At 42.1% G+C, this 60948-nt stretch overlaps 1 protein-coding gene across 1 annotated transcript; it reads left to right on the top strand.

Annotated features, from left to right (window-relative positions):
- Positions 1-1955: 1955 nt before the first annotated feature.
- On the top strand, positions 1956-56628 carry ANTXRL (ANTXR like). Its single transcript, XM_027878127.1, has 18 exons — positions 1956-2567; positions 14107-14178; positions 14313-14384; positions 15046-15127; positions 15230-15263; positions 17166-17245; positions 17369-17437; positions 17637-17717; positions 17819-17879; positions 23889-23987; positions 26263-26332; positions 27461-27539; positions 31454-31549; positions 31941-31979; positions 35127-35225; positions 36338-36505; positions 37657-37737; positions 53625-56628. The coding sequence occupies exons 1-18, from the start codon at positions 2407-2409 to the stop codon at positions 53853-53855; spliced, it is 1674 nt and encodes a 557-aa protein (XP_027733928.1). The 5' UTR covers positions 1956-2406; the 3' UTR covers positions 53856-56628.
- The last annotated feature ends 4320 nt before the right edge of the window (positions 56629-60948 follow it).

Genomic DNA, 60948 nt, shown 5'->3' with positions numbered 1-60948 from the left:
GCGAGTTTTTTTCTTATTAGTGCCTTACTCGGCTTTGCAGACTCCCTTGAAGTCTGTCGCGATATTTTACGAAACAGTCCTATATTCACGAGGCCCAGTGAATGAGGCACCAATCTGAAGCCATCAGAATTTTTATTTCGTTTCGAAAGGCCGCGGTGTGTGCGGGGGAGGGCGGTTGCCTCGGGCAGGGGTTGACGGGGGTGGCCTGGACGCGATGCCGGGGCTGCGGCTCCGGGGACCGCGCAGGCTGCGGACACTAGTGGGCACCGTCGAGGCCGAAGGCCGGCGGAGCGGGAGGAAGGGGGATTCCTGCTGCCCAGCAGCCGCTTGCTCATTTGTTGTGAATGTCGCCAGAGAGGATGTGGGTTTCTTGTATTTCTCCGTGATCTAAGTAATCGCTGGGTCTCAACTGGCCAAAAACCTTTAAAGTGGTGAGCTCAAGCAGTACCTTCAGCTTTTAGCTGGGCATAGTTAAACCGGGCGAAAGGCTGAAAACCGGTGGACCTTCTAATCTTTTCTTGATAAGTCCCCGACCGCCGCCGCGGTTGGATGTGTCTGAACTTGGTCCAGCACAGAAACAGGGAATTGAAACAGAGATGCTTTCCCCGAAGATCAAACTTTATTTCAGACTTGCAGGCGGCAACTCACACCGCACAAAACACGGCAAGGGCTGCTAGAAGGGGCGCTGGATGCGACGGGGAAGGGGCTTTGCGCGGAGGGGGCAGGCACGCTGTGTCCACGAGTGTCCTAGTCGCAGGCAGAGAGAAAGGGCCCGCCGACTGCGCGGCATCCCACCATCCCTCTATGGAGGCGGGCAGAGTCCAGCGCAGAACTGCCATGTGCTGTAGGGAAGCAACTCAGACGCCCACACCCCCGCTCCGCGGCCCCTCCAGCGCCACCCCGGGCGGGCTGTGCGCCCCCGCGGTACCGGCATGGTCCGGGGGAAGAGGTATCACTTTTTACTGCTGGCACGTGGAAGCGGCTCCTGGCCGTAGCCTTACAGCTCAGCTGCCCGAGTGGAGAGGCCCCAGCGATGCAGTGGGTGTTTGGGGGACTGCTGCCTGATGGGGCCGTACGCCAGCGCCCCACAGGGTATGGATTTCTTCCACCTTGACTCGCGTTCCGAAGCCTCCCCCAAGAAAGAAAGAGAAATGTCTAGTCCCAACTCTGTCATGCAAAGTGACTCTGGTCGCATCCCTCCCCGTGGCTCTTTTCATTAATTAGGGGCTGCAAAGGGTGTGGGGGAGGGAGAAGCGGCTGGAAGCCACTAATTATTCAAACTTTGGAGACAGCATCCAGATGAGCTGGGCCAACTCTTTAGGGCAGTGCTTTGTAACCTTTGTGTAACAGGCGGGGAGTGATTATGCTACTGTGCAAAGCCTCCATTAAGAGATTTCATTTCATCATTGCTCATCGCCTGCAGGATGTGTGCAGACTCCAGGGCGAGTAGACCCAAGTTTTCCACGGAAGAGAAACAATTTGCTGTGGCACGAGAAGGCTGGGAAAACCTGTCCTTTACCCCGCCTCCAGGCAATAACCTTTTTAATTGCACTCATCTGCAACTCGATTTTTCTCAACTGCCCCCTCCACCCCTCCGTCCCCCCCTCCGGTTTGCCACAGGTTTTTGCAATGACGCCTGTCTCCTACAGCAACTTCTTTCCGCTCCGGCCACTGCCGCCCCTCAGCCCTGGCCATCTCAGGGCTCTCTCCCCTTCCGAGCCTGCGGGAGAGAGGCTTAGCGGGAAGCGCAGCGATGCCCCGGAATGTGGCTGGGCTGTCCCTGTCCCTTCCTGGGCTCCGCTCCCGCCGCCGGCGGAGTCTCCTGTCCCGTTCCTCGCCGTCCTGCCCCGAGGGCAGTGCGAGAGAGAGGGAGGGAGGAACGCCCGAGCTGTGCCCCGGGGACGATGGAGAGGCGGCGGGGTAGCGGTCCCTAACCTCGGTCCCTCGCTCGCAGCAGCCTTTCCCACCTCAGTATCCCGGAACAGGAAAGTCCCAATTCAGCTTGCCCCATAAGATCCTGTCTCCCTCCTCCCGCTCCCCTCCCTCTGCCCCTTCCTGCCTCTGGCCCTTGCGGGAGGAACCTCTTCTGTCCTTGTGGGACGGGGCTGAGCTGCTCGGGGCAGCCGCCAAGGCGGCGGGTTATGGGGTCTGGGCTCTGGGAATCATCCGCCTGGGCTCTGCCCCCAGCCCCGAGACAGCGGTCCGGTGTCCAGCGGGAAGGGCTGCCTTGAACTCTCAGGGTTGAGCTGAGATCCTGAAGTTAGTGATTTTTTTGTTTGTTTGTTTGTTTTGATTTTTTTTCCCTCTGCCCTCGGTGCTTCCGAAGTGCCTGTAATATTTGCAGAGCGCGAGGGAGAGAGAGGGGGGAGAGAGAGACTGGGGGAGGAGGATTAAGGAAGGGAAAAGATGGCGAGTTGCTGGAGCAGCGTGGAGAAAGCGGCATTTTTGTGCTGCTTCTTGCTGGCAATGGGAAGCCTAATCTCCTGCGCCCGCCCGGAGGTGGAGGAAGAGCAAGAAGAGCAGCGCTCCTGTCACGGTGCCTTTGATCTCTACTTCGTCCTGGATAAGTAAGTGACAGTCGCATTTAAAAACGTTTATTCACCCTTGAGTGACTCCTTGCAGCGGCAGGGACGTTGTTTCCCCCGTCTCCCCGCATGGCTTCCCCTGATGCCAAACATGATGTTTGGGGCAAGTTGATCTATTTTTGTTCCCCAAAACTTGCACGTTTCCAAGTGGAGCATTTAGGGTAGCATTGTGCTTTATCCTGGATTAGTTTCACATGCAAACCTGGGAAGTTGTGTCACTTTAAGGTTACAGTGTGTGGTAGGAGGGCTGTGAGCGTTGGGTTTGAGAGGATATTGGTCAGTGCCCCAAGTACGCCTGGGGTTTTGTGTCAAAACTCGGGCTATGTGCTGAGATGTTACCCGTGGGACTTAGCAGTGCGAGGACTGTGCAGTTACCTAAAGTTAAGACCAGACTGCTTGTATGTGGTTGCTTTTTTACAGATTCACTTAAAAAACATGGTTTTATGAAACTTATTTTTGCTCAACTTCTTCAGAATCGTCTTGTGTTTGAGTTACTTCTATTAAAATAGTTCAACAAATACTTTTCTTTAATGCTATGTAAGCTGAATTCAGGTATGGCCACGGGGTATGATTAAGCTCACAGGTATAGGCATGTTACAGCAAGCACTAGCAAAGCCAGTGGTAAACTGGTGCACTCGCAAGTGTTTTTCAGAAGGCATGAATTTCTGTTTCCCCTGGTGTACTTCTGACTTGTCAGCCAAGGCCTTAACTCAAGGAGTTAATTGTTAGTCTCCCACATATACTCAGTGTGATGGCTTTGTTATCTAATACATCCTGGATTATCTGTATGTCATGGTATTACGAAAGATGGAAGATTTTTCTTCATGATTCTTGCCCTCAAGCCAGGTATGAAGTCTTCACTGTGCTATTTCCCAGTTGGAAGAGCTATTCAGTCCATAAGGCCTTCTGCACAGCCTGCAGGAGGCAAAAAGCCACCATCACTCAGGATGTACATTCATGTATTCAAGAAGAAGAAAATAAGTATCAGTAAGTAGTGATTCTGATTTTAGAGCAAAAGAAGCTGAAGTGGTCACTGTTTTGTTTTCCTTTCCCAAAGAACTTGTCCCTGAAGTAAGTTTGTGTCTAGAAAGAGCTCTGCAGAGGGCTATTGTTCGTTCTCAAATTTATTCCTGTCAGGCTTTCTAGCAGTGACGAGTATTGTTGTTATGCCCAGTTTCTGTATTGAATTCTCTGTAACATCGAATGTTGGTGATTGCAATATGGGTTCTCTGTCTTCTGTAGTGCAATTTCTGTGTTTACAAGGACATTGAGTACCCCCAACAATCACCACACTGCGCTTCTATCTTTTCATCTGTAGATCAGAAAGAACTTTATTGGCTGTTATTACTCATGTTGTACGTGGAGAAATAAAGGTAGAGAAGAGAGCAATTTGCTCAGAGTTACTGATCTGTCAAGCAATAGGAAGCTGATCATGTAAGCAAGTTCCTCTCCAGTACTACGGACTTGAAATAATGTGTTTTCTTTTAGCAAGCTACAGGTCTTGTCTTTTATTTTGTTTCGGGTGCTATCTTCTCACTACAGTGGTCCACTGGAAACTGGACCTGATTATGGTTGAAGTAAAAAGTCGTGTGCTTGGGTTCCAGTGGGAAAATTCTCCTTAGCCTCAGCTGCAAACTGAGTCTTTATGAGCTGTGAGAGTTTTACCAAAGAGTTTCTCTTTGGTAAAAATCTGTAAAAAAAGTTACTTAGGCCCCTGAGTGGTTTAAGAATCTATCCCTGCTCCTACCAAGTCTGTGACAATGTGGTGGCAAAGCTGCTTTTGGTCTCAGTGAGATTGCATTACAATCCAAAGGGTAATATTGGAGTACCGGATCTTGGGAGCCATAGATCCCGTGCTGGCTGAGGGTGTATTTAGTCCCAGCTGTATTCTGTGACATCTGGCACAACACAAGGAGCTTTATGGGGGCAGGTAGAGACTAAGTGAATAGACTTTGGATTTTGGGGCAGTTCATGAGGAAGGATCTAGATAATTCTTCAGTGTTGAGAAGGGTCAGGGTATTCCAGGTAGGGATAAGGCAGGAAGCCAGTCAGAAGCAGCTGGTAAATCTGTAAATGCAGTGGACACCTTATTTTATAATGGAATCCATGCTGATACATATCTGGAAAGAATTCTGGCTCTAATTTCTAATGGGAGAAACCCTCCAAAACCCCAGCCATATGCACCACAGAGTATCCTCATATGGCTTGGGGATTGCCTCCCTTTTTTAGTGCCATGCCAGTCTGAAGTTAGATGTATTCAGTCTTAATTAGCTGTCTAACAGTGGGACTGAAGTAGTGGCTCTGTGAAAACTCCAGGCTTTGATCCTGTGACCCTGTAGTGAGCTCTCTTGCTGAATGACAGGCCCTGTCTCTGAAGTCAGCCTGAGTGAACCAAAATGACTTTAAGTCTTCTGGCTTTGCTTCCCCATAGAAAGACGTAATCGGAAGGAGACAATTTGGAAGAGGTCAACAAGCCTTTCTCCTTATGCAGTGTGTGTTACTACAATGTCTTTATTGGGGCGTGATTTTTGCTCTTTATTTTCCTAGGCAAAGTCTGTGGGGATTTAATCCTGCAGGCAACAACCATCAGATGGAAAAGATCCTCTTCTGGTGAAGTTATTGGTATAATATATATGCTGCCAATTAGAAAAAGAACTCGCTGTTTTCTTACAGTTTTTCTTTTGCTTGAAGTTGATTGCAGTCCTTTATGTTAACTCCATAGGATAGGCAAGATCAGAGCAGTGGCACTAAGCCTTAGATGCCCAAGAAGCTGGCATGGTGAAAGGGAAAAGCAGCATGTGTGGGAGGGAGGGAGAGCAGCCATCATCCTCCTTAGGACTGACCGTGCCAGAGCCACATTAAGATTGCCTCAAGGAGCAAATCTCTTGAAGCTAGGAGAAGTGGACATTCACTGGCTGCAGAGGCAGCTGCCTAGAGTCTGCAGTCTTTTGCTGTTTGTGTGTCATTCTTTATGAGATATTCAGGCTTGAGTTTGTTTGGAAGTGTAGTGGAAGACTAAATTACCATAGTGAAGCAGCAAAAATTTTTCTATTTGCAGCTAAGTCACTCTCTCTGCATGAGGTAAGGCAATATACCTTGCAGCTGGCATACCCATCTCTCCTATGGCATGTGGTAAGATCAAGTCACCTGTGATAGCAAAGATCTCATTTTTATCTTTACAATCATAGCTCTTAAACCCAACATAATGGATCGTTGAGAAGTCCCACTTGCTGTGGTTGCTTCATTTACTTAGGTTGCCCAGATGCACAAGGAACTTGTTTCAGTCCCATCCCAAACTGTGGAGGACAGGTCCTGTTAGAGATTTGATTGCTTGACCATCAGGTCTTGTAGTGACATACTTGCACTTGAATATGTAAATAACTCCTTTCATCTTGCCTTACCGTTAACATCCAGCTGTTGTTTGTAATCATACTGAATTACACTTGCAGAGCAGAAAGAATGCCTGACCTCTTGTGTTTCCTAATTATAACACTGCCTAGTAGCATCATTATGATTGTTTATTAGTGCAACAAATAGAAACCCTTTTAAAGTAAGGACTTACAACTGCCATAAATATCTGCTTCTGGCGATGCTTGACATGACAGATCTGAGCTGCAGAGCTGTCTGTATTTTATATTTACCAAAAGTGTAGAGATTGCCTGATTTTTTTTTTTTTTGACTGTGAAATAGACAAAAGTATTTTCTTGTTTTTTCTGCTGGGATGCTTGCTAAAAGTAGTTTGGATTTTGAGGAAAAATGAGCTGCACAGCCTTGGAAAAAATGTTTCCTTTTCCTGCCGCACAGATGATGGCAGTGGAAATGTACTGGTAAGGCCTTGCTTGGTTTGGTTTGATTATAACTGATTTTTGGGTAGTCTGGCCTAAGTGCCCTTTCTCCACTCTTCATCTTCCCCCTGAACTTTTCGGTAGTACCTCTTTGAGGCTCTCCTGTCATTTTGGGCCCACAAGGTTATTGCCTTTGTTTTGCTTTGTCTCCTATGTCTGAGAGCATCTCTGTCAAGAGCAACTTCTGTAAAGACATCAGTATGATGTGTGCAGCCTCTCACTTGTAATCCATTTTGCAGCTGCCTTTCTTTAAACTTGGTAAGCCTCACTCCAGAGGTGAACAGCCACTGGTAGGGAGCTGGTGGGGAAGAACACAACCTCTGATTAGATGGGAATTAGCTACCCTATCTAATCTCCTTCCTGATTTTGGTTTTTGGGTCTGTATCCCCCTCCTCAACTTGCCCTTGAAAAGGCAGTTTTGTGGGGGTGGGAAGTGTCAGGAGGGAAACAGGTTGATGCTTCCTAATTTGCTTCAGGCAAACCAAAAAGCTTGGGAGCAAAAGGCGTTTCAGGAGCTGCCATTCAATATCGGCTGTTATAAATGTGTGGGAAGGGGAAGAGTAGCTAACAACACTGTTGTGGTTGGAAGACAGACTGCTGGCAAAAATAGAAGTCTGAATACATGCCCTGTCACCTAACTTAATTATATTTGAAAGTTTTGTATTGACCGACTTAAACCAGTGCTGAACTACCTTTTCTCTAAGCAAGAATACCTACCTACTGCTGGCAGGCTTCAGTTCATGTAAGATGTAGAATCTGATGCAGGTCAGTTAAGAGGAGTTGCTGTCTGAACAAAAGTATCACCTTTGTTTCTTAGATAACATTGATTTCTATTTAAAAATGGTTGTGACTATCTCTCTTCCTCCTTTGCTGCCTGACTTTACCCCTTATAATTTGACCACATCATCTGCATGATACCTCTCATAATCTCCAACTGCCTGTAAGCAATATGCTTATTGTTTTCAAAACATAATCGTTTGATATTTTGCCTTTGCATCTTTCTTTGTTGTGGTTTTATTGCAGCCAGTGCTGTGATTTGCTTACAGCCAGGTATATTGCTCAGAATGTTTCAAAGCAAATTTTTATTCTGCTTCAGACATACCTATGTTATTCAAACCAGGTTTTATTTGTTTGTATTTTGTCTGATATTGTTCTGCCAGCTTTGACTTTTGTCAGGAAAAAAAAATATGCAGGAAAACTGATTATCCTTCCTTCTGCTCCAAGAAAAAAATTCTTTATAGAACACAAGGCCAAGCTAATGGGTAATGGTTATTTGACATAAAACATGTACAGTTAACAGGAAGAAAAAGCCATGGCAGCTTGTCATTTGCAGTCTATTTATGCATGTAACTAAATCTGATTTATTTGGGGCTTGAGCCAAGGAAATAAACCGTAAGCTTCCCACTGACCTGGGATTTTTGTTTGTGTGTGTTCAGTGATTGAGAATTTCATTACTTTTGTCTGGGCTTGCAGGTCAAATGCTGGTTCAAATTGTGAGTTTGTATGAGGTGTAGTAGGACTGAACCTTTTTATCTCAAATGCAGAGAAGAATTGACTTCTGTGAGTTATTCAGAGCTCAGGAGTTGGTAAATGCCTGCTCTTGGCTATCATTTGCACCTTGTTAAGAATGTTGTTGCATGACTGGTATTGTGTGCCCTGCTTTGCTCCCCGTGTTTTGCTGACGAGTACCAGGATGCTGAGAGTGGGTCTTCCTGGCCTGATGCTGCTTAGAGCATCTCTGGAGCTTCACAGAGAGATATGAAGTGGTTGGATGCAGTGTGAGCATGGCTTCTGAACTTCACTTTGTGCCCTTTTGTTGGCTAAGGACTTAGCAAGAGGTATAGTATAGCATCAGGTGTGGACAGAATTTGTGAATTAGATGGCTGACTGTAGGATTAAAGGGCATTGTTTTGAGGCATGATTTCATAGAACTCTCTAATATTGCTGCAGACTTTATCAGCCATTTTATAGGAGAAAAGCTAGCTATGAAATTAGTGGGTTTGGTCATGAAACCTTTTGGATTCAAGTACTTTGGATCATGTGCTCAGATGCTGTTCTAGGATTAAAATCCATTTTGCAGTCACCTCTCCGCATCTTCCCCTTCACTCTTCAGCCCTTGTTTTGTCCATTAATGTTACAAGTACTGTGAAGCAAGGACTGTCTCAGAATGGCTGTCTCTGCCAGTGTTTCTAATTGCCTCTAGAGCAGATAATAGAAACTAGTCCTTCCTTGCCTGGATGAATCATCCAGTCAAGGTCCCTTCCATGCTTGCAAGAAACATTGCTTGGGAAAGGAGGATTCTTGTCACTTTGAATGCTCTGCTGGCTCAGAAGGGAGCAGAGGGGTGGATGAACGCTAGAGCATGCGTGTCTGAAACCACAACAAACTAAATGCCCCAGGGTTTGCTTTTATTGCAGAGCCATTATTAGCCATGTGCAAGAATTCTGTTGTCTACAATGTGGTTGTGACCACAAAGAGCCCTCCAAATAACAGTGTCACATTTCTGAGCAATGGGCCATGTACAGTGCCACCATTAGCTCAAGGAGATAGAGATTTATAGGGACCTACAAACTCAGTACGTGGTATACTCCCATGACACCATACTCAGACTAAACCTATCAGTAATAATGTTTCTTTTTCTTCCTTCAGGATCTCCGGAATTGCTGCCTTCAGCTAATCTGTTAAAGATTAGTGGCAAATGTGCATGTGGGGGGTGTGTGTAAGTGTGGAATAGGATCAGGGGCAGCTCTATGCTTTCAAGGGATTTCACTTTGTCGCTTTCAGCAGGGATGAAAGGCTTTGGGTCCTGTTGCCTCTGTGTATGGTAATAAAAATATGTATACTGTTTGGGTAGGGCTGGGGTTTCAACTTTTACTGCAAAGCTGCATGGTTGGGTTGATCTCTATGTGCTCCTGACAGTGATTTAGTGATAACTGGTTATCATATACTCTAGGACAGACAGAACTGGCCCTCCTGGTTTTTTCCTGCTGAAGTGACTGAGCTGAGAGCAGCATTCCATATGCCAGGGTTGTGCTGCTTCACTTCTCTGGGCTCCAGCTTCCTCTGCCTCTGGGAGCCTGTTAGGAAAGAAGAGAATGTTTCCAGTCCATCTTGCTCTTTGTTGTCTGAGCAAACAGCAGTGAAATACTTCAGGTTGGGTAGGCACAACTCTTAACATGCTCACTGTTTTTATACTGACACAGAACTCCGCTAAACTACAAGGAATCACTCCAAAGTCAGCAGGAGCAGAATCAAGCCTTGGAATCACATCACTTCCTTCCACCCCCAGAAATACCCGCTGACCTCCTCTTTTCCCCTCCCATCAAGTGGTAGCAATGTGAAATTAAGGAAAACAGCAGCAGGAGCTGCAGCAGCAGCTGCTCCTCTGAGCCCAGTCCTGATGAGGCCGGGAGGACATTCTTTCCTGTACTGTGGTTTGCTGACTTTTCTCTTTGTCTCGTGTAATGGGAACGGAGCTTGTGGAGAAATGAGCATGCTCAAGACAAATGACTCCTGTGGTTTTTTTTCTTAACTTCACTTGGGCCGAATTCTGGTCCTAGTTGCAAAGGTACAAACCAGGGCTTCTCAGGTCCCACTCTGGGTTCGCCCCAGTGGAACAGGCAGCAGAAACAGGCCCTGAGATGCTTTCTGAGGCATTCTGGCTGCCCACAACAGCTCTTTATTGCTTTGCACTTTCCTTCACCGTGAGAATTATGTAACCTCCAAGGGCTGAAGCCACACTATCCTGCTTGACTCCGAAAGGCATACAACCTGCTTGTCACCTCTTTGTCACCATCTGCAGAGGTCTTTGGCTTGTGATGCTTGATACTTAGCAGAGAATATTAGGCTTGCTGGGATTCCTCAGCTGGGAGAGCACAGGGAGGAAGGCCAAGGCTCAGCTGATTAGTGGCAGCCTTTGATATGAGGAGCTGAACCAGGTAGCCGATGGCTGAAAGCAGGAAACCCACGAGGCCTGCGAGATAGTTATGGCTGTAACACTGACTTTCTTTTCTTTGCAGACAGCCACAGTGCTGTCTTGGTGGACCTACTGGTACAGAACTCCACAACAGGATACATAGGATTCTCTCTGTGTCACTTCCCCATGGCTTCTCCCAGTTGCTAATGAGGGGAAAAATGTGTGTCCCACTCCAGTGTTTTTTCTGCACAGTGCTGATCTTTTCCGTGCTTCATTTATTCTTTTATCGTTATTCTGAAGTCTTCACAGTTCCTCAGAAATCTTACAGGAGTGTATCATTTGGTGGCCAAACAGCCCAGACAAGGGATCTGTTTGTGTTTATTTACTGATGGTGTGTTGGGAATCATATGCCAACTCTATCTGAGACTCCTGTTAGCACAGGTACACCGATTAATAGGAATTTGTTCTTGGTAACTGTAAAGTTTGAAGGGAAACAAGAAAACCACCAAAACAGCTGTAAAAATTATGCTGTGTGGATGCCCAAGAGTAACCTGTATTGCAGAGCATCACTGAAAGACCCTGTTCTTTCTCTGGGCTTGGTAACTGTGGAGTTAAACATAAGTACAGCTTTTAAGCATTGGTCGTGGTCAGAAAGGAGCTTAGAGTATGCTTGGAGCTTCCCACATGCTGTGGGAAACCAAGGCAGAATCCTCTAAGTCTGATTCAGCCACGAAGAGAAGCAAGTTAGTTTATGCTGACAGCAACAGTGACTCTGCAGTGTGAAAGATAAGATCCCAAAGGCAGTGAAATGGGTCAGGATTTTCAGTAGTGTTGGGGAGTTCTGTTTGTCAGTGTTGGGACTCATATTTGACAGCATTTGGCAACTTACTATATAATTTAGCAAACATTTTGCTGTTAAAGTTTTTTTTTAATCTGCCTTTAAAATTGCTGTTGCTGGTAGTATGGGGTACCTATGAAACTATCCGGACAAACCCAAGAAGCCTCCAAAACATATATATACATGAAATGGCAAATGAAAGTACATTACTGGCAGGGATATTTAGAGGTGAGCTTTGGTGGGAGGGAAGGGAAATCAGGTTTTTCCTTAAGCCAGGCCACTCCCACTGGTGTTCATACTGGTTAGACATGACTGGCATTTGTGTTATGTAGGCACCGTTTGCAGTGGGAGATGACTGGGCTTGAAGGAGTATGGTGGGGAAAGTGATTAAGCGTTGACCGCTTCACTGGTACTCTCTCCATGAGATTTAAAAACATTTACATTTTCTTACGTGTTTGGCTTTGACGTTTCCCCATTGAGACTGGGACACTTTGGCACTTCCCAGCTGATAAAGCAACATGTGGGTGCAGCATTCCTCCTAGGGGAGAAGGGCACCTACTGCCACACTGAAGTAACTCTGCTCAACAGAGCAGTAGCTCAGTGATACAGAGCTGGGCACTCTGAGGGCACGATATGCGAGGACCAGCCCATGCAGAGACCTCTCTAGCTTTTCAGAGGTGGTCATATACTGATTTATTACAGCCAATTCTCAGTCTCGCTGGCTGTATCCTTTTCAAGAAATGGTGTTTCGTTATAGTCAGAGTACACGGAAGTGCATAGTTATTAAGGTTATCTGTGCATTTTCACTTTGAAAGTCATGTTTTTCCACCTTTAGTGGCTTATGATCCTCTTGAATTTTCAGTGTCTAGGCTGCTTTACCAAGATGTTCTTTGCCTGAGGAGTAGATTAAAAAAAGGGAGGGGGGGAAAAAGGATTCTGATAGTCCCCAGAAGGTACTGAAAATGGTTTGTTGGTGTTCTAAAGAAAATTCATTGCTGCTTTCTTTTTTGGATTGCATTAGTGCCTCTGCAGCTGGCAGTAGAAATTTGATACCTTGTCCAAAATAGGTCAGCCTTTTCCAAGTAAGAAACTGCGGCTATTCTGTGTAGGGAATTGACTTCTTTGAAAATTTCAGGAATTGAATTTAAATCAGATGGCAAGCTCAGAATGAAATTGAGAGTGTCGGCTCCAGGGTTGAAAGAACTAAAAAAAATTGAGAGCTGTAAATGCATCTTGGAGAGATTCAAGGAAGGCCTCTCTGACTTCATGTTTAGAGATTTAGCCTGGGACTTTCAGAAAAATCCTGGAGAACTATAGGTGTTGAACTGTCTCAGATCTCTTTTGGAAAAGCAGTCCTTAAACTATATGCCTTGCATGAGTTGTGGATTATTGTTTTAATGATGAGGAAAGGGTTAATTCGGTAATAGTGCCAGCACCTCTCATTGGTGCTGTTCAGAAATACACTGACATGTTTTTGTGTAGCACATGTAAATGAGGGACCGTAGAGGATCCAGACCCTTGTTTTGAGCAGTCCCTGGTGTTTTGCTGCCCTGTCTGAGTGCCTGGCAATTTCTTCATTCTTTGATTTGTTCTGTGAATGAATCACCAGTTCTCCAGAAGAGCAGCATAAAAGCACAGGGTTACACAAGACAGCTTATTCTAGGTTTTGTACTTCAGGAGACTCCTTTTGGTTCTTGTCCCTTTATCTTTGTTCTTCTCCACTCCACTAGCACTGCTGCAGGGCAGGCAGTGCCATACTACACTGCACATGTGGGCTTCTGTGTGCTGCTCTGTCCTGACATACCAAGAGCAGGAGTGACTGGCAGAGGGTCACTTGGAAAGCCCATAGTAGAGCTGAGAATTGTAATATGAAATAGTTTCCTCATGTTTACACAGAAAAATGCCTAGTAGTAGTTAAGAGGAATCCTATTGCTTTATAGTAGTTAAATTTCAAAACTTTTTTAGTTCTGCATCTAAGCCCCTGTGATTCTTCTGTATGTGCCATTGTTTCATTTATCTTTCTGCCTAAGACACCCGAGAGATGACTTTGGCAAGCAAGGAAGAGCAAATGGGTCATTCTTTCCTAAATGTCACAATCCTAGGGAGGGCTTTTAAAAGCATTGACTTTTCATGCTTTGTTGCCTTTCTAATGTCTTGAAAGTGTATGGTGTAGATCAACATGGTAGAAATGTGCTGTAGAGTTGCTGTGTGCAAGGTTCTGTTTGAAGTCTGAGTTCCACCAGACTGTGGGGATCCCTGATAAGACTTGGCCAAAAAAAAGCCAGAGAGTGCCAGTAATACAGTTGCATATAATGGGAATGGCAGCATGGATGTGTAAGTCCTCTGCATGTAACTAAGTTACCCAAGTTTTCACAAGAAATCTATAATGGAGCCAGGGATTGACTGTCCAGAACATTAGTCCAGCAAATTAGCCAAGATTACTGCCTTTCCCTTCTGAATTATTTCAAAAGCTTTCTCTTTTGAAACAAACAGTAATTAATGGAAATGTTCTCCCACACATTCTGGGAGAATAGAAGATCAGTCAAGACTCCGTGTGGCTTTAAGGGCAGAGCTGTGCTCTAGGAAAGTAAATAACCTGCTAGCAGATGATTTAATGAAGTAAAATAAAATTAATTAAAATAGAAGAAAATATTTTTATTTTATGCTGCAAAAGGAACAAAAGCAGATGGAAGGGTTACTGAACTTGTTTCAATATTGTATGGTAAACTGTTTCAGGCCTGTTTTACTTGTCTCTGAGTCAGTCAGTTTTGTCTTCATAGTTCCTGTTAAAGCTTCCAGCACAACTCTATATAATTTGTGTCCCTACATACCTCTGGAGTAGGCCAGGTTTAAAATTTGAAGTGGAGCAAGGAATTTAATTGTGGAGAAAGATTAATGTAATTAATTATGCTTTGTATGCAGATCTGGAAGCGTCAAAAATCACTGGACTGAGATTTACTCTTTTGTGGAAAGCCTAGCAGAGAAGTTCATAAGGTAAAGTTTTCTTAAGATGATATTTTAATTTCCTATATTTATATAATTTATTTTTTTGTTCAGTGCTTTTTAGCAAATGAAAATTTTTTGAAGTATTGTGTGTGACATGGATCTGGCTTGTTCTTCTGTTTCAGTCCAATGTTGCGGATGTCTTTCATTGTTTTTTCTTCACGAGGCACTACAATCATGAAACTAACAGAGAACAGGCAAGTACTCCCCACAGCTTTCATCCAGAAATACATTTCATCCCTCCTCTCAAACAGTGAGTCTCCCCAGAATTTGGAGGTCTGTCTTGATTGTTGGTGTGGCACCAACTGAAATCCTCCTCACCGTTCCCAGCTAGAGGAGGGCTTAGAAAGCCTTTGGGTCTCCCATTACAATTTTCTTTTTAGCTTTATGACAGAAAGGCAGCACTAGGCTGTCTGTTCTTTATTGCAGTATTTCAGGGAGAAATTGCATTTCCAATTGAGGATCCAGGTATATCCCTGCCATCCCCAGCTACCGAGATAAAGGCTGTTTTTGTGGAAGAGGTCTCAGAGCACGAACTGATGAGCAACAGATTGCATGAAAATTCCCCAGTGCCCTTGGAAGAGACTCAAAGCCCTGAACTTTACACCAGCAAGTGGTCGTACCCAGTGCTGGAGCACTACCTTACCAGGCTATCACATCCCTCTCCTGGGCTACCTGCAGACAGCACCCATGCCAGAGGTGGTTTGCAAAGCGACAGGCTTTGTAAGAAGGGTCTGAAGCTGGAGCAAAATTCTTGTTGCCACATTCACAACCAAATTATCTTTTTTAAACAAACAATAATAAAATGGTTTCCTGGGTTGTTTTGTTTGTTTGTATTTGTTTTTTTTCAATCCAAAGGGACGCCATAAGACGAGGGCTTGACATTCTTCGTGGTGAAGTGCCTGGAGGAGACACGTTCATGCATGAAGGATTTAAAAGGGTACATATCACAGTACCTACTTTCTTTGTTTTATCCATATAAACTTTGCATACTTGATGCTGGCATACTTAAGGGCTAACAATGTTCTACACTTCCTTTCAGGCAAATGAACAAATTTACCATGAAACCTATGGAGGTACGTGTTGTATATTGTTCATGTTATATATCTGCATTGAAAAGACAGGGATTATAATTCTTTTTATGACCTGCAGTAAACCCGCTGAAAGAAGTATTGGAGAAGGAATTGGTGTTATGCAATACTACATTCCATTTTGACTACAGTCCTACTTTTAAATGCATGATTCATGGTTTATTAAGACCAGAGAAGACCAGTATGATCCCAGATCTGACCACTGCAGAATGCAGACCAAACCATTACAGCTATCCGTCCTGCACGCAGGAGACAGGAATACCCAAGGTTTTCCTGTGCCCTTCTGTCCTGATGCCTTCAACCCTGTCTGCTTTGTGTTCCCTGTCCTCATTCTCATTATTGTAGGTACGAATACAATTAGCTTTTACAATTGCATCAGTGTGAATGATTTGGATTCAGGTTCTGAGTTGCTAAAATATACATTTTCACTAAATTTTGAGAGGAAAGCGTATTTGTGGATCTTGTCTGTTCCAAAACAAGACATAATTAGTTAACAAGCCTTGTCTGGTTCATACCCTTGTGTGAGGTGGTTCTCATTCGTGAGCTGATGGTCTCTTTGGAAGATGGGTAAACAGGTCAGTGCCTTTTTATTAAAATGGGCTGTGAGAGAAGAGTCTACAGCAGCAGCTCTGCACAGCATTGCAAGCACTTCTGCCAGTAAAATCAGGACTCCTGAAGAGTCCAGCTGAAAACAATTTTACCTCATTGTAGCATATAGCTAAGAACTAATCAAGTATTCTGTAAGTTCATTAGGAAGGAAAGAAGAGTAGATGAGATCTGGATTAATAAGCTAAATTATCAGGGAAGAAACAAGTGTAGAGAAGAAAACAAAATAAGATCTCAATTTTTTCAACCATTTTAAAACATGCTGAGCAGAAAAAAAATGGGAATCCAAGCTATTTTTTTTTCCTCCTAAGTTGCAGGTCATTTTTTTAAGATTTATGTCTGTGTCTGACATGACATGGGAAGGACTGTGTGGCATAAGAAACCTGTCAGAACTCATCAGTCTTTAATTTCAGACAATATAGGGGAAGACACTTGAAATTGTAATAGATTATTTTGAAAAAATAACAAAACACTTCCTGAAAATAACATGTATGTATATTATTTACTTTGCTTAAGAACTGTGAACTCAGAATGTTTGGTTGAAGGATAGTTTGCATGTTAATTCAGTTTAATTTTGGTGAACATGTTGCATTTGGTGAACAGGCAGCATTGTATTGTATACTGCATTATATATAGAGTTATCTGCAGCCTATGCAGCCTTTTCACTTAAGCTTACATGGGATACAAAATGTCCTCTCACAAGACATGAATTTTTTCGCTAATCTTAAGGTTTTCACACACACCCAGACATCCTCCCCATCCCCATGACCCCCATAGAAACACATTTCATACCATGTTCGGTGGGGTTGCTCTTTGAAAGTCTGCTGGAAAGGAAGGTAGGATGGCAGGAAAGCTCCTTTTGCAGAGGTATCTATTACCACAACCTCTGGACAAGGTTCATCTACAAAAAAATTTGTCAAAAGAAGAGAGGAAGCCTCTCCTTCTCTGCAGATCCATTTTGTCAGTTCTCCATGGGAAAGGTGGTAATCTCAGTAGGTGCTGTATTTTGTGCAGAACAGAAAAGTCCATGTGTGCACCTTGCTGGGCAGCACTGCCCTTTCAGTGATGCTTGTGATGTGAAGGTGCACTGGTTTTTGGCTTATTGCATGCTTTGCATCTGGCCTTCAGCTGGTATATCACCAAGTGTCACCAAGGCTGAGAGTCTGGCCTTATGGTTTTGTATTTATTTTTCAGCAAAAGGGATTGCCTCACTTCAAACTTGTTTTTCATTGCTGAGTCTTGTGTCATATGTATGCAATCTGTTAACTGTCCTCCATGTAGGAGTTCGGACTGCTAGTGTGATTATTGCTCTGACGGATGGAGAATTGCAAGATGCTCAGTTTTATTATGCAGAACAAGAAGTAAGTCACCTTCATGTTTATCCAAACTAGTTTATGTCAAACTTGTAGACATTTACTGCTGGCTCCACTGATTATATGGCTTTGCACTTAATGGCAATTTTTTTTATTTTTTTTTTTTTTAAGGCCAACAGAGCCAGAAGCTTTGGAGCTATTGTTTATTGTGTTGGAGTGAAAGATTTCAATGAAACTCAGGTAACTTTGCTTTCTTCTTGTTTTGTTTTTCTGTTATACTACTGCGCAAGTAACAGCATCAGATGAAGGCATTTATTTAATTACTTGAGGCATAAATCATTTCATGTCACTATGATGTCTTCTAGCAAGTATGAAAGGGCCCGGTTTTGTTCACTGTAATTTTGTTTTCCTCATGATTTATGATTGTCTTTCTTTGCAGCTGTCAACGATTGCTGACAGCATCGATCATGTTTTTCCAGTAAAGGGAGGCTTTTATGCCCTAAGAGGAATCATTGATTCAGTAAGTTTGATATTCTGAAACCTAGCAAAGGGCGTCCTTTCCTGCATTAATAAAGCATAGATAAAACGGTTACCAAAAATGCCATTTTCTAAATCTTTCAGATTCTCAAGAAATCTTGCATTGAGATCCTAGCAGCTGAGCCATCCAGTGTTTGTGCAGGAGGTAAGTTTGTGATAAGGTGAGTGACTGACAGTGATGAAATGTCAGTAACTACCTAACGTGGTATTGGAGCTGAAACCCGTGGATGTTTTAGAGCATCCTCCTGGGCCGTGGCTAAAGCCCCACATGTTCCTTCTCAGCTCCAGAAAAACGTTGTGCCAATAAATACGTAGCTGCTGTGGCTGAGTAGCAGCTCAGAGAATTGATGCTTTGGGAACTGGGGATACCACTTTTTAAAAAAATCTGAAAGAGACAGAAAAGTGATGCAAAGCCAGACTGACAGAGGTGTTTTACGGTCTAAAGGCGACATCTCACAAATTTCTGGAAGGACTGTGTTCCTGGGACCTGCTAGGACTTGTCAGCAGTTAGAACAAGATTTTGCAAAACATTCATAGAAATTTCAGGTTTATTGAACCAAATATAATTTACTGCATAGGCGAAGATACCTCTTGTGTTTTCTAAAATGCTAATGTTTTATTTATTTGAAAGAACCATTAGTCTGTATGGTAAACAGGAGGGACACCAAGAGGAGCTGTTGATAATTTCATGCCTTTTATGTCTTGTATATTTAACTTGAGTTTGTTCTGGTTTATGTTAGCAATTCTCTTGCTATATTTTTGTCTGCTTAAAGGAGTGTTGCAGCAGAGTAAGAGTGACACCATAAGTTTGCTGGAAGGTACAGTTATACGAAAATTCATTTAGCTACATGAAAACATAGTGTTCCAATAGAAGGGATTTCAGTAGGATTCTTGTAATTGTTTGGAATAATGTTAAAAATATTGGAAAGTTTTTCAAATGGAAAATTGAAAATATTTTTCTGAAATATTTGAGAAAATAAATTCTAAAGAAAATACTTTCTTTTCAAAAATTAATATATTTCAGCAAAAAGAGTAAAATTTTTTTTTTTCCAAAGGATAATGAGCTCAAACCACTTCATTTTTTGCTAAGCTTGCTAGGTAACTAGTTTATCACAAACGTGATTAAGAATACACAAGTACATTTTAAAAATAGTTTGTCCTTAAAAAAAGAAAAATATCATCATCGCCTTACTTGCCTCTGTAGAAGTTTTCCGTTGTCTTTGTGGCTTTCAAATAAGACCAATATAAATTTGGCAGAACCAGTTTCAGTGTGTTGCTGCTGATTTGGCAAGGTACTGCACTTGTTTCACTTAAATTCCGAGGTTTTTTCTGTCCCTGTTGACAAAGCAAGGGCTGGCACATGACAAAGCATGGTGCTCAGTCACCAGGGTGGGAAGATTTGGATCTCAGATGCTTTGAAGGTTTGTCTGAAACAGCAGAGAACTTGAAAATAGGAGGAAACCAAAGCTATAGCTCCAAATAGTGTACACTGTTTATATAATGTTGTATTTAAATGGCTTTTGACACTAAGGATTAGGCCTATAATTGTATTTATTATGAGTCTAGTCCTTCAAGCCATAGCTGAAATATTTACATTTGTGCTTAGCTTTGTTATCCTTTATTATCCCACTTACTTCAGTATAGCTGGCGGTTCATCTGCATAGCTGTGTGCAGTACTGTCTCCTGGAAGGAATCTCCTGGGATTAAACAACTTTTCTCATGGTAGTGGGAATCCATGTCTTGAATCCAGTTCACGGGACAGTTACAGTTCTACTCTATATGTAATGTGATTTATTTTTATAACGTAATTCATTTGGACTTTACTTCATAGGCTTCAGTATTTTTTCATTAATGTCAGAACTTTTATACATTTTAAATTTAGGTAATTACTGATACAGTGTACTGGTAATGTATACTTAGAGATACATTACCCTGAATCATATATCAAAATATATACACTTGCATGGTGTATGTACACACTGGCTGAAAATTAGAACATAACATTTTCTAGAAATGCAACATTCCTCCTCCTTTTAAGTTAGACTCTTTTTTTGATTGTTTTTTTAAAAAATACATAATAGAAATTTGCATTTCAAAATGATGATTGAAAAATAGTAGACCTTTGGAAAGAGTTCAGTATATTATCACATTCTCCAGCAAAGACACTTGTCTGTTTAGAGCCTTGAAATGTTTCTGTCCATGCTTTTTGTATGAAACTTATCTGAGTGAGGAGGTGATAACTGGTTTAGCTTTTACTTAACACTGCTAATAATTTTTGCAATCTAGTGTGAGATCATGAGGGTTTTGTGTGGCTCAGTGGAAGCAAGTAATGATCAGGGCTTAAAGCAGGGCCTGACCCACTGCTTGTAAGTATTCTCATAATTACTGTTGTGCTGGTGATTAATGGTGATCTTGGCTTCTTTTCTGACTTACTAGAGGTTTAGTAAAATGCTGCAATTTCCGTGTGGTGACAATTCCAGTTGGGACTCTGGCTCTCTGTGACGAAGCTATCTGGCAAGTCCGTTTACAAATTCATCTCGTCATATTGTGACAGTTATCTGATGCTTAATGCTTTTTGACCCTGCAAATTCATTGTCCCCAATGTGGAGCAATGTAGTCGGGTCCTTCTTGTTCCCTCTGATTTAAAATGACCAAGACATGCAGCCTGTAAACAGGCTATCAGTGCAGAATTGGAGGTGCCTCATATCCTGTTTGACAGCATCATTGCTTTGATTATGCTCACGGTACGCAGATGTGATTGAAAGGTTTTGTTGGATGTGGCATCCTACTGGCCACATCAACTACCAGGTGTGGATGCAAGCAGTCAGCTTCTCATCAGAGTCAGAGAAGCGGAGCCGACAGCGCAGCCAGCGCACACCAGCTTCAACCTACCATCTCGCTGCCAGCGCTGCCCGGTTATTTCAGTGCTGACCTTTTTCCCTTCGCTGTCTTGTCAAAAGCTGCAATCTACGATCTGACAGTAACTAAGGAAGAAAAGGACGCAGCCAGAGCCAGAGCACAAAATTAAATGGAATTAGCCATTTCAACAGACCATCATCCAGAACACATTAATGCTCCAGAGCAACTGAAGGGGCAGGCTTCTTAACAGCAACCACCAAATCCAGTACCAGCTGTTTACATTTCCCTGCAAGTCTTGTCAGCTTATGTTGGTGGACAGGTTACTACCCAGTCACTGGCTCACAACTGACTGTGCAGTCACAGTGAAAAGAATGGCAGGAGAGGTAAACTGTCTTGACAAGACTAAACTTCTAGATGTAGTCTTTACCTTTGATGTCTTGTGTTGAAAGTTTCTTACTTTCTCTATCTTTTTAAAGCCAATGAAACCGCTACCAAGTAAACCTTTGTGGTTGCTGCCTTTTAAGACCATTAGCTCAGGAGACAAGGAAGAAAAATCCAAGTGTAATATTGTTTTAGCAAGCTTCTTTTATAATATAAAATTGAGATGGGAAAAGAAAGAAGTTATCATCTTAGCTGGGTGTGCAAGTCACTATGGAGTGGGATGGCCACAAGCTAGTCTGGCAGTGTGTGGTCCCAGGCAGGTCGTTCTGGTGGGTGGGCAGAGGCCCAGGTGCCCTCGGGGCTGGTCATGACTCTCAGCTCTGCTGACCAAAAAAAAAGGGATTCTCATCACGAGTAACTCTCAGTGTATCAGCCTGGTTAGATGTGGAATGGCTCAAGGCATGAATCTAAGAGTAACTCAAGATTCTTACTGGAGTAAGAAGCAGATGAATCTGCCCTACAGTCCATTTTCATTTGTTTAAATAAGTGCCTTCCACCCCCAGTGAGAAAAAGGAGCTATAACCCTTCCCATAAAAATGAGGCCAAAGTCTGATGGTGGACCTGTGCATTTGGCTCTTGGTGTGCTCAGTGAGATCTCAAATTTTATCACCTTCAGCAAGGTGCCAAAGTATGTGTTTCATTTAAATATGCACTCCAGTAGATATTTTCTTTTTCTCCTCCCAAAATATCTTCTCAGATTCCCACGTTCCTTGCAGCCTGTGTCAGTTCAGAGCCCTGCTCTAAGTTCAAGTTACGAAGAAAAACAGAATTTGCCAGTGCCCTTGCCCAATTCACCTGGAATTGCATTAGACCTCAATGCAGTGAGAACGACCATAAGTGAGAGTGTTTTTGGCAAGAACAAGCTGTTTGTAGGGAAAAATTAAAGCACTCCACATCTTCATGCTAGCTTGCATTGCAGTAATGATAATGAAGAGAAGGCAGATGGAGCTGAATGTGTTTCAGCTGCCTTTAGACCCCAGGTAGTGTTATCCCATAGCAATTCCTTCCTCCAAATAATATGGCAGTGCATTGTATAAAATGTTAACTAAAAGCTAAATCACTAAAAACTATGCACCTATAAACATTGTTTTGCTCTCCTTTTTAGTATGTTCATCAAAGTTTAAATAATGCATGTGGACTTGTTCGTGGTTTTACTCACTACTAGTGCAGAACTTTACAGTTTACTCTTGTTTTTATATGTGAAACTTCAAGATTAGTAGGTCCTGTGTTGTGCTGGTATTCACCTTCTATTGGGCTGGTCTCAAATGCTGCTCAGAGGCTGATATAAGAGCCCTGCGAAGGATTCTGCTAAAGCAGGAGATTTATGTGTGAAAATGCAGCTTCTCTGCTTTCCCTTGCTGCATTCTGGGGACCTCACCTGTCAGCTGGCTGCCTGTGTGTAGCATCAAAGGGGTTTTCAAAAATGGACTGGGGACAGAACAAATTTGTGAAGTGTCTCTCCACCTGCCTGCATTGAAGATGTTATCTCTGTGGACAGTGTAGCATCCACAGTGCATTTTTGTGTCCTAGAGGGAAGTTTCCCTTGCCATTTCACTTCCTGGTACATCTTGTGCCTAGTTTTGCTGTTCAGGCTCACCCCAAGAGGAAGGGGACTATGACAGTAAAGGGGAGAGAAGAATAGCAAACAGTTTTGTTATTGCTAGTCCTCTGAGGAGAAGTGTTTACTATACAGGTTACTAGGGAATAACCTTAAAAGCTTGCTGTGGAGAAGCTGAGAAAACAAAGCCAGGTTTCTTGATAATTTTCTTCCTCAAGTTATCTTTCCTGTCTCTAATTGTACCAAATATGGTGACACCAGGTGCTTTCATAATAGACATAAACTCATTTGATGCTACCACTACCTGTCTCTCTCCCTTACTTTCTCCTGCATGCTGCTTTTTCTAGCTGATGCTCACCTAGGCAACTCACGTTACTGGTGTCTCTGGCAACAAAGTTATTTTCCAGAGGTGTGAGCAAGTCAGTGATCAGTGGTGCCAACAGTGGAGGGCATGGGCAGTTGACAGTACCCTTCCTATGCTGGCTTTGTTCAAATGCAAAACTGCTCTGTTACTAAAAAGAGTATTGGAACATTTGCCAAAAAAAACCCAAACCCTGATGATACTTTTCCTGCTTGAATGAACAAATCATGGTTGCTTATCATAGTAATGACAAATCACGGATGCCTTCCCTATCAGGAATAAAGAAACAGAAGTTGTGGCGGGTCTCTTCTTGTGCCACTGGTGGTTTCAGCTGCTGGGACAGGGTTGTGGGGGAAGAGCACAAAGAAAATGACAACACCTAAGTATTCCCATGCAGAGCAGATGCTGAGTGGGGCTGTTCACAGACTCAATTATTGTAGAGGCAGGAGGATTGTAGTTTTTATTCCAGGGTTTACACCAGATGCAAAGCTTTCTCTCTGGTTCACAGGGGATTTAAGAGGTAGTCCTGTCTGTCAGCATCTGCCTGAACAGAGCTGCTGCTTACAGCCAAGTGCCATCTGCCATGAAGAGAGGAGGAAAGACTGGTGCTTATGCAAGGTGTCTGTTCCAAAAGCCATGGAGGAACCATGAGATAACATCAGTTAAATCAGACTGAGTTTTACTGTGGCACCTTCAAGGCATTGCAGATCCGTGTTGCTCTTGTGTGAGCCAACTTAAGACAAAGAGAAGACTCTGTGAAGCACTAATGCCACGTAGTGCTCTTGGCCATTGCTGCTAAATAGAGTGTCAGAGTAAATGTTTTGTTTCAGGCATAGGGCAGAGAACAGTAATTGTCATGTTGTAATTCAGGTCACTCTGAACAGAGGTGCTGTATTTATTTTTCATAAACCTTCTTTCTGTATTTTCACTTGCAGAATCCTTTCAGGTTGTGGTAAGAGGCAACGGCTTTTATCATGCAAGAAATATCGACCAGGTACTCTGCAGCTTCAAGCTCAATGACAGCCTTACTATCAGTAAGTTTTCAGACTGGTATATTCTAGTGACCCCTGTGGCTGTGTCACCTCATGGAACACAGGCCAACTCTCACCCATGTTAAGGGGAGTCCTTGCAGCAGATATGAGGGGGAGCTGGGGCAGAGGTCCACACTTAAAGGAAGCTTGAAATTCATTCTTGTTCAATCCTGTGACCTGTGGGCATTGTGTTGAGTGCTTAAATGGGGCATGCTACTGCACAGTAAACTTCAGCATCATTGTAATGATACACATGGCTGATGCATACGTCAGAGAAGGCTGGGTATCAGGTTTTAAGGTGGAAAATCAAAATTGATTCCCATTCTGAGTAAAAAGAAATAATGCTATCTTGATCCCATGGTGGTGTTTTCAGTTTTTATTCACCAGTTCAGGAGACAGTTGCCATAATAAAACCAAACCCTCCCAGGCCTGCTCTGTTCCTCTCTGACACCAGTTACTGGTCCCACCACAGTGACTGTAACATGGAAATTCCCTGTCATTGCTGTGCTGAACAGGGTCTCTTGTTTGCTGTCTCAGCAGCCAGGCGAAGGACTGAATGTCCAAAAAAGATTGAGTGTCCAGTTTCTTAGTAATTCTCTCACTCCTGAGAAGCTGTGTATGTCTGGCAGGGTGAAGCATGGTGTGAGAAGGGGAAGCTCTGCTCCTTTTTTGTATACTCTACCCTTGTTGGGTGAGCACAGTAGAGGCTTTCACATTCTGTCGTGCCCAGACTGGTGCCTTCTCTAGCAGTGAATTCACTTAAAAGAGGGAGCACATGAATTATTCCTTCATTTCCCATCCAATTTGTCTACATGGATGCTGCATTAAATCAACTCTGGTGGTCTTGCTCTTATTCCACTTACAGATGCCCTTTAACCAGGAGTTGTTTCTTGTGGTTTATCAGTTAAACAGGCTTTTTGCTTTTTCTTCCTTGTCACCAATCCACTAGCACCTTGATTGGACTTCACGCAGTGAGTGCTGACCTGGGCCTGGAAATAAATAGGAGGAAAACTACTCTGATTCCATTCCAGCTCCATGTTGGGTTAGATCTGCGACAGATGTTGTGATGAGATGCTGATCTAGGCTCGCTGGCTTTTTTGCCCTCATGCGGGCCCGAAAACATATCACCGATTTCTATGCTCTCATCTCTGGCAAGGCAGGAAAATGAGTTCTGTCTTCAGGTGTGCTTGAAGTGGGTATAGCATGAAGGAACAACTCTTAGATTTGTTGTTGCTTGAATTTTTTTTTTCTCCTAGGTAAAAAAAGTGAACAAATATCTATAAATAAGATGGCAACTTTTATCAGCCCGTTACTTGGGTTCAACTCTTGTAGACCAGTCTTTCTCCGAGCTAGCAACAGAGATGCTTTGCTGGCCACTTAGAGCTAAGCTATAGTCACAGCAGTACTGTGTCTGCTCTTGTGCCTCAATTTACACACTTCTAGTGGAATGCCATTGTAGGATTACTGCTGGGCCCCTTATCTGTGTTCACGGGACTTGGCTTTCTGGATGTGACTTCTGAAAGTAAAAGGATTAACACTGCTGGCTGCTGGAGCAGTGGTTTGCAAGGAGGTGGGAAAACACCCATGGCCATGCTTTTGGCTCTGCCTGTACCAAACCCTTATAAACATGGGCTATTCGTAGTTTTTGCTGCCACAGAGGGGAGGTCGGGTACAGGAGAAGCAGCTAGTGCAGGGTAGGTCTCATGGTAACATCAGTCATGGCCCCTCTCTGCTTGGCTCCTGTAAATCACCAGCTGTGGGGTTTTTTGGGTTTTTTTTTGTTTTTTTTCTCCAGTATTTGTCAGTTTCAGCTCTGCCCCATCTCTGTCCTTCATTTTTCCTGCACTCAAACACTGTAACCTTGGATTCTTCTCTGTGTGTATTTGAAAGTGGGTAGATAAAAACTGAACGCTAACTTCTGACCTCTTGAGTAATTGGGAGATCAGAGTATTCAGTATGAGTAGAGGTTGCATGCACTTCTCAGATGGATAGGATTGATACAGCTCAAAGCTGAATTCTGAATGGCTGATCACTGCTGTCAGGAACAGAGGTAAACTTCCATTTCTTAGCTGTGATACCTCTAGCCTGGTAGCATCATGTTGGCATCAACATGAATGGTTATTCTAGTTGGTAATCAGCACCACTGGGGAGTATTGGTACTTGCCAATGTACTGAGTTCATCTGTGGCTGTCATTGGTGTCAGCACTTCTCCAGGGGGTGACCTGCTTGGAACAATTTCTTTTTTTCATCCCTGATAGTTATATTAATTTCTTTTCAGATGAAAAACCAACTCTTGTGGACGATACTTACTTACTTTGTCCTGCACCAGTGATAGAAGATGTTGGACAGTAAGTATTGCTTTCCAGCATGTATCAAGACAGAGTGGACTTCTGGATGAGAATGTTTACTGGATGTTGTCTGGATGATTACTGAGCCAAAACCTCATAATTTTGCCCAAAGTGTCAAACTAATAAATTTATGTATATGTGTGTCAGATTGCAGCCATCCCTTTTGTGCCAAGTCCTTTCCTAGTGTGAGTCAGCATAGCCTTCTTCAATATTGAGTCTTTAGCACAGTTTAACCAAAGGTCTTGCTGGACCATGGCCCCATATCATAGAATGGTTATTCCTCCTTTCTTCCTATATCCTGGGTTTTTTTCAGACCAAAAGGTAATTAAATTACAGGCAAACTTTTAGTTTTGATTGAAAGGAAATGCTTGATTTGAATTGCTTTGCTACTGTTATAGATATTGCTTCCTGTATTTTGCCCTGCTCTGTCTAGTGTTGGTATTTTTCAGCTGCTTTAATCCTGTAGACTTCTGGGAGACATGGCACAATGCCCTAACTTTCCCCTTGGTGATTTTGTGGGTGCTTAAATACTATACTGGGGCTAAGGGTAAATGCCTCCATCCCCCTTTGTATTTGTGGGTAAAGCAAATTTGTTTGGTGGGGTTTTGTCCTTTTTTATTACTATTATTTTTGATTCCTCCCCCCCTTTAGACACTTTCTCTGATACTGGAGAATGGCTAAGGACATAATCTTCTAAAATTTCACAGTGTTTTTACCCTTAACCTCTGTTCAGGTATTCTGGATTTGCTTGGATTACAAAAGAAACATTCTGGTGCATTAAGCTGCTGAAGGGGGTTAAAAAAAGTTTCTTGTGCTCTCTAGGTCAGTATGGCAAATGTCTGAGACATTGTTCTAACTCACTGTCCTAGTGCCCTTTGCCCCAGGTGGAGGGTTTTTTCTATAAAGAGCATTTGTCCCAGCTCAGTTAAGGCAGCATAAAAAGGGTAGTTCCTGGGCAAGCAGAGAGGCAAATGCAGGTGAGTGCCTGGAGCTATGAAAATGCTTTGACTCAGCAGGACACGCTATCAATGCGTGTTCATGAGCCAATGGCTAAACCAGAGCCAGAGTAAAGGTAACAGTGGGTATAAATATGACACTAGAAATAAGTGTATCTGTTTTGTGCTTTAGGGTGGTTTTCCTACAAGTCAGCATGAACAACGGGCTAACGTTCATCTCCAGCTCTGTCAGCATCACCAGCACACATTGTGTAAGTAATTACAATGGGGCTTGACAGAGAAACCATGAGATCTTGGAAAGAAACTGTAGTTCTTTAGGCAAAGTCTTCTTGAGTGAGCTTGAGCTCTCTACAGCTTCTGCATCACAGTTACTGACCAGATCGAAGCAGCTCTTGGAAAAATAACCAGGATTATTTAAGATTAAATTGTTATTGATGATAGATAATCATGACAGACTACCTGAATAAAAAATTACAACAAAAGGCATTCCTATTCCAAGATAGAAATCCTCAAAGCTAGGATCTTACTGGAAGGTGATCTGAGAAAATGATGGAAGGAGCATCAGGAAGCAAACCCCTGTTGAGCTTTGGGATACCTGATGGGATCTGGGGTAAAAAGGCAACTTCTGGAACTTTGATTGGGAAGGGGCACAGAATGAAAGGTCCTCTAAATTGGCATGGTTGTTTTTTGGTTGTAGCTTACAGCATTTCTTCTTTAACCACCTCAGTTTGCCTTTACAAATTCAGGATTTGCTAAGGTGTTTTTTAAGTTTTAGTGATAGGGTCTGTTTGCTTTTTCTCTTGGTGTCATGTGGGATGACCAGAAAGAAATAGGACCCTCAGATCCTGATATGAGTGTTAATAAAATGCTGCTGCTCAGCCCACCAAGGGAGAATGTGCTGCTGTGGGACAGCGATGGTTAAGATACAATAATCTCATGGTCAAAAAGACCAGATGGAGTGTCATTGGTGTCAGAAGGACTTTTATAGCCTATGCCAAATACTGTCATATTGGCTTGTAATCATTGTTGGCCATTTTGACAGCTGCAGAGGAGAAGGGCAGGAATGCAGATAGAGGCAGTGACTGGAACTTGCAAATCTCATTTTTTATGGTTTCAGTGATGAAGGTGGGAAATCTCACAACAGATTGCTGGAAGACTTTGGTGTGCAGGGACTCAGTTTAGCAGTGATGTGTTTGCTACTTTACCTGATCATATCTATTTTCCAAAACTTTTCTCCAGATTTTTAATACTGAGGACTGATATTTTCACATTTTATTCCACTCTTTTACCTCAAGTACAATAAAACCTTTCAAGTCTGCAGGGTAACAAAAGTGTTAAATGGTGCATTTAGTTGCCTGTATGTAACCTATTTCTGATGAAGACTGAAGTCTCAGCCCTAGCTGGGGTTCCTAAAGGCCAGAGCATGGATGGAGAAAGCTTTTCTTCTTGGTAGCCTTAGAATAAAAAGAGGAATCCAATCTCCAGTCCTTTCAGTCTGACTGTTTTTGACCAGTCTATTGCAGATTTAATGTGAAGGAGGCAGGAAGCCTCATTCACAGCTGGTGCAAAAATACTGTCTCACTCCAGTTACATCCCATAAGCAGGGAGGTTGGCAGTTCAGTTTCCAACTTTGTCTTAATTCATGCATTTCACTCTTCTCATTTTAGAGACTCCCTCTATTTCCTTTCCTCTCCTGTTTCCTTTTCTGTGGGTGGCAGTCAGCTGGCCTGCTCAGCTCTCCTCCCCAGCTGGTCCTTCTGTCCTTTCTGTACAGTAAGTATCTTCACTTTACTCCTAAAGCCTCTGTGTGATTGCAATGCTTATTTCTGTTCAGCTGCATCAAGTCTGCTATTTTCAAAGTCCAACTTCCCTGTGATGCTTTGTGTCATTAAAATCATTAAAAGAAGACTAGCTTCTTGCTGCCAGCAACTCCAGAGCTTCTGCTGGCAAACAGCGATTTGTATGTGCAGTTAGCAAGAGAAAAGCAATGTGTGAGAACAAAGGTGACAAAACAAGGAGGTAATGTGTGTTTGGAGCAATAGTAGCAGTGGTACTGCATTGCTACTGTGCTTGGATTTGTTTTTACGGAGTGCAGCAATACTTCCTGAAGTTATACTTGATTTTTACTCACCCTTTTCTCAGCAAACTGACTTCACTGGGAATTAATGCCTCTTCAAGTATTTGCTTTCCAGATGCTTTAGTGCTACATGGGGCCTTAGGAGGGCCAGAGAGGGGGGCTGTAGTGCTGAGCTGCCGCTGGGTAGTGTGTCCACTAACGGGACTTCTTTGAGCAGTGAGTCTGGTACACACGTTGCAGCACTCCAGCTGCTCCCTGACCAAATGAAGGTGAGCTAAATAGCTTATCCCAAACAGGGCAGTTTGTTGTATTTACAACAAAAAGCCACAGAGCAGTGAAGGGACAGTGATGCTGTGACACAGATATGGGATACTGGGTTACCCACCTAAAGGCATGGAGTAGGAGCTGTGTTTGCATTAGTCCCATATTGAATGTGTCAGTCCTGACAGCTCTAGGATTTGGCCTGAGAAAGAACTAGCTCCCACCCAAGTCAATCACTTGGGATCTCACGCAGATTTTGCAAGTTCTTATCAGCTGATACTTTCTTTTCCACCCTCAACCTTCTCATTGTCTGAAGGGAAAACAAATACATGTAGAACAGTGAAGGGAATCCCTTTTGTAAGAAGGGGCTAAGGATCAGTTTCTGGTGTCATGGGAATTCAGTAAGTAATTTCAGATTTAATAAGGTGAATCTCATGGACTTTGTCATCTCTAAGTCTTTTTTGGAATATGCTTTCTTTCCCTTTATCGTCCCACCTATCCTTCTTTGAAAATCTCTTACAGCTTCCTCTTTAGCCAACTCTTATTTCCTCAGCCTGATTCACTGACTTTTCTTCAAACTCTTTTCACATCTTCCTAGACCCAGGCACTTCTCTAGTTTGCTGCCAAGTTTTGCCTGGTCTTTGATACCCTGTTGCTGATGAATTGAACCTCTTCTCAAGTTCTGAAAATCTACCATTGAAGAGATTTCTTTCCCATTAGTTTTCCCAGTACAAAAATAAGAAAATTAAAAATAGCTGAAGATAATATTAACATCATTCCCCAAAACAGTGCAGTTCAAGGATAGGGCATATCCCAGCATGCCACTGCCCATCTGTGACAAACATTTAATTTCCATATGGTCTGTGTGTTCTGCAGGAGCCAAGGAGCATATGAAAACTTGATTCCTGTAGTCATCAGAGCAATATACAGTTAATACCTCTTCTGAATGCACTGATACGAAATGCTACAAGTTCAAAGGATCTATCAAGATTTACTCAGAAAATCAGAGCTGTGATTCTCTTTGGTTGCTTAGCTGCTCTGAAAAGCTAATTTCAAGTGTTAAAACTTACTTTTTCTTTTATTTTCTAATAATTTTAAAGAAAATTTAAGTTGGATTTTGAAGCTATCCATCCCCAGATTCTCACTGTTCTCTGCAGAGAGATCAATGGAATACAAGAATCAGAAATGCTTAAGATAATGATTACAGCATCTCATTAAAAATTGTCAAACCAGCCCTAAGAAGCATACCAAGAACCAACAGCATTATTGAGTAGTTTGCATAATCACTCAGGTTTTGTGTGCAGTTTGAGTCAAGGCAATACAGGCAGGCTAGGAGCTGATGCTCTGGGCAAGAAACTTGTTCTGTGATGCTGACATGTGAACAGTTACCCATAAGGTCTTGTCTCCAATATTCCCATTCTTTGGATATCAGCATTTGCATATTCTGCATCTGTAGTGGTGGAAATTTATTCTTCACACCTGAGAGTCTGTGGTGATGTAGCTTGCAATGCCCCTCTGACAGTATTAAGGGACCTGTCAGCACAAAATGGGTTCTATACAAGTTAAACACTCTTGAATCTAATGGGCTATAAACATACCCTAAATTCATACATAAGTTATACACACTGCAAAACAGGAGATGCTCCCCTGATTTTGTGACTTCAAATACAGGTTTGTCACATCAAATACTATTATGATCTTAATGAAAATTAAGATCACAATCTTCCTGAGACCTTTTAGTGATTGAAAGTTCATTCTAAATGTGTAACTTCGGGGCTCCTGCCTTCTTTGAGACATACACAGATAACCTAATGATCTTATTTGCAGCTGACTGGGACCATCCTTTTCATTGCTCTCCTGATTCTCTTTCTGCTACTGGCTCTGGCTCTTCTGTGGTGGTTTTGGCCCCTTTGCTGCACAGTGGTAAGTACAGTTTTTTATACTATTCACTTAGTTTCATCTATTCTTGGCAAAAGCACACAGTTAAAGTGTTGGAGTGGGTGGTTAACTTTGTTTTGCTTAAGAAAAATGTTGCCATATTTGTAAAGCCCTGATTCAACAAGTTGCTTAAAGTGCCTGTTGAAGTCACTCTAGTCTGGGTTTTTGATTGTTTCGAGGCATATGTGATTTTTACGCTGAATGAGAAGTTTAAGTAAGCTTGTGATGTCACTTAAGTTTCTGTAGGGATTGAATGTGTGAGAATGAAGTGGGGCAACTCATCTGTGATATGACCAAGAAAACAAAGAGAACAAAGCATTGAGATGGATGAGCCCTGCCATTGTCTCAGATTTCTCCCAATATTTATATATTCCAGGTTATCAAGGAACCACCGCCACCACCACCCCCAGAACCTGTGAGTATGCTGTTTTGGAGCTGTTGTATTTTCTGCAGCCACTGCAGTGTATTGTGCTGCCTAGGAATGTCACCCCTGTAGGTGTCTTAATGACACCTTGAAGGCTGTGGAAGGAAGTCCTCTCGGTCAGGACAGTTATTTCTGCCTTCTGGCCTCTTTATATACAAACAGCAAGACTGCTTCCATCCAGAGAGAAAATAGTTGCATAACTTAGAAGTCCACAGACCAACAGTTCCTATGGTATTTTGTTCCTTCTGCTGTGCTTCAAACAGGTGTGTAAGCAAATCTTTGCTTTTCAGGCTGTGTTGACAGCTGTCCCTCCTCTAGTAAAGCTGACATTGTTCTCAGCAGGAGTTTAGCGCAGATTGGCAGTAAGGAACAGTCTGGCAGCTGGAAGAAAAGACAGCAAAGGCCACATTCTTGTGGCTTTGCTACAGGAGAGGGAGACAAAAGCCTGCCCTGGCTGTGGCTCTTCTGCAGGGTGACCTTTGGAAGGACATTTAGCCTTTCTCCATTTAGGTTGTGAGCTGTTTGAGACAGGGTTCTATTTAGCCCTTTTGGGGACAGTAACTCACTGACCCTGACCTCAGCTTAGTTTCACTATACTAATTTCATGAAAACAGAAGTAGTAAATAAAATTACTGCAGAGAAAACTTATACCTGCCTTTATTTCTTTCATAGGCATAGACAGTTAAATGATAGAAAAATACTTGCCCAACCCACAACAGAATCTTACAGTTTGCTGCTAACTTGCTGTAACTTGGCATGAATATGAGGAGGCAATGAAGCTGCTGTTTTGAAGTTGCTAGAGGCCACCATTACTGTGTACGTGATCCTGTTGCTTGTCCTGAGCGGCAGCACTGTAACAATTTAACTTCAGAATACACACAGAAATTCATGCTGTTTGTAGTGAGTAGTGTTATCACAAAGTGTGCAATTGCAGCCATGCTGTGTTTGAAGGCTGCAGAGAGCATTGCACCCCTGCAGCAGAGTTCCCAGATGCTTTGCAATAGTTCTCTTCATAAGAAATTTTAAATGCAAAAAAAGAGACTAAACTGATGTAAGCCTCCAGGAATAATGCAGAATACAGATGTTATCCATCTCTTTACTTGGCCTTGTCTTTATCCATTCTGGATTGCTGTTGCATTACACTTAGCACTAGCCTCTCTGGGTATGGTGACTTGTCCTTTAGCTGATGTATTTTGGTGTTGCTGCTCTTAAACTGAATATAGTTATGTAAAACTTGTTCTAAACCACAAGCATTAGATTTCCATGTGGTAGCTGTAAACGTCGCTTTGCTGTATGTTCAGTATAGGGGATATTTTGTATGAATCCTGTATAAGCTAGAAAAATAACAGCCATTAACTGTGTCTTGCTAGTGTCAGGCTTGCCAGCAGCAAGAGCTGTTACACGTGAACGCTTGAAATCTGTGTTATATCTAATGTAAGAGGCGGAGTATTTTATATAGTACTCAGGTTCACAAGGAAATAAAATATAAATGTGTTAAAAATGCTGATGTAGTTCACTGGGTACTGGTTTAGATGTGGCATGAAGTGGGATAAAAGTTGTGCATTTGTCAGACTCTTTAAAACAAACAAAATAAAACGACTAACTGAAATAGCAACAAAACCAAACACTAAACCACACAATACCTTTCTTGTATACTTATTTCCCTGGTTTAGCATAAAAACAAAACAACAATAATAAATAAATAAAAAACCAAAACCAAAACAAAACAGAGCAACAAAAACCCCAAACTCAAACTCCCCTTACTAGTTCATGGAAATGTCAACTCTAGCCTTGCCTGACCATACTAAAGAATTTGTTGGAGGAATTGACCCGATGAACTGTAACTGAGAGATCACATGTCACTGAATAACTGATGGAAATACCTTTCTCCAAGGCATAACCTAGGAGCTAAATACAAACAAATAAAAATTAAATCATATTTTTTAAAACTATTTTTGACTTTTGGGCTCTCAATTCCTGATACATTCCAATAGAAATACAAAAGGTAGTTTTGAGAAGCTGTCAGCTAGTAATGTGACAGTATTTTATGTCCATCTGCAGTATTTGGATTTCACTTGATTTTTTAATTTTTTTTTTTTTTTATTATTATTAAAAGCTAAGTCCAGGTAGTTTCTAGAAACATGCTTGTACTGATGGAAATTAGCAGAGAGTACTATGCATAGCCAGTCCAAGAGCAGCACACACATCTGTATGAGGTATAGTTATTTGTCTTTATTAGTGTGTGAGGAATGAAGATAGTATTGTAGGAGGCTTGTTGGGCCCTTTCCTCATTTGTGTGTGTACTTGGAGTGTCATAGTGTGACTTTCAGGTGCATTGAGTTAGTGTAATGATGGGGAGTCTGAGAAATCTATTCATATATCAGTGACGTCTATTGACTCAAGATGATAGAGCTGGCGATGTGTCCCCAGCGTTGTCGAACCAGAAACATCTGCCATTTTTTAGTTAAACAAGAACAAAAAAATGAACCTGAAGTAAATCCCTGATTCTGACTTGCATGTTCCTGAAAAATAACCAGCAGTGTTCTGGATCCAGTGTTCTGGATCTGAGCTCCGTGACAGTTTGGAGATGCTGCTGTCTGATTCCTGGTTTCAAACTGTACAGCTTGAGCCAGACTCCTTGAAGAATTGAGCAGTGTGGAGTTACTTGTTACAGTTGCCATGAGAAAAGGGTCTGATGCACATGTAGAAAACTCACAGTATTTTCCTCTGTTAGGTGACATTAATTTCTAAAAGTGCAATTAATAAATTATTTCTTTGGGCTAACTGCTGCATTTTCTGCATAGCATAGTGGCAATCCAGTATAGTGTAAGATTCATCTGCATTTTGCCATCCCTTACAAGTCAGTTGGGATTTCAGAGCTCAGTGCATATTTGACTAAATAAAAACTGCCTGGAGAGAGGAATAGACAATCTTCTTTGGCTTCTCTAGTTAAAATTGCAGCTGCAGAGATGAAAGACTTTTTTTTTTCTTTCTTTTTTTTTTTTTTTTTTGTCAAAAAATAAGCATAACACACAAAGCCAGATATCCAAGGATTGGACCATAGGATATTCAGCTGTTTTCCAAAGTTTATGCTGTTCATGTGAGAACAGCAGTAATATCTCATTGTCTTTCCCACAGGAATCAGATGATGAAGATGGATTGCCAAAGAAAAAGTGGCCAACCGTGGATGCATCTTATTATGGAGGTCGAGGTGTTGGTGGAATTAAGAGGATGGAGGTATTTGACTTATTCTTTAGTGTTGTAAAACCCATCACATTTAGTTAAAAATTGTACCAATATGTTTTTATGCAACTTTTTGGAAAGGTACCTTGATGGATGGGGGCTTGTATTTAATTAGGGCTTGTCCACCTGATTTGCACCTGCTGTCCAAGTAACAGACATCAAGCTGCTATCATTTGCATGGCTAATTAAATGAATCTAGCATTATGAGCCAGAGAAAATTTGCAGGGTAAGAAATGAGATAAACACCAAAAGAGGTTTTAATTTACCCAGTCAGACCCTTAGGTGCAGTTGTGTCCAGTTCTCTTGTCGCAAAGACTTCAGGCAGGGTTACACTGGTTTTAAATAGTTGAAGGTGCCATCGGTGCAAAGGCTGAAAGCAGGTTTTTTGGGGAATTTAAACCAGTGATTGTTATGGAGGGAGGTTGTTTTTTTCCAGTTAAGCATCAACTCCTAATACACAAAACCACATCTATGTTGAAATTGGCCAATTAATCAAATCCAATTCATGCACAAGTCAGTCTTGAAGTGTAAGTGAGGTGTCACTGTGAAAAAAATCTGCCTTGTGGTGTCCTATGGCATGTACATTCCAGGGAGTCAGTGGTTTGTCACTCACCTGTATCAGCTGAGGGCCTGAAGATGACTTGTAGTGATGTCACTTAAAGGGTAATCAGGAGTTGGAACAGGCTGTCCAGGGAAGAAGTAGAATCACCATCCCTGGAAGTGTTGGAAAGGTGTGTGGATGTGGCACTCGAGATATGGTTTAATGGCGTACGTGGTGCTGCTGGGTTAATGGTTGGACAGTTGGACTTAGTCATCTTAGAATTCCTTCCAACCTTAATGATTCTTACCTGCTCCAGATGCTGTGAATTCCCACACCACTTTAAATTATTGGAAGGTACAAAGGCTAGTTCAAGAAGTTTTTGAATGAAACTATTTTATTCTGTGAATTTCTGATTATGGTAGGAGTTCAATGCTTTCATAAATTTGACCTAATTTCTGGTGGTACTGGGATATCTGATGAGAAATCAGATTAATGTCGGTGGAAACCACTTACTAGCGGGGACTGCTGAAGTGTCTCTACTTACAGTGTGCTCTCCTGACTTCAGGTGCGATGGGGAGACAAGGGGTCAACAGAGGAAGGAGCAAAATTGGAGAAACCCAAAAACGCTATTATTAAGTTGCCAGAACAGGAGTATGAACCATGGGAACCCAAGCCAAAGAAGCCTCACGTGAGAAAACCACCTTCCCAGCGAAAATGGTACACTCCAATCAAGGTAGTGTGTCTGACCCTCATTTTTATCAGGTCTCTTATGTCATATATGATACTACATCCAACTTCCTTAGCTCAACCTTTCTTTCGGTAGAGCTGGGAAAGCCTATTTGGGAAAAGTAGCTGTTAATCCTCAACTTCGCTTGTTCTTGGAACATGCATCTCACCTGACAGTGTGTTGCCATAGTTTTTTTGAGGAAGAGTGAAAGGCATGAGCAGATATATTCCTTTCCTCAGCTCACACTGTCTTTCCAGGTACTTTGGCACAGTGTCAATTGTAACAGCGGATTACTCAACTCTTGCTGGAGGTCAAGATGCCATCTCAAGGCAGTCAAAAAGAGGATCAGATAAAGTGCACCATCCTTGCTTTGACTGCACTGTGGCTAAGGCCGTGGGTTGGAGTCCAGCTCTGTTTCCCTCTATTTCAACCACAAGACCAAGTGTTTGATTTTTGGGCAAGTCAGTCTCTCCACACTTTCATCCCCATTTTTCTCGTGTAATTGTAGTATCTGGTGTTTCAATGTCTTTTAATGTATGTATCCTCACACAACCCTTGAGGCAGGGAATAGCTGTTATCTCTGCTTACACAGAAGAAAACTGGAGGGCTGGCATGGCTGAGGGAGCAGCATACCATGCTCATCCCAGAAATCTGTGGCCATGTCCTAAACCAGTGCTCTGTGGGATGAGTTCCCCCTCCCCACCATAGCCGCTGATGAATTAAACAGTGCTTGAATTTATTGTCAGGAAAGTATCTGTGAATTTTAAAGCCTTGTGGCTGTTCTTCAGTGTTCCAGCTCTCTTCCGAAAGTTACAGTACTTTTTTTTTTGCCTTTCGTAACACCTGAAGTAACATTAACACCTTAATGTAACACCTGTCTGATTGTCTCTCCTAAGGGACTTGCTCACATTAAACTGCTGTCATCCTCAGTGAGTTTTGAGCAGACAGAATTTGGCCCACTGCAGATTGGGTATGTGTTACCCCAAAGAGGTCCTTCTGGTTGTCCAGATATAAGCAGTGTACAGAGGGCAAGGGCACAGGACCAGTGTGTGTGCAGGCAGTTTAATACAGGAAAGCTGTATTAACTCACTTGTAGTTTCATCTCATGCTATTTTCACTGATTTTCTCGTTCATATCTTGTTGGTTTTGTATTCCAGGGCAAACTTGATGCACTGTGGGCTTTGGTTCGACGGGGCTATGATCAAGTCTCTCTTATGAGACCACAGCCAGGGGATAAGGTAAAGTATCACAAACACACTGGCCTGTCACTCCTCTGTTAGCAGCATCAGCAATGCTGTTCCTTCCCAAACAGAATTTTTTTTTTTTTTTTTTTTTTTTTTTTTTTTTTTTTTTTTTTTTTTTTTTTTTTTTTTTTTTTTTTTTTTTTTTTTTTTTTTTTTTTTTTTTTTTTTTTTTTTTTTTTTTTTTTTTTTTGGTAAGCTTGTTTCTTTTCACATTACCCTAAAGCTAAAAGCAAAACACTTCTGACAAGAAACAGATATTTCAAAACAAGCTAAAATGTTTGCTGTGGCATCTTTTTGAAAGTATTGTCCCAAAAGGTCAACAGCAATTTCTCCACTGTGATAATTTGAGCAGACTGAGGAAGGAGCTGGCTGGTCACAACAGTGTATGAGAACTGTTTCAGTCGTACAAATTCTTTGCCTTTTTTTCTCCAGGACAAATATGTTGAAGTCAAAGGACATGTTCTTTGCTTGTGGGTTCTGCTTGTTTTAAATGTAATATGCAGTGGTTGTTCTACAACAGTAATTATGTTTTCTACTCAACTTCAAAAAATGTTTCTTGCTTTAATAATGGAGTTCAGTGATTATTGAGAGAAGTCATGAACTGTGCAGGTAATGAAAAAGCAAATAGGTTAATGGAGAGCAAAGTTACTGTTGAATTCCGTGCAGACACATTTCTCAATCATATCCTATATATAGGCAGAGAGTATCTCCTGCTTGATGAAGTCTGTTGGCCAAAAACAGGTCAGGAGTAGATTCCTCGTGGGAGGAAACAGGGAGTTTGTGCCTTTCAGAGCCACGAGGATGTCTGTGTACTGTCCCTGGTCACTGGCAGTAGCTTAGTTCAGAGCTCTCACAGTTTCCTCATGAGAGCCTGGCACCATTGTGGTTGCCTCTATTTTGTTATTCTGAGGGGGCAGCTCCCTAAAAATTGAGTGCTGTTGCACCTTCAGGTTTGGCTTTCTGTGAAGGTACTTTGAAACATGAGGACTAAGCAGAGATGGCAGCGTCTTTCTCTTCCCTGTGGCCAGAGTCCATACATTTCATCATCTCTGCTCTCAGGGGAGGGAGTTACAGAGTTATGGCAATAGGGGCCATAAAGTGCTTTTCTGGGGTAGGAGTGGTACAGAGGCCCTTATGCTGGGCCTGTTTGCCTGTGTGACTTTCACACCTAATAACAGATTTTAAAAGTTAATAACAAAATTTAAAACTAGCTCCCATTTGCATCATCTCGGGCAAACAATTTGCATGTTTCTGGGTTTTGGCAAAATCCTATTATGGCATTTGTCTAGTTACTAACCAAATATGCCACTTCAGTATTTAAGGTTTAATTTCTTGCATTTTTCTTTTGGCCTTTAAGGAAACTAATAGAACAAACCCAGCTTCTTATGCTACTGTGTAAAATGGTCTTAACTGTTTCACTAAGCTGCATTTTCAAGGCAGCTGTGTTTGAGACACCTTATTTACTTTTAAAGCACGATCTAGAGGTTCTGAATACGCTCTTTAGGTCCAGCTGTATTTTGATAGCTAACATTGTAGAATATGAATCTATCCTCTGCCTTTCACTCCCTTGACTGGGACATTTCTATCAGTGCAGAGCACAACGGAGCCTCTGTTAGCCTGCATGGTCAAGAAACACGCAGGGGGCTGACTCTGAACAGGGATCCTCAGTTCCTTGCCTTACAGCTCTGCTGTGAGGAGAGCAAGGGGCTGAAAAGAGGCAATGTAAAAGAGAGTGAGCTGAAGGATTATTGTAACAGGGAGAACATTAGAAAAATCAAATGTACATCTGGGAAATAGGGTGGAAAGAATCCTATTGAGCCAGATTCAGTGGAATCATAGAATCATCTCTGTTCCCTGGCCTGTGAAATTAACTAAGGCTGAAGAATATTGAAAGTGAAACAAGAAAATTATGAGATATCTTTCTGCTGTTTAAAAAAAAAAAAAATCACAGGCCTGTATTTCATGGAGAAAATTAGTGTAGAAAGGAGCGAGGCTATTATTTATTGTTTGGGTAACTCCTCTCAGTCTCTCAGTGGAGAATTGACTCCTTGTAAGTTAGGTTTTTGGTGAGGGGATGTGTATAAATATACCTGTGTGCACACATTAGGTGTCTGTGAGTATGCACACGTGTGCACACACTTTGTGGCTGAAGAATGGGAAGATCAGGCCAGTGCTGTAAGTCAGCAGCAGCACGGAGTCCTTGGAACTCTGGCTGTGCAGAGCTGGAGGAGCCTGGCAGCCCCAGGAACGAGCCTAGAGCTTTGCTTGACTCTAGACCCTAGAAGGAGACAAGGTCACTGCTGTACAACTGTGCTGACAGCAGTCAATGGATTTAGTTTAGTATTGGGCAGACATGAAAGTTCAGCCTAGCATGCCTTAGTGCATGGTGTTCTTCCAGAGTGGGATATCCAGTGGCTGTGTGGTAATCCTGGAGTGAGGGATTGCTTAGATTTGTGGGGTTTTGAGGGATTGGGGCAGGGGAAAGAGTTCTTTGTGTTTTAAGTGTGCCTTTTTTGTTTTATTCTAAGGTCATTTCATAGCTGTCTTGGTTGTTCAGTAAAACTTGAAAAGCAGAAGAAACAATTTAACTCTGTTTTGGAAGTGACATTGGATTCATAACTTGGAAAATTCCTATCTCTGAAGTTCCCAGAATTAGTCAGAGAATTACCTTTACATTTTTAGGGGTTACCAGAGATATAGATTGTTTCCCCCTGTAACAACATTTAATGAAGTTACATTTTCCATACTTGTTTCACGGTTTACCTCCTCTGAAAAAAAAAAAGTTTTGATTTTCCATTTTTGCTGCTTCAGTTGGGCATATGTTCCCTTCTTGCAGACATTGGATGAAATTATAGCAAACCACTTTTTTCTGCATAATAAAAATACTAATTATGGAGAAGAGAACATCCACAGTACAGGGAGAAAAGTATTTTTCATAAGGCTTCTGGGACATGGGGAAAATGACAATTTGTTTTTGGTTTTGACATTAAAAAAATCTTTAAAATATTTTGAAAAGTGGAATTTCTCTTCCTGTTTGAAAATGAACTGTGGTTCGGGAGCTGTTATTTCCCCAAAAAAATCTGAGAAATATTTGTAGAAAAACTTTCTGTAATAGTTTTATTGGGTTTTGTATATTTACCAATGTATCTGGCTTTGTCACAGAGAAGCAAAATTCTGCTACACTTTTTCACAGCTGTTCAGCATCTTCTCCTACAACACAAGCCTCTTTTCTTTGGATCTACAAACCACACAGCAAAGGCAGTATTGCTACCCCAGGTTTTTAAGTCATGACTTCTCCCCCACTCCCATAGGGAAGTAAAGTTAAAAATATCACTGTTTATATATATATATACACACACACACACATATATATATATGGTGAAACCCATTCCAGAGTGTATGTGAGAACCTTGCAGTGGAAATAGAAGCTGAAGCATGTGTATGAGTACAGGACTGACTGCTGCAAGGGATTTCTGTTGTCCTTTGCTCTGGGTGACCAGGTCTGCTGTCCATTCATCTGTGCTTCTTCTTCATCATGGTCCTCTTGCTATTCCCAAACCACCTGTTCTTTTCCTTACCTGTGCCTTACTTGGACTCCTGCCCTAGACATTCCCTTCCATTTCCTTCTGTGGTTTCTTCCTCTCCTTGTTTTCTCTCTGTTTTTGTTTCCGTGCCCCTCCCCTGGATTGAGACCAAGCAGTGCCATGCAGTCCTGCTTTCTGGGAGCAATGGGCTTGTCAGCAGCCTCCTTACCCCGTTCCTCTCATGATTCAGGAACTGAGCTGCTGGTAGCATCATGCTCTTAGTGCTTTGCTGCAGAGCTGGCTGAGGCTCCAAGAGCTTCCGTGCCTTGGCTTATGCCTTCCATAGGTTCAACAAGAAAAGGATCTCAAGATGGATGACTCATCAATATTAGGCAGGATGGTATTGATAGGACTGGCTGTGAAAGTCACAGGAGGTTTTTTTTTTTTTTATTTAAAGAAAACCAGCTAAGCACAAGCTCTGCCTCTTCTCCTGGGAGCTGTGCCCACAGTGTTTGGCTTGGCTCTATAGACACCTCCTCCTCTTGGTCCTCAGTCAAGATCATATCATGGCACCACCACTGAAATTTGTTACTAGTTTGGCAAGAATCTCAGTAAAGGGTCACAGAATCCTCCTCACTTGACTTCCTCAGGTCACCTCTAGCAGGAGTTCCTGTTGCATCAAGATGGGACAGCAGTGGATAAACATACTTAGCTCTACCCCATCATTAGCAGCTAGGCTGTTATTTGTGGGATGAATTTTTGCTGAGCTCTCAGACAGCATGAGCAGAGGAGTGAAGAGATGGAAAATGGCTAGTGGCTCTGTGGTGGATTGCTGGGCTTTCTGCCTTGAAGGAATATACAAAGGTGAAGCCTTCACAGGCATTTGTGCCACTGCTGCAGCAATGGGTCCCTTGGAGCTAGGCTGCTATTTGTCCCTTCCTCCCCCAGAAATCTAGGTTTTAGAGAATGAGCAGTCACTCTTTTGGCCCAAGGAAGCTCTGAAATGCAGACACTGCTCATCCATCAACAGGCAATGTGGCAGACTGGCCATATGGCCTGATGACCTGGGTGTTGCTCAAGATGCTCTGACTTCCTTGAGGACTTTCCCATCGTTGTGTTACTGTCCGTCTGAGCGTGCAGGGGGCTGCTATGAAGATTGGAGTTTGGGAAATACCAATGTCTGGTTATCTTGAAGTACTTCATAGAAATCATGGTAGCTGGTAGGGCAGGATGTCAGTAGTGTCTGCAAAGCCTAAGTTTCAGGCTCTTCCCCTTGGCCTCATGGATCAGAAGTGAGGTTGTTACCAATGCCAGCAAGTAAACATTGAACACCCCAGTATATGCAGAGAGGGAGGTGAGGTGCTTCTTTCAAATGGTCTGTCTAGTTGCTGCTTTCAGCAAGTCCATTCCATTTTGCCTCTCAACACATACTGACACAGGAAATTCTTAGAGGCTCGATTTACCAAAAACCTTGACTAAAACTCGACATTTTTCTCCTGACAGAATTCCTCTTTTACTTTAAAGACTTAGAAAGTGATCTTGTTATTGTCACTGCAAATTTTGTTACTCAAACAGAGAGTGAGAGTGTAGACTGGATTTTGCTGTCATCATCACCCTTGTATGCTGATGAGACTTCACTTAATGAAAAGCAACGCTTTAGCAGTACTATGCTGTGGTTTGGGGAAGGGGACTAGAACCAGGCTGATGTACAAAACTCTGAAAGCCTTTTTTCCTTTTTCAGTTTCATAAAACTGAAGATAAAAAGGCTGCTGTGCAGCCAAAAATGTCACAAATTAGGAGCTGCTGGTCATTTTAGAAACCAGGACTTCTGGCTCCTTTCAAGTTCTCACTATTAAGTTATTGTGTGACTTTGAGCAAGGCATAACATTTGGAATTTTAAACAGCTGCCTTTGAAAAGAGTATTTGGGTTCCTTATTCTGTGCATCCCTTTCAGAGTGATCACTCTTAATCTGATAGATTTGTTAAAGCCCAGAAGGTCTGATTACCCTCAAATTTTGAGAGATTCCTTGTAATGCTGACCATGACATCTGTGTGCTGTGGTTTTCCCAACAGCAAAATAATAATGGGAACACATGTATTTACTTTCCTTACAGCTGTGAGGTGTAGCGTTCTGCCAGGCACTTGGGACCCCCTGGATGAATGATGGGACACCAAGCTTATGGATTATTAATGACTAGTAATTACTTTCTAGCTGCTACCTACAGGTGGTCAGCAGTTTGAATGCGACCCACAGTGATGGCAGCAACTGCCTGTCACTCCACGGTAGCTGCCCACGTACCAGTGCTATGTGGAGCTCATTCTAATTACTTCTCTTCAAGACCGAGTAATGGCTTTTAATAGGCTTCCCTGCCTCTTGCTTGGAGATGTGTTGTAATTGCCCAAGTAATAATTGGCAGAGCTACACAGGGTGCTGGAAAAGTAACACACAGCTCCTTCAGACTGTCACTGGGGTTCTTTTCCCTTTGCTTAACCTTTCTGGAGCCAATTATCTTCATAAGCTGCTGAAAAATTAAAGAGACGGGGACATCGCCTGCTGCAGTAAGGTGATCTCACTTTGTCACTTTCCATGAAAATGTAGCTCCCATTATACTACTATCTTTTTTCTTTTTGGAAAGGATGCCAGTATCTGTAAGGTTCATTTCTGCTGTAGCAGAGATGGCATGGGGAATAAAAAGCTCTTGCTCTCTGGTGTAGGACCAATGTCCTAGTGCACAGTTCCCAGGATGTGCTGAGCGCTGCAGCTGGAAACATGTAATCAGTGACTAATGAATTTCCTGTCCTGCAAGAAGCCCACATACTGCATTACCTCTCACTTGTGCCAGGATCATGTTATTTCTGTTGGGGAAGAGGAATTTACAAATAGGTTTTGGAGGTAGGTGCTGCCTGCCTGCTGACAGGTTAAACTAGTAGTCTGTCCATGTCTTTGGGAAGCAGAGGCATGTTCAGTAACATCCTTCTTGTGAAGGATGGGTGCAAGTCCCAGGGCTGGTGTTATTTAGCACACAGCAGGATGAAGAAGGATTGGCCTTGTGGTTAAGACACTGGCTGTAGCTTACATAAGCTACTTTGCTTCGGTTCTACTGTAGTTCCCTGGCGATAAGTGAGATGAAGAGTAAATCCTAGGAGGGCGAGACCATGTTCCTTACAGCCCTTTAAGCACTTCATGAGCTCTAGAAATAAAAAATACTGTGTAAGATGATGTATTCATACTATTATTCATACTAAAGTTATTGTTCAGAGTGATAACTAAAAATCAAAAGGCTTTATTACTTCCTACAGAGGAGCTGTAGTTTCAGATGTCTCTGTTCTTAGGTATAAACAGCTGTGATTCATGTTGTGGTACAAAAAAAAAAACTCTCAAATCATGGTCTGTCACTGTACAAGTAACACAAAGATACTAGACAACCTGAAGAGCTTAGATCTATGTATGTTAGGTCTTAAGATTAATTTAGTCTTGCTTTGAATGTTCCAGTTTTATATGCTAGTTTTAGTCTTGGATAGGAACTGTTCCTGGAACAACAGGACTGCAAACACTTTAAGCTTTTTTCAGCAACACTAGAGGTTTTTGCAGCAGAGTAAGGTAGTTGTGTCCAAAGGTAATCTGCCATTCATCTTAATGTAGGAGCTTTTTGGGGGAGGAGAGGTTTTCTTTGCTTTATCAATATGCCAGCATTGATAATGAACTGTGTGAGTCGCATCCCAGGAGAAGAAAATCTTTGTGAGATAAGCACAGAGGAAACTGTGAACTGTGGGTTTACTATCCATGTGTTTTGGGTAGCAGCAGAGCCATTTAAGGGCCAGTTACCCAGAGAAGGGTCGGGAATACTCATATCTGTTTCCAGACTGTAAACAAAGAGGCAGCCTGTGTGGTGGGCCGGGACCTTATATTTTTGTCTGAGACAAGGAAAAATAATAACCATTTTCACCAGAAATCTCTGGGTCTCTATCATTATCCTGTACCCTAGGCAGGTAAAGAGCATTGTGCTTTCCCCTGTGCACACTGTAACCGCAGCTTGCTCCTGAGAGACAGTCAAATAATTCACCCTGGAAAGCATGATGACACTTAATTACAGTTTGAGCAAGACCAGTTACAGTCCTTTGTGGCCTAATTTGCTGCTGCCAGCAAGCCACCAATACCTCAAGGCTGAGCCTGTTGCACCCAGCAAATGTTTGTTGCTTTTGTTGCTATGCTCCAAAGCCCTCCCCATTCTAGGAGATGGACAAATGCAATGTCCTTTTCCCTGAAAACGCCAAAGGAAGGAGGAAAATCTTTTGCAAACCAACCATGGCTGTTTTTTTCTTGAACCACATTCTAGTCTGGTCAGCATTCAAGTGTAGAAATATGTGGTGCTGTGGTTAAAACAAGGGATGTGAGTCACGAGTCTTGAACTTGTAAATACCATTTTTTCCCCCTGTATAACCTTGAGTAAATGACATGACCTGACAGTAGCTCTCCTCACTTCCTCCACTCTGGGATCCTCCTCCATAAAAGCTGTCAGAAAAGAGGAAGGCAGTAAGTCGCATGCGAGTGCACATTTAAGTTGAGATATTTCTCTGAGGTTTGGGTAGGATTTGGTCTGGTGTGACTGAACTTTGAGATTGGTACTGAATATAAAGTGTTCCTGATAGACCTTAACTTTGATTATGCCCCATGGTTTTCTTTTCTGTTCCCTTTGTCACTTAAGCTTTTTTAAGGCTCAGAATCAACAGGCTTTGTTATGGGTCTGCACTGTGCATTACTTCAGCCACAGCCTCAGCAAGGTCCAAGACATGTGATGTTTTGTGCATTCCTGCAAGTTATCTTGTGACTCTGGCCATTCTTTCAGGAGGTGTTTGTAGCCCATTGCTGCATTTCCTCGCTGAGGCAAGGCTCAAAACAGTATGCAGTTCCCTACTGAATGGAGTGTGATGCATTTTATTGGAATAGCTCTGTCTTCAGGACTGGAATGGGTTCTCCATGTCGCTTTCCTGATGTGCCTAAGCTGGAAAAGTGGAATCAGGCATGTGAGAGCTGGATGGTAGGGATGTGTTCAGCACAAAGTTTATTTTGCTGAAGGGTCCTGGTCCTAGCTTAGAAGGCCAATTTCCCTGGCTGAGTTATTCCTCCCTCAGATGCCTCCTTATTGGCTGGTTTCTCCAGTGGTAAATTGGCAGTAGCGCCCTTCTCTTCAGTTTTATTTCTGCACTGGTGTTAAATCTAACTGAATAGACTGCTCCCAGAAGACCCCATCCTTTCAAGCAGTGCTGTGCACAGTTGGGACTGGGAACTGGGGAATAGTGTCTGCAGATGCGTGTGTCTTGGGAAACTATCAGTACTTGATTGTATTCAACTCTGGTATTCTGATTAAAGAAGCTACAGTAGCCTGGGATACTGCAGCTATTAATCTTACTGCAAAACAGTTCCTATTTTAATTCCCTAGTAGATTTGAACACTGCTTTCCATAAGACTGTCTTTGTTTTGACTAAAAGCTGTAAATGTTTTTTCATGTTAGTAGAATTAGCTGAAGTGGAAAAAATACCCATTGAGTAAGTTTCAGTATTTTCAATTTCTGTTTTGAAACACCTTTTCTGTCCAAAACTCCAAACAGTTATTTTGAAAGGAACGTGTTTCAATCCTGAATTAAACTTATTTTGACTTACTTGTTTTACATGAAAAATGAAGACTTTTGGTTGTTGTTGACTTTTCCATTGACCAGCAAGTGAACCGAAAGATGACTTTTATTGCTGCTGTTATGTGCAGTGCATGCCATGGATCTGTTTGTGAGTTTGCCCTGGCAACATACCTCCCATGGTCCCTAGGGGATTCCCTAGATGGGATTATCACACATTTTGTGTCAAAAGAAGAGCTCCTGTGCTCCCTCCTCCCTTCCTCACCCCATAAATCCTATTTTCTCAGCTATTGGGCTCCCACAGCCAGAGTGTCTAAGGGCATACTGCGCTTCTGAAGGATTTCTTCTCCCAGCCCCTTTTCAAATCAAGGCTGGTGCCCCTTTGCCTCTATGAGAGGGGCTCAGGCATCTTCCCTGGCCTTTCTGGGTAGCAATGCTGGCCATGCTCTGGCTAAGACAGCAGTTTTTTTCTGAGTGTGTCAGTAGCCAAAGGCAGTGCTTAGCTGTGTCTCACTGTCACAGTGGGATCAGTTCCTGGTCCATGTGCAGCTCTCTTATTGTTTGGGACTTGGGAGTCAGAGTTTCTGAAGCAGGGATTAACTTTCTATGCCGTGTCTCCATAGTGCTGCACCACTGAGTCAGGATTTGTGGGTGGTTTAGTTTGGTAGCTGAAAAGTAAGAGAAAAAGCATAGATTTGCTTATAAGAGGGTTTTTGTAGACTCTGTGAAGGATACACATGTGCCTCATCTGCTTTTAAACATCACTGCCCCTTCCAGCATCAGAACATGTGTCCTGTTTAAAGTTGTGTTACCTCCTACATCTTAAAGCTCAGTCTAATTCATTTTGCGGTGTGAAGCATGTTCAGTGAGCCCAGGAGGTTACACCTCTTAGTAGCCCTACCTCACTCATATTGTGCTGTAAATGGTTTTCTGCTAATGCTTGGATCATCCTTGTTCATTTGCGTTCATCATTTTGTAATTTTTGATTTGAATTAATCTGATGTGCCCAAGGCCATTATAGGGTCCTCACTTTATAGTACGAGTGATTCACAATCCAAAGTGCAGTAATTTCCTTCCCCTCCAATAACTCAGTCATGGAAGGAGGGAGCAGAAGGTATATGAGTTTACTTATAAAAAGACCAGATAATAACTGGCTCAAGAATGGGCTGAACTGATTTTCCTTTTTAAAAGCAGCATGAAAGGAAATAATTAATAATTACATTTTTATTGTTGGACACTGCCACTTTACTGGCCCTTACTTTACTCCTCTCTTCAGTCAACCCCATTTTCTCTTATCTTTTCATAGTTTTGGATTATCATAATTATAGGCATCACTGTGGAACTACCAAATGGATTCCAAGAAAATTGTTATTTGCAAGACAAGACTTACTAAACTGGAAGATATGTAAAGAGTCAGGTTTCATGCAAACAGATATTTTAACTTGATGATATTTAATATTTTGATTTGAGGCCTAATAACTTAAAATGACTACCTATAAAAATTAATTATAATTTAATAAATTAATTTTTAATTATTAATACAATAACCACAGTATAATTGATGTTTATAATTAGAACTTAATCATTAAGTAATATAATTAGAAAATAATCATAAATTACATATTTATTGGCCTGGAACCATGGTCAGTCACCAAATTGGTGATATGGGAATCTCTGACACTTCTAGTACTTTATTTTTCAGTATAAAAACCATGTCTGAGGAGTCCCAAATGTAAAAGTAGGAGTTAGTAAAAGTTACTTGTGTATGCCTGAAAACCAGGCAGCCTTAGGTTTTACGTGACAAACTGTTTCAGCAGCTCACTAATTTCTAGCCTGTATGCTTCAGGGTAATCAGTGCAATTCCCAGGAAACCCATGAAGGTTTTAATGAGCCGTGACATGTTGAGCGCACAGTCAGCGTGAAGCAGTGCTGTGTGAGGAAGCTTTTGGCAAAGGCTGATGCACATAGATCCTGGCTCCTGAGAAGCCAGCTGCTAATCCTGACACTTGCCCAGGGAACTCAGATAGTGAAAGCTCTGTACCACCTCAGTTCTGCTCTCTATGTGTACAATAATTGTATCCATAATCTACCTCTATAAATAAATTCGCTAAATGAGTTTCCCATTCTGGCTTGTTTAGGATATTCTTGTAGGTGTTTCTGGTAGAACACATCTGTTCTTGATTAGAGGACAGGGTAATCCCTAATTTTTCCAAGATCCAATTTTTGCATTATCACTGATCTTAAAGGTGTATATACCATGGTTTTCTAGGTGTGTGGATCAAAATCTACACTTAGCTGATGCTTCACTTGTAGATGCTCACTCTTGTGATTTTGTAGGTAGCATAAAAGCCTGAATCTATTATTTTGAGTTTTAGAGCTACATTTTTACACTGGATATCTACGTGCTGACAAACCACGTCCACAGCAAGCTGGCAGAGTCATCCCAGTGACATCCATAAACAAAACTGGGGAGAGAGAGGTGATTATTCATTTGAGCCTAAGGAAATTATGTTCACTTTATATTTCAGCATCCTAAATAATACCTTTATTAAAATATAATAAAAATTTAGTACTCTCTTACTGGGAGCTACTTTGTTTATCTTTTAATTTGGTGGTCTAGTGTATTGGATGGCTATGCTCAAATTTTAAAGGAATTACTTTATTTTAATTCATTCTGAAATGTAAAGGCAAGTATGATATTCTTACAAGGTAAAAGACCAAGAAAATTCAGTAAACTAAGTGAAGCCACCTCTTTTTCAGTCACCTCTGCAGTTCAGAATTGCAGCACTGAGATTCCATAAGCAAAATCAAGAGGGAATGGAAACTCAAGCAAGATTTGTAACAGGAAGAATATCTTTTATTAAGTCAACTGATGTAGCTAAAAATAAGAAACAAGCATACTTTCGTGTACACAAACACTCTGGTATGCACAGAGATTAAACTGGATTTGATTTTTGTTAAAAACCAACACACATATTAAAATGAAGAGAGAAAAGGGACAGACACTGGTAGATGGTCTGGATTTTTTAAATTCTTTTTGCTGAAATTCTCTTAGTATCATGGGTGAAGAGACTTCCCCATGGCACTCTTTAAATTGCCTGGATCCTTTCCACTTAAAACTTGCTGAGTAGTAACTAAAGATTTTTGAGAAATGAGTGCTGGGGAATGATGTACTGAGCACTGTGATGAAAGTAGCCCAGCAACATGATGCAGTGGCTTTCAAGAGGTTCCTCCCTTCCTTCCCCCCCCCCTCCTTAAACCACACACAAAAACACATCCTAGGTGGTCGAGGAGACATTGCCTAGAAGTACAAAGTGCCTGAATTGCACATGTGATTGTTACACTGGGATGAAAGCTGAAGTTGGGACAAGGGCAGATCCTGCTGCTTCAGTATTTGTACTTTTTGAAAAGCCAATTTGGCAAGCAGCATAACAAGAGCCTAACAAGTGGATGGACATATGGGGAGGCAAAATAATTGTGCATTAGGAAGATGTGCAGATGTGAGCTGAAGTAAGGGCGTAACTCCATATGGCACATTGCTGACCTTCAGTTGGTGCTTGAATGACAGTACGCGGTGTGGGTCGCACCATCTGAGGGATGCTGCATTGGGAGCGGGGCCAAAACCAGACAGAACTGGATTTACGCAGATCATCTGCCTCCCAGAAAACAATAAAGCAGCTACCGACAGCTGTTGTGCCTGAGATCATCCTGGTATTACTGCACCTTGCAACTCTGACACCTTCCCTGAAACACTTAGTGTATACCATGCTTCTGGAAGAAATATACTATTTCCACTACTAAACTGGGATGGCTCTTAATGCCTGTTAATACTCTGTGCAGGAAGAGCAGAGATGAGTGTGCAGGATACTTAATTTCTGTCCTTGTTCTCCAGGATTTAAAAGCCTTTACATGTCTTCGGAGAGGAAATGACTTAATTCTTTCAAACAGAAAATATTAAAAATCCTGCGGTTAGCATGTTTATTTGAGAAACATCATGAATCTTTTTATAAACTAACCACAGGGGGATGCACATTAGGTAGAATAGCAGTGGCCCTCCATTATTAGGAAACTGTGATGTGTGGAGGGCTTCTTCAACCTAGAAATCCTTTGATGAAATACACTTGATAAGTCCAAACTATGACTTTTGATTTAATATCATTTGTTCTTTCCCTTTCAGCTGTTAATCCTAACACTGACTAAGAGTTCGGCCTCATTTTATCAATGGCTGCTTGAAGTGCTCAAGGATTTGCTCCAGTATTCACCAGAAGTCTTTGATATATGAGATTGTAGGCTAACACCGATAATCTTTTGTGAGGAAGTGTCACAATACATACATCGATCATCCAAGCCTCTATCTGTCAGACTCCCCCAACCCAACCGTATTTTTCATGACACAATGCAGCGCATGGCCTTTAAATTACCCATCTGTCTGACAAATCAGTGAGTGTGGCAGAAACTGGCAGCAGTTTGACGTCGCCTATCACTTTAACTGAAGTGAAAGTAATGCAAACAGATTTATGGGATCCCCTTTGATTATAGACTATGAATATATTTGGAATTGATGTTTGGGAGAGAGACACAACAGAGAAGCAGGAAAGGCTTGTGAGCAAAAGCGCTAGTGTTGGCTTTGCAGCTTTGCAGTTACTGTGAGGGAGATTGTTCTGTCCTAAATTTTTTCCTTCCCCATATGGCGCATCTCATCTGAGTACCTCTGACCTTTTTTATTTTTTTTTTTTTTTACTTTTATCCTGATTCATTAGCTGTTCTAAATTCATAACTTTATAAATAACAAGGTTGAGTTTTCTTAAATGAATCTGATGTACAACTGTTAAATATATCCATAACATTCTTTGCATGTCAGTAAACAGTTCTGAATTTCCAAGTGTGCTCTGAATAGAGTGGAGCACAGCAAAAGACAAATAGCTAACAAGGATGGCTGCTCACTGCAATGCTGGTGAGGACTTCAGTTCTGTGATGGAGTAGAGCAAAGCACTGACTTGGATTTTTTTGATCCAATGGTTTATCTTTGTTGCAGAACTAACCAGGACCTTGGCTTTTGCCATTTGCCTCCATGAAAAGACTCTGGCTCCAGTAGAATATTGCCTAGTTCATGACCAAAGTCTGCTGTAACAAGCCTAGATTTTTAGAAAGGCAGTTTTATCCCACTCATGATGCTGTTGTTTAATTGTAGTGGTGAATTGTGGTGCTGAAAGCTGGGACAGAGAACTACTGAGTATGTCTCATGTTCAGGCAACAACATGCCCATTCAAACAACTCTTGTCTGCAGCTGAGCTCTTGAATCCCTGAGCCATCCAGTCCAGCTGAGTGGTAGGGTGGTACCCTTTGGGTGTTAGTACATTTGTTGAGTCATTTTCTGAGCTCTCTGGAGCTTACACAAGCTTCTTTTGAAATGCTGCTGCCTTCCTTCAGAGAAGCCATAGACTTAAATGATTCCCTTCTTTTTAAAGAAATAGTTTTCATGAATAAAGGTGCAGGCATTGGAAGTCACTTAACAAATAGTTGTGCTGCTGCTGTGATGGTTTGTGCCTGATTTCCTGAGGAAACTGTGATTTTTGGGTTTGCCACAGAAACTCAGCCCATTCCTTAAACACCTTCAGAGTTTTCTCTTGCCAGACAGCACTGAGCCAAGAGCAGTCTGTCACTGGTGTGGGTTCTTGTATTCCTGTTATCACAGCCACTGGTAGCTGGGGGGAATCATGATCTACAGCTGCTTAGCTTTGCGATAAGTTTTCTATATTTGGAGTCACTCTCCTGAATCTGCTTGAGGGATGTTGGCATAACCTTGAGCTCAATTTAGTTTGTGGATTGTAGTGTGCAACCTACCTGAGGTGTCTGATTGAGGTTACCATGTAGGTTTTGAATTACACAGGAGCCTCTGGCTGCTCTCCACAGGAAAGGCTAGGTGGTCTTTGGGGTCTGTCTGTCTCTCTTTCTGTCTGGGACTTGGTTAGTGGGAACCTATGCAAAGTTTTATTTTGGCTAAAGGAAACCCTGAAATATTTGCATTTAGCCTGTAGTTGACATCCTCAGTGGTTGCATTTTTTTCAAACCCAAGCTACTCCTGTTTGAAAATCTCAATCCGCAGGTCCTGCATCCCACATCCATTCTGAAAACACATTCATTAGAGAGCCCTCTGTGCAAGTCCCACAACTCGTTGGTGTTTCTGAGGGAAGCCACATCTACATCGGGGCACAAAAGACAGATGTACTATCCCGTTGTAATGTTCAAAGCATGGATACTGACCAGGATAGGATCACTGTGAAAATGAAAGCTACAGATGTTGTCTTTGCTAATGTTTTTCCTCTGGTATAATCCTGTATGAGGTTTTTTCCAAGCACAGCTTTGTCAGTCAGGGATCCCACCAAGGCAAGCATGGCTTTGGTGAAGCTGTCACTTTAGGCACGTTCTACATAGCTCTAGTGGCAGAGCAGAGAGCACATGTGAGCAAAGTCACATTGTAGTCCCTTTTGGTTTAAACCAATCCTGAGCTATTCACTGTAGGCAGGAGGAGCTCTGAAATTCAAGGAAAGCATTGGTTTCTAGTGTTGAGCTTCAGTACAGCATGGTTTGAATGTCATGTCTAGGGCCCAGTGAATAATACTGGATGAAGTGCAGCCTGGCCCCTCTGATTATAGTCCCTTTGATTATCTGCTGATGAGTCAAAATATCTTCTTCTTACAAATAATGAACTTTTCTTTACCTCTAGGGGAGATGCATAAACTTCACTCGGGTGAAATCGGATGGAACCTCTGCCCCTTACAGCCCACCACCGAAGCTGCCACGACGTGACAATGTTCCCCTCAACAACGCTCCAAGGAATCCTTCTTCTCCTGTGTCTCTGCAACCCCCTTCCAGGCAGCCGCCTCCTGGACCACCCCCATCCCGAGCCCCTCCCGGACCTCCTCCTTCGCGCCCACCCCCGCAGCCTATGGCTTAGAGTGCAGCAAAACCCTGACCGACTAAACATGTCTCTTTGCTGAACACAGCATATTTATTGAGTATCAGTTTACAGTTAAAGATATCAGAATTTGTTGCTGGTCAGCAAAAAAAGAAGAAAGAAAAAAAAAAAGAAAAATAGCTAAGTGTCAATTTTAGTGTATGAATATATTTATACCACACGTGCTGAGTAAACATTCAGATTCAGATAGATTCAGAGCTATGGGGTATAGAAACAAATCAAAACAATCATCTAGATACAGTAGCAGCTTTTGTATGTATACATTTGAAAATCTATTTAGATATGACATTTGTCTGACTTGGTATGTCAGATCATTCATTAATAACTTTAGCCAGTATACGTGCATCAGTGGTTTTGATAGCTGCCACCTGCAGGTTGGTTAAACATAGCTCATTGAGGTATTTGCTTTCTTTTCCCTAACAGTACTGCATCCAGATGTTAATATGGATCAATAATTGCAAAGATAACTTTCTGCCTCTGGTTCTGCAGGTGGAATTTCTATGAAAGTTACAAGAAACCTATATAAATAATGAGGTAAGATGAGACTATGTGCCAATAATCTAGCTCAGTAATATAGCATATAAGAGAGGTATATTTTTTTCACCTGGAAAAATCAGTTTTGAGCCTGCCGTCTCTGCATATGTTAAGACTTGGTTGCATGGGATAACCACTGAAGGCCAGATACAGTATCTAAAAATCCAAACGTTGGGCAAGACTTAAGTTCATATTTGTCCAAAGTTCAGAGGAATTTTGAGAAAAGCATTTTGGCTGGGTGTTTAGTTTTCATTTACAGAAAATATAGTCCAAAATGGAGCAAACATACATTCAATTTGAGTGCAGATGCTGTAATATGCAAACAGTTTGTGTTATTTATATCAGTAGCACTGAGGGACTGATTCTATTGTTATTTAATTAGATTGTTATTTAATTAGATAAACTACTGCCAAGCAGAACTAGATCCTTTCATGATTCAAACATAAATTCCTCTGTAAACAGCTCTTTTTTTAGACAGCCCAGATCCCAATAATATGTAACCTTGCAGTCTACCTGTGGTTGAGAGGCATGATGTCAAGTGTGAGTTGTTCTTTTATGCTTCTTTTATATGTTTGGCTAGAGGATTTCCCAAACATTGTGCTGTTCACCCATGACCTCAATTCTGGGTGTCATCAGAAAGCGATGTGAGCACCCACACAGAGGTGGGAATTTATGACGCGGGACTGGTGGGTCAGCCCATGATTAGTGTTCTCTAAGCGATACCTGAGTGGGTTGTGCCCAGAGCATTCCCTAGTGAATTAAAAATAACACCTGAGCTTGCTTTTTCTCCACTACTACTTATCATATTGGAGAGGGTAACTGCAAATCCCTGTGCTGGTTTGCTTTGGTATTGGCTGCGTTATTAGGATAGTTGTAGAATTAATGATATGTTGCATTATGACACAGCATATACCTATTTCTCCATCTGTGTGTGGGTGTGTAGCACATCACAGTAGTTATTGGCACATAAGTCCAAGATAAAACACTAAATGTATCATGCAATTGGTCCAGATTTATGACCTTTTCATGCAGGTGCTATAGGCATATAAAGTTGTACTGGTACAAACAGAAATCAGGCTTACTCTTTCCAGTGGAAGTCCCACTTGCAGAACATCACACCAAGCTCTTATCAGTCTATGCTGATCACTGTGACATGCCGTGTGTATGCAGCTGAGGCTGTCAGATGTAAACTCAGAAGAACCACAGAGCCTCTTTCTCCTCTTGCACTGCTCTGCTCTCTTGAGTTACGCTCTTACCTCATGTATATTGGTGCAGGTAGTGGAATCACAGTCGTGGGTGCGAGCTGCCCCTGGAGCTGTTCCTAATTTAGGCCTGAGCCAGCAAAGCACTTCTGCATGTTTTAAAATGTCCTGCAGGTCAAGAGAAACTTCCTTATGCTCAAGTGCTTTGCTGACCTGTGACTTCATTGTGATCAGAAGGGAGAATTGGGATGCACTCAACCCTATCCTCATTCTTTTTAGACACTTGAATAGGTTTGCATAATTTGGTTCATAAGAATGGATTTCTGTTTGTAAGAGAAAAAAGAGTGTGTGTATGTGTGTGTGTGTGTCTGTGTTTGTGTGTGGGAACTGTGTAGGTTTTTGTTGGGTTTCTCTTCCTTCACAAAAAATTGCTCAAGAGTGGCACTGCTATGAATATAAAGGCCTTTTGCAGCCAGTGTGATACAAAGTCATCACTTATCTCTGTTTCTTTCAGTTGAAAGGTGAAACTAAAACAAGTCCAATTTTCCACTGCAGTTCTGGTGAAGCTCTGCTTTTGACACCAGTGAAAGGAACTGGATGACTGCAGGGAGAGGGTAGGAACCTGGATGTGGGGGAAGGTGCTTTACAAGCAGACATCACTGACTGGCATTATGTTGGTTATATGGAAGCCTGTGTGAAATAACCTTGCTGAGTCTAAGACTATTTGTAATAACGTGTATGTACAGTTGAACCTAGCAGCTTCTCATAGTGGTTGTGTAAGAAAAATTGCCCAACGAATTTAATCAGGAATTGAAATAGCAGAGGACAATAAAACTGATTCCTGTGCCAGGACAAAACATGGCTTTAGAGCTCTAGCTGCTTGTGGGATGGGGGAAAACCACTGTTCTGTAGACACCAAGTTTCTTTATCAGCAGGCAGCCATGAGATTGAATCAGTGAACTGATGGGTCAATAGTTTAGCTAATGAAAAAGCCTGTGAGCTGGACTTTGCATTGCTGTGCATTGTAGAGTTGTTGCAGAGTTGCATTGGTGTTAATGTTGGTAGAATTTAACTCACTACCAGTGACAGTGGAGGTGTTGGCTAAGGGAGGGTTTCTCCCTCCCAGTCACACATCCAACATGCCTGTTGTTTGCAGTTGACAGGAATATTCTTCTTTGTTTTGCTGGGATCACAGTCTTGCAGAGATAACAGATACTAACAATTTTTGCATAACTTGCAAGTGCAGCAAGAATAGGAACAGCTTGGGCTTCTAGGTGATCAGATATGCTAAAGCAGGAAGCACTATGGATTTGAAAATTAGATTCACATAAATGGAGTTCCCTGCATGAATATGTAGAAAATTAAGCATTTGGTGTGTAACTCAAGATTTGGCTGCAGCTTCTGTGACCAGAGCCCTGCAGGTTTAGTTTGCTGATAAAGCAGGAAGAAGAGAAAGTGAACACAAACTGAATTGCCTTTGTAAAGGTGGGGGCAATGAATGTGCTGCACTGGCTAAAGAAAAGCCTTTTGGTTGTGTAGAAATGTAGCTGTTTGCAGTGATCTCGGGCACTGTAACGATGAAGTAGGAGAAACTGGTTGCTATTTTACTGTCTGTTGAACTTTACCTGGTATAAATCAAAATAGGCCAACTGAAATCAAGGCAGGAATTCTGCTGAGAATACTGAATATCAGCTGAGAACTGCCTGAAAATAAATTAAGGGACAAAATCCCTCTAACTGGCTTGATGTTTCAATGTTTGTATCAGTATTATTGTATGTCAGTTGTGATAACAGTAGTTACATTGCTAAGAAATGTCCTCATGGTGGATGATACCCCTGTATTTTCCAGTAGTTTGGAAATCCACCATTTGACACTTGCAAAAAGTGAATATCTAATGCTTCCCCAAAATCCAAGAGAAAAATGTGGATTCAGGGCATCTTTGGCTCACACTTAGCACAGATGTGAAATGACACAAGGTGCAAAGCAGCAGGGAGGGAAACCCTGTGTGTTTAGAGCTGATACAGAACCACACTGATCAAAGCATATTTATGGCCATCTTTCAACCTCAGTGCATGTGTTGCCATCTGTGAGAGTAGCCTGCAGAGCAGACGGTCCTAAATGTAAAAAAAGGGAAAAAAAAAGAAAGAAAGGAAAAGAATCAGCTCCTCATCTGAAAGAGCGAGGATAACAATGGACGACATTATTTCATGGACTGTACCAGTTCAAATGCATGTGCACCTGGTGCTCCTAATGCTTTTCACTCTTGTTGGTCTTTAGACAACATGATCAGTAATATGCTTTCTCTCTTTAATTGTATGCTGTTTTTATTGTTATTACTTTGGTTCATTGTGTTGTTATTAGTTTTTTTAAAGAAGTATTTCACTGAGAAAACAGCCCTACTTCTGTAAATATAGAGTTTAATTTGGAGGAGACAGCACACTTCTGGATGTTACTGCTGGACAGTTATTTATTAAAAGGGGCTCAAGGTGAATAAATAGAGGTGGCTCAGGATACACGCATGCAAGTGTGATAATGCAGTATAGCATTTTCAGTTCTCTGTAGTTTTGGGGTAAGGGGAATTTTTGGGTCATCCTAGTTTGTTTAGAAGTTTGTTACTGATATACTTTTGAATAATGCACTAGAGATTCCTAACATATACCAGTGTAGCTTATGATAGATTTTTCATTTAGGAGGAAAAAAGAGGAGTAGTGAAGGAGAAATGTTTTAATTTTTAAGGGGGAAAATGTACTATGCTCAATTTGTTTCTTTGTTTTGTTTTTGTTTAGAAAGATGTACGTTTTCAAAACAGTGGGGATGTGGCTGATACACAGCTGGGGCATGGAGATGAGGGACAGAGGAAGCAGTTGGATTTTTGAGGGACAAAGAAGCTTTACATGGGGGTGTGGGTTTGTTACTGGTACACGTGCTACAGATCTCTGTAACGGACATGCTGCTTCCATGTTATAATCATATAACCTTTATGCATTTTAGGCGTGTGCTCCATTTTTCTGAGAAAACCTTGCAAATGTATTGCCTGCATGAAAATGTGGGAGATGTAGCCAAAGTCTTATAATCCAACATAACGTAGTCTTAATGGATTCAAAATCAACAATAAAAGTGCTTACTGGTTAAACACTACAGAGAATTTCATTGCAGAGTCATTTTAAGAGGTGATAAGCTTGTCTGTACTTCCTAATCAGTTCAGCCATCGGTCGGGAGAAGAACATGGAGTTGGGCAGTCAGAATTCCCATCCCCAACTTGTTACTGATTCATTATTTAACTAGAGACAAGGGTATGTTCTGAGCCTCAGTTTCATGTTTCTAGCCTGAGAATTACAATATTTGCCTAACTCAAAGGTAAGCTGTTGTTTTTTGAAACGGTAGAAATGCTGAGTAAATTGGGCTGGAGTCAGGGTTCAACATTCATTTAGACATGGGGCAGGGTCTGAACTTATTGCTGATATCTTGAGGTCACCCAACACATAGAAACAAAGTAAAAGCCATGCAAGATAAAATGCTAGAGCTCAAGACTTTAACAAAGAGAAATTCCATGGCAAAACCTACACTTCTGGAAACACTCAGGGCACCGGGCTTCGGATCAAACTATTGGTTTTCAGGAGTCCTCTCTAAAGGACACAGGACTGGATCATAAGACTCCTTCTCCCTCATTGTCTTTGACTTTTTTTTTCTTCTCTCCCTGCTTCTAATCCTTCCTCTGTATCTGTTCAAGCCCCATGGAGGATGGGGAGGGGGCACTGATGGAAACATAAGACAGGCAAGAAGGGTAGGCCACAAAAATCTCCAACCCCAGCAGGCTGCAATTATGGGTAATCAAGGTTGCTGCAAAGCTGCTGAGCTGTGCTATGCACTCAATCTGCCAAGCATGCCAACCACAGCCCTGTGTGGAAGGGGAAAGGAAACTTGTCCTTGGATGTACACAGTTCCCTGAGCACACGTGAGCTTCATCTGCACAAAGCAGTGAACACAGATTTTTGGGGGTCTGGTAGCCACACGAACTTATCGTGGCAAAGCAGGTGGGACCTGCGTGGTGGCTGAGCCAAGCATCCCCTTCCATCTTGGCAGCTCCAACTGGCTGTGCTGTTAATGGGAACCAGAATCCTCAGCCTGGAGCTGTGCTACTCCCTCATGAAGTCAGGGGCTCTGACAAAAGCCCAGCTTGCTCTCACTGTGCTCCTCACGCTGGCAAGACAATAGTCATCCAGTATGGTTTTGTGGCCTTTGCTCTTTTTTGTTCTTCCCTCTGCTTCTTACTAAAAAAGCAGGCTCAGGCTCTTGGAAGAGATCAGATAAACAAAAGCAGTCCTGGAGCCAAGGCCCTGGGCATTTTTATTCTGCATTAACAAAAACCCAACACTGGCTGCAGCTGGGGCTGGTTAGGTTTATGCATGTCTGAGACAACAAAATTCAGGTTTGACCCGAACTTCCCCAGAGACTGGGAATGTGCAGATCCAGGTCTTTGGTTATGGACTTATCTATAAATAGCTTCTAGTGCTGATATAGAATCTTTCATCAAATATACTTTACAGTCTCAGGAGTGGTATGTACGTGTTCGCATATGCCAAAGTACCCTATTTGGCTGTATGGAATTCAGCAATGAGAATTTTATTGGCTTCAGCAACCTAAGCCAGGAACTGAAAAAATACTCTTTCCCCCTATCCTTCCATTCCTTAAGAAACCACAGGCAGAGCATGTTGCCATGCTGGAAGTTGTCTGATCTTTACTCTGTGAATGTGCTTCAGCTTTTGGGATAGGACTCATCTCAAGTTTCATCTGTTTCTGCAACGAATTCCTCCTCTCCCTGCACATTGAGGACCCTCCTTTTCACTGCAAGAGGGGTTGCACTGGAGCTTCATAGCCAGGTATTACTCTGATTTCTGACTGCAGCACAGAAAAACTGTGAGATTATTAATGAAATTAATGAGTTCCCCAAAAGAAAGGTTTCCTGCTGGAAGATTTTCCCTGTGCCGTAGATTGAGAAACGTTTTCTTGTAAGCTTTCAGAGATGCAGGATTGCATGGGTAAGTACTTTGCTGAAGGTCCTCAGATAAGCCCATCTCTGTCTCAGCCAGAGTCCACTCACTGAAGTGAACTCTCCTCACACCACCCTATCACTGCCATGTAGTAGCTGAATTGTCCTTTGTCCATTCTGGTTTCCTGCATCTTGCTGATTCTGGGGCACAGATTGTTTCTTTGTGATAGAAATAGGGGCCCTGCAGAAACCTGTCCTGGGTCCTATAACCCTCACACTGGACATATATACTATAATACCTCACACTGGACATATATACTTTTCCCTGACGGCAGAGGGATATGGG

The sequence above is a fragment of the Empidonax traillii genome, unplaced genomic scaffold (genome assembly GCF_003031625.1).
Source record: "Empidonax traillii isolate 1590-97213 ecotype Southwest subspecies unplaced genomic scaffold, ASM303162v1 scaffold38:size1800464, whole genome shotgun sequence".
NCBI classification, from domain to species: domain Eukaryota; kingdom Metazoa; phylum Chordata; class Aves; order Passeriformes; family Tyrannidae; genus Empidonax; species Empidonax traillii.
The sequence above is the reverse complement of the archived record's forward strand: the minus strand, read 5'-3'. Positions and strand labels throughout refer to the sequence as shown.

Excerpts from the sequence above, each read along its gene's own strand:
- ANTXRL (XM_027878127.1), top strand. The coding sequence starts at position 2,407 with ATGGCGAGTTGCTGGAGCAGCGTGGAGAAAGCGGCATTTTTGTGCTGC. Across the intron at positions 14,385-15,045 it reads ATGAAACTAACAGAGAACAG|GGACGCCATAAGACGAGGGC; the intron begins GCAAGTACTCCC and ends TTCAATCCAAAG. Across the intron at positions 27,540-31,453 it reads GCATCACCAGCACACATTGT|CTGACTGGGACCATCCTTTT; the intron begins GTAAGTAATTAC and ends TCTTATTTGCAG.